The 61,459-nt window shown below is 49.4% G+C and overlaps 3 protein-coding genes across 3 annotated transcripts; 2 read left to right on the forward strand and 1 right to left on the reverse strand.

Moving 5' to 3' along the window:
- Window positions 1-6,469: 6,469 nt before the first annotated feature.
- On the forward strand, window positions 6,470-25,829 carry CCND3 (cyclin D3). Its single transcript, XM_084611470.1, has 5 exons — window positions 6,470-6,843; window positions 9,043-9,258; window positions 18,818-18,977; window positions 19,987-20,129; window positions 25,354-25,829. Exons 1-5 carry the CDS (start codon window positions 6,646-6,648, stop codon window positions 25,522-25,524), a joined length of 888 nt encoding a protein of 295 aa, XP_084467596.1. The 5' UTR covers window positions 6,470-6,645; the 3' UTR covers window positions 25,525-25,829.
- A 9,147-nt stretch (window positions 25,830-34,976) lies between these two features.
- On the reverse strand, window positions 34,977-43,036 carry BYSL (bystin like). The gene is made up of 7 exons (XM_084611079.1): window positions 42,690-43,036; window positions 40,921-41,086; window positions 40,160-40,298; window positions 38,646-38,779; window positions 37,509-37,669; window positions 36,625-36,727; window positions 34,977-35,731 (listed from the first exon to the last, which is right to left on the reverse strand). Exons 1-7 carry the CDS (start codon window positions 42,967-42,969, stop codon window positions 35,383-35,385), a joined length of 1,332 nt encoding a protein of 443 aa, XP_084467205.1. The 5' UTR covers window positions 42,970-43,036; the 3' UTR covers window positions 34,977-35,382.
- A 2,607-nt stretch (window positions 43,037-45,643) lies between these two features.
- On the forward strand, window positions 45,644-57,751 carry MED20 (mediator complex subunit 20). Its single transcript, XM_084611286.1, has 4 exons — window positions 45,644-45,838; window positions 51,132-51,286; window positions 54,146-54,399; window positions 55,738-57,751. Exons 1-4 carry the CDS (start codon window positions 45,681-45,683, stop codon window positions 55,951-55,953), a joined length of 783 nt encoding a protein of 260 aa, XP_084467412.1. The 5' UTR covers window positions 45,644-45,680; the 3' UTR covers window positions 55,954-57,751.
- The last annotated feature ends 3,708 nt before the right edge of the window (window positions 57,752-61,459 follow it).

A 61,459-nucleotide genomic window follows, 5' to 3' on the forward strand; every position in this document is an offset into this window, starting at 1 on the left:
TAATGTGATCTACTGGGGTGGGGGAAGGGGAGAAGAAGGAGTGACAAGGGAAGGGCGTGTTAAAAAATATATTTTATATGTAAAATTTACAAGCTCTTTTTTTTAATTTGCATGAACTGTAACCACAGATAATCCCCTAAAATTAACTAAATATAATCTCAATTTGGGGGCTTTCCAAGCCTCAGTTTGATTTCTGAAATTGGTTAGTTTCACTCAACTATCTTTCTTTCTTTCCCACTTGAATTTGGTTAGTTTCTAAAAGGCCTGGTTCAGAGACAAAAGCAACCATTCACCAGGTGATGCCTGAGTTTGGTACATTTTTGAGTCAATGAAAATGCAATTTAATTTTAGATCGTGTTAGGAAAAGGGAAACAAAAGCACAAAAACAGCTGCTAAAAGTGACAGATGGACAGCTAAAGGCAATAGGTACTGATGCTTTTTGTAAAGTCAGGTGAAGTGCTCATTGGACCAGATCCTCAACGGCGTCCATCAGCACCATTTCTGCTGAAGTCACGGACTTCACTTGGAGTTACAAGGGCTCAACGTTTCTGAAAATCAGGCCCAACGTACCCCACAACTGAGACCCCCAAAATCAGTAGCCACTTTTGGAAATTTTGACCCAAGTGATTTGTACAAGGTCCTACAGCCAGTCGGTTGCAAAACCCCATTATAGGGTAAAAATACAAGACATATGATTTCCCTCTTCGTAAGAGTGGTCACTTCCTATCGCTATTTAGGTCTGTTCTGCAAGCATCCCAAGGTATGTGTTTGTGTACAGACAGCTTTTGTACTGCTTTAACTATATTGGTTTAGAAACCGATATCGCTTGTGTGGACACAGCTATACCAGTATAAAGGTGTTATACCGGTATAGATTATTCCCAGGCTATTATGGTATTAGCACTCGTATACTGATATAATTACATCCACACTGGAATCTGTACCAATATAATTATAATGGGTGTAAAATCACATCTCTGACAGAAGTAGTTAAATCAGCTGTGTGTCGACCAGACCAAAGAGAGAGCTGTCTTCTTCAGAGGGCTTGTTCTACAACATGATGCAGTTAAGGATTACTGACATTCGGTGTTCTGCTGCTCATTCTGATGAAAACACCATGAAATAGTTACTTGTGCTCAAAAGTTTGACAAGGTCTGAGGAAATGGAGCATAATAGTTGCCATTATTAGGAAATAGCATTAGGACATACATCCCATGGGTCAAATCCTGCAATACTAGGCCAAACTCTCCTTGAAGTCTGTGGGAGTTTTTAATGAGAATGATTAAATTATGAGAAAGGACATCAAGGACCCCTTTAAGGGTTGTGTTTAAAGCATGGGACCAGGAGCCAGGACTTCTGGTTTGTACTTCCCACTGTACCAATGAATTGCTGTGTAACCTTAACCTTAACCTCTCTGTACCTTTAATTTTCCCCTCTGTAGAATGGGCATCATATGCGCCTGCCGCAAGGGGTGAAGTGGGTCATGAAGTTTAGCTAATTAAGATTTGTAAAGTGCCTTGAGATCCTAAGATGAAAAGTATGCAGTATTATTATTAAACTCTCACATGAAATCTGTCTGTTTTTTAGTCTCATTTTGGGTATTTCCTACAGTAAATTTTATAGTTATTTGCTCATTCATGTGGGTTTGGTTTTCGGGACCTTCATGTACATTAAGCAGTTTCACTATGACATCATTGACAATGCTTTAGTCAGGTCTGACAGAGAAGAAAGAGGATAGTCTCGTCCTGAGCAGTTCAAAGTTGAATGAATAGTGGCTGCAAAAGGCAAAGAGAGAAGGATGGAAGAGGTACCCCCTCCTGTCTATGAAAGAACATCGTGGTGGTGCAAATCAGTGTAGCGCCATCAAGGTCAATGGCACCAAAGTCAACTGACAATCTGACCCAAACTGGATCGGTTTATTTAACGAACAGCCTGACACATTTCTCCAGCCTTCTTCCTAATGGTGGTCAGAATGTGAATTTGGTACCTGCTGCCCCCTTCACAGAGATTCTGGCCCTGTAGCTTCAGTGCCTCTTTAAAAGCTCCTAGTGCTGGTGACTGTTCATACATCATCTGCATACCAAAAAAATGATCCCCCATGTGATTCAGCAAAGGAAAACATTGCTGGTTTGAGATCCAGGAGGTCTAGAAACCCTCAATTTTTTTTTCTCTTAAGGAATTTCCTTTTTTTAACATTTCTGACTTCTCTACCACTGAAGCCAGGAAGTTGTCTATCCATGATCAACAGTGACCAGAATTTGGTTTTCCGGGAATGTACTCCCTTCCCTCCACACAAACTCTTGAAGTCTGTAATTTGCCTTTCTAGCCTGATAATGTGGCTGGCAGATGCATCAGTTTTGCCAAGTCATCATCTGGAAGGAACACTTTCTCTCTTATGCAACAGCCTTCATTTCCCCACTGCTCCCCCCACCCCACCCCAACTGCATTGACTTCAGCTTCAACATATTTCTAACAATCAGGCTGAGTTAAACCCACCCATGGGACACTAAGCAAACATGAGTGAGACCATTATGTCTGGTATATGACCTGAAACTTTCAATTTCAAAGGACATAGTCCAGAAAATGTAGGGACCAAGAACCCAGCACTGTGGTTTCCCTTTGCTTGGCTAAAGAAAATAGCTGCTGTCTATTTTTACTGAAAATGTGGGATTTGAGGCCCTCCTCACGCTGTGTACAAAACAAAAAATGCCGCCAACAATAAAGGAATGGGGCGGGGGTCACCCTGGTTTGAATCCATCTGACTGGTCTACAGAAATGCTCTCAGGGATCCTTCAAATATTTCATGCCCACACAGCAGGAAGTGAAGGAAGGTGGAAGAAAGTTGTAATGGGAGGTATATTTTTGGAATGTCATATCACCTACTGTATGCAGTGTAGTTGTAGCCGGGTCTGTCCCAGGATAGAGCTCTGTGTGGCTTGAAAGCTCGTCTCTCACACCAGCAGAAGTTGGTCCAATAAAAGATATTACCTCACCCACCTTGTCTCTCTAATATCACCTACTGAAATTCCCCTTTTTCATTTTAGGACTGGGATAGAATCAATATAATTCCACATACTCTCGCCACTTTACTCCTCATCTGTGCTATGTTGCTGTAAGATTTTGTGTGAGCATTGTGTAACACACCATACAACCAGTACCAAGATACTATGATAGTTATGATGATGGGATCATTAGAAATGGCATAGATAGATAGATAGATCAGTCTAATGCTTGGTCCCATATTCCTTTAAGTAAATGGACATTTTAAGTACTAGGGTGTGATTTATATCAAATCTGGCATGTACATGACCTTCATGTTTATGGAGATGTAAAATGAGCAGTATTTTGAACTCTGAAGCCTCAGATCAAAAAAGATTTTTTTCTCTTCAGGGTCAATGTTCCTGAACAGGGCAGATAAAGACTTTTGTCTTGTTCTGCTTATGCTCAAAAATCAACAAGTTTATAAAATGTGTTCGTTCTTGGTTACTGTTTTTTTATAATGATTGAACATAGATTTTTAGAAGGTCAAGCAAAAGTATTAGATGCCTCAAAGTGGTAGTGAATACAACTTGGGAAGAGAGAAAGAATAAACTCAAAGATCTGGTTGGTCATTCAATCTTTAACTTCTTTGATCCTCCATTCTTTTAAGATGAAATGTTATACAAACATATTTCCAGGAGAATGGTCCTGGAATGCCTTATACTAATCTAGTGCTTGTACTACTGATCACAATCTCCATCTTAGATCCATGACACTTCATCCAACATGTCCATGATATCGGTGTATTCAGTTTCTCCTGAACATGGTGATTTACACAGCCTTTTTCCAAGCCTCCTAGTAGGGATTGCTTCAGATAAACTGAACTTTGGCCACCCCAGTGTAAATCCATGGGTCAGCTACCGCTCCTCAGCACCCCTAATGTGGTTTTAGCAGAGTAACACTGCAGCATAAATTGCTACATGTGGCCCTTTGCAAAGCGCCTTCTTTTGAGACATTTAACCCCAGGCTGGATAAAGCACTAGAAAATAGAGTCAGGAACAAATGAATGGAGTAGATGATCTAGAAAGTATTTTCCACCACTAACCTCTATGATTATATGATTAATCATCCAGCTTCCAACTGTTCCTACAGTTGCCATATTACAGCACTGTGATAGTTTCAAAGTTCATATGAGCTGGTCATTTCATTTTAATCCTTTCCCTTTCATATTCAGAACTTTCTCAAAATTTGACCTTTTGGGCTGAAATTTCTCATGCTCACTCTCAATCTGATGAAGATTTTAATTTTTTAATTCGAAAGCTTGAAGAAATTCCATTCAGCTCTTTTTCTAATTCTTTATGTGTGAAGGGAACATGTTTTTCATTTTAAATGATGTATTTTGACTTTCTTTTGAGCTCGGATAACTCAAAAACAGTTAAATCTTCACACTTGACATATAGGTAATCTGGAAAACGAGCTAATCTGTGTTAAATTTGAAAAAAAAAAGGTTTTAAAAGAAGAAGTTATGAACTTTTGAAAACCGTGTGTGAAAACCATGTGCTGAGCATATGCAGGGCTTTGATTTGAGTATGCAGAGACACGTAATAAAAGCTTTAAAAAAAAATCTCCCATCATTGCTAACACTAGTGCAGCTCCAACAGTGTTAGCAACATCAGGAACACTAATGTAGATAAGCCTGGTATTAATTATTATTATTTATTATTTGTATTATAGTAGCATCTAGAGGTCCCAACAGAGATCAGGGGAGGACCCCATTGTGCTAGGCACTTTTACAAACACAGTGAGAGATAGCCCATGCCCTAAAGAGTCTCTAGTCTAAATAGGCAAGAGCTCAGGATAGTTTTCAAAAGTTCAGAATGTTATTTCAAAACCATTATTACATGCTGTTAAAAACACCAGTAGCTGCGGAAGCCTCGTCTACAGAAGCTCCCAGTGTTGCTATCTCCAGGGAAGCTGCACTAATATTAGTAATACTGGGATAGGTTTTGGAGGAAAAAAGCCCAGTGCAGACATCCTTTCAACAGACTCACATCTGATTATTCTCAGGGCTTCCAGGAGTCCTAGATAAAAATAGCTGCAGAATTAAACATTGAAGAGACTGAAATAATCGATTAACAGAGCTGGCAATTGTTCTGCGAGTTCCAGATTGTCCTGTTTTGAACCAGGGGAACCCATGCCCCATGAGGAATACTCATAATGTGCTCACGGATCTTGAAACTTGATGTGGTTTTAACACAACTGGATAACATTGGTGGTTGAACTGATGATAGACAGATACTGTAGTAAAGTATTACTAATGCTAATAATAAATAACAACAACAAACAACCCCCCCTCATCTGGGTTTCCCCAGTCCAATCTTTCTTCTTTCTTTCTGTTATTTGGACTGTAAGCTCTTTGACTCAGGGCAATATTCAGTTGTGCCTTATGTACAGCACCCAGCACGTTATCTGAGGCAGCGTGACACTGATGGATTCCGTGCGATGTTTTGTCGCCTAGCATCACTGCAGCATGATGAGGTATCGAAGCGATTGATGTCTCGATGCAGGATCTTCGTAGAGTGACCAGATGTCCCGATTTTATAGGGACAGTCCCGATATCCGAGGCTTTGTCTTATATATATTAGTCTACAGAAGAGAAGAATGAGGGGGGGATTTGATGGCTGCTTTCAACTAGCTGAAAGGGGGTTCCAAAGAGGATGGCTCTAGACTGTTCTCAGTGGTGGCAGATGACAGAACAAGGAGTAATGGTCTCAAGTTGCAGTGGGGGAGGTTTAGGTTGGATATCAGGGACAACTTTTTCACTAGAAGGGTGGTGAAACACTGGAATGGGTTACCTAGGGTGGTGGTGGAATCTCCTTCCTTAGAGTTTTTTAAGGTCAGGCTTAACAAAGCCCTGGCTGGGATGATTTAGTTGGCGTTGGTCATGCTTTGAGCTGGGGGTTGGACTAGATGACCTCCTGAGGTCCCTTCCAACCCTGATATTCTATCATATAGGCGCCTATTACCCCACACCGAACCTGATTTTTCACACTTGCTATCTAGTCACCCTAGGTCTTTGGAAGGCTGCCATGGGTGAGCTTGTGTCCAGTGGGTGGAGTGAAAAGTCAGTGCCCCTTTCCACTGGCTGGGGAGTAGCTGCAGTAAGTAGCAAGAGACCATGAAATCAGAGGGGAGGAGGGGATTTGGGGGGTTGGGAGGGGGGGGACGTGGCTTTCCAGTGCAGTGGTTGCAAAAAGGAAAATTGTGGGAGGGGGAATCTCACTGTTTTTTTTCCAGTCTAGAGCGTATGGGCGGGGACACAGCCCCCTCTCCTGCAGCAGGGCAGCCGCCTAGCCCACCATGGGAGCCAGGGGGCTTCCACTCCGGGCCCCTCTCCTTTCCCCCCCCCTCCGGCGGGGCGGGGCCCGCCGGCGGCCCCGCCCCTTCACTTCCCGACATTCTAAAAACTGTTACCCTGGGCCCCGGCGCTGTCAGTGCGGCCGGGAGCGCGGGGCAAAGCGGCCGCTGGCTGGGGTCGGTGCTGCGTGCTCGCCCCGCTCCCCGGCTGGGAGCGCCCCCGCCTTGCCGCCGGCTCCCGCCCCTGCGAGCCGTGTCCCGGCTGCACCCCCCCCCCAGTTCTCCCACCGCCCCCCCGGGATCCAGGCCCATGGAGCTGCTGTGCGCGGAGGGCCCCCCGCGTGTGCCCAGGGCGGAGCGGGACCTCCAGCTGCTGCGGGACCGGCGGGTGCTGCAGAACCTGCTGAGCCAGGAGGAGCGCTATAGCCCCCGGGTCTCCTACTTCCACTGCGTGCAGAAGGAGATCAAGCCGTACATGCGGAAGATGCTGGCTTTTTGGATGCTGGAGGTACGGGACCCCCGGCCCCCCCCCCCAACCCGGGTCCTACCTCCCCCGCCCACCACCACCACACTCCCTCCAAATCCAGCCAACACCTCCTTTGTCCCCACCGCAGACACCGGCTGCCCGGCTCCGGCAGGCGAGAGGGGCTGGGTGTGGGGGAGAGAGAGCCCCACCCCGATCTCACTGGAGTGTGAATGCAGGAGAGGATGTAGTGGGGTCACCTAGTGGTGGGGGCAATTGGGGGGGGGAAGATTTTTTTTTTTTTTTTTGGTGGGGAGGTCATTCGGTTTGGGGGATCTGTGTCAGTTGGGAGGGGTGCTTGGGGGGGGGTCGCTTGCTGCAGGATGAGTTCCAAAGGAGAGAGTCTGATGGGGCAGGGAGAGAGGCCTGTGGTTTGTGGGGGTTCAGTCTGTGGTGGGAGGAGTCTGGTGCTCAATCTTTGGTGGAGGGGGGGATGGTTAGGCAGGGGGAATAGTGGGATAAGAGGGCATTTGAAAGAGGCCTCCCTCCCCCTGGGTTTTTGTAGTGGTGATAGCCCTGGGGTGCTTGGGAGCATGATTTCCCCCCTCTGCATATGGGGAATTGCAGCATTTCCTTCTGCACCGAGAGGGTCACCCCCACCCAGACAGCATGCTCTCTTCCATGCCCTGGCAGTGTGTGCTTTTTCCTCTAGGGTTCCCATCTGTCTTACCCCAGTCCCCAAAACTGTCAGTCCAGAGAGCTGGGGTTCCAATGCAGCTGTAAGAGAGAGCCTGGTTAGAAAAACATCACAACCTCCCACTCCACTGAATTAAAAGGAATGCAATCTTCAGCATTAAACAACTTAATGAGGACAATATCTGAGATGTCTCCGTCTCTTTTCATAAATGATCAAGCAGTGAATAGTCTAGACTCAGAGGAAAATGAAATTACACGAGGAAGAAACAGAATCTGGATTGAATTCAGTCTGTCGATCTCTCCACCCCACCGGCTGTCGCAACAAACTGCCCGTTTCCATTTTTAAGCACATGCCGATTCCAACTTTTTAAATTATCCTCTGTCTTAAATGTGCTTTCTGAGATAAAAGCTGCTCTGGGGCCTGATCCTGCAAGACCCTGAACTCAGTAGGAGTTGAAGGAGTCCAAAGTAACGTTAGAAGCTGTATCACTGGGATTTCCTAGGGGTGCGGTTTAATAGGATTTGAGTTAAGACCAAATGTAGGTCGTATTGCAGTCGGTGGCACAACTTCCATTGACTTCAGTGGCAGCCGGATTTAGTTCTAAATGCTAATCTTTCATTTTTTGTTTTAAATGAGGGTGAGGGGGAATGCAGCCAAAATTAAATCTGTGAAATGAGAAGTGAGTCTATTTTTTTTTTTTTAAAGGAGAAAGTCTCTGGCATGTGGTTTTATGTGGGTAGAGAGTACATAGGGAGGCAAAGTTACAGTTTGAAAGAGAAGGGTGATCTTTGCTATAGCACAAGGGGAAACCTCAATATTTTTGTAGTTCTGTTAAAACAAGGAAATAAATATGGCCGGTGTATTAATAGCATACTTGAGGGACTAGAACAAGGGACTGAAATTCAGGACTCCTGGATTCTGTGTATGCCTGTCATAAGTGTGGTGTAGATAGAGGAGAGGAGCCAGGAGTTTGAACTCGGGTTCTATCCCTGGCCCTGCTGGTGACTCTTTTTGTGATGTTGGGCAAGTCACTTAGCCCAGAGTGTTCAAAAGTGGCACTGATTCTTGGTGCCTTAGTTTTTGGGTGGCCAGCTGTAGCCACAATGGGACTGATTTTTTTCAGAGGTGCTGAGCACCCCCATTCAAGGAGAGCAGAAAGTGATCAGCACATCTGGTCATTAAGACCTAGATGCTTGAAGTTGGGGAATCAGAAACAGAGGCACTCAAAATCAGTGGACATTTTAGGAGATTTTGGTCTTTAACCTCTCTGTGCTCCATTATACCCATTTTACTATTTTCCCTACCTCCCAGGGGAAGGTGAGGCAAGTTGTAGGACATTGGGCCAAAGTCTCTGCTGGTGACATGGTGGAGTTACACCAGCAGAGAATTTGGCTCTTAAGGCCAATAGTGCTTTGAGAGCACCAGACGAAAGGCTCCACAGAAGTGCCAAACTCCGCAATAACTAGTAGTTTTGAAGTCCTGATATGGACAAGAAGTGAGGAGTCCTGCATTTAAAACACTTCGTTTCTTCTGTTGGCTTTCATCAGGTGTGTGAGGAGCAGAAGTGCGAAGAGGAGGTCTTCCCCTTGGCCATGAACTACGTGGATCGCTACCTGTCTTCGGTCCCTACTCGAAAAAGTCACTTGCAGCTTCTGGGGGCTGTCTGCATGCTCCTGGCTTCCAAGCTGCGAGAGACCATGCCCCTGACTGTGGAGAAACTCTGCATTTACACAGACAATTCCATCACACCACAGCAACTCTTGGTAACCTCCCCACGCTGCCTAATAGAGCCTTTCACCCCACTACCCAGCTCTCTCATCCTCTACATGCTGCTGCTGCTGCTTGGTGACATACCTGCCCTGTGGCTCCTTCTGTCTTCCTTCCCCTGTTTCCCCAAGTGCCTTCCCCCATGTTCCGCAAATAGCCTCTCTGCTTCCTTGCCCAAGTGAACACACTACGTTTTGGAGAAGTAGAACTGCACCCCTCACTTAGACCCGCCACCTCTGCCTTGGCCGCATGCAGCCCTGGTATTACTCCCCATTGATTACTCTGATCAGCACAATCATGACACTGAGGTTATACAAAACATTACCTGTGTTAAATACACATCCCCATCATTGAAATTCACTGTGTCCCATGTTGGGGCTTTAATAGCTCTGGATCAACAGCCCTGGAGAGATCAAAGGCCCTTATTCACAGAACAGGTACTGTAAAAGGCAGTGGATGGGGAAGGTCCTATCAATATGCCTATCTGCCCAAACCAGGAGGCATTTCATCTCTGGGGATGAGAGGGGAGTTTAGTTTCCATGTCCTCTCACCCTTGGTCTTTCTTCTGAGACTGCCCACAGGGGGGCCAGTTGTGATGGGGGGGCTTTTGTGACCTAGATGCCTGCCCACCGGGAGACCACAGTCCTTGGAGCTCAGAGACCAAGGTGGTAGGTGCTGTAGAGGGGGCTGGGAATGATTTAGGGAAGTGTCATGGACTTGCTGCCGTTTGGGATCGTGTGTGGGAGGACAGGATAGTGCAATGGGAACGAAGTGAAGCCATTTTTACAAGGTCTCAAGTGACACTAGGACTTATTCACTTAACTCCATTGCTGCCTGGGTGTCCCATGGGGTGGAGTCTTCTTGGTGGAGCTCAGTCAATGGGGGAGGAATGTGAAAGGGCTTCAGCCATGTTGGAACATGTGACCTTCAAGAGGGAACCACCACCTGACTTCAGTGTAACAAACATCCCTTTGGACGGTTTGTCAAACAGAATTTCCTAGGGTTAGTCATCTGCTGGTTAGGTTATTTTTGAGGAGTGGGGGTGGTGAGATGATGTAATAATGATTCGTCCCCGGGGTGGGGAGTGGACCCACTAAACTTTCAGGGGGGAGCTGATAGACATTTCTCGTTATTGGAGAACTTTTTTTATTATCATGCAAATGAGGATTGGGGGAAGTTCCCTTCACCTCCATGCGACTTCCCCTGAGATATATGGAGGATTGCTATTGCTTCGGTAACATGGGTGGAGGATGCTCGCAACCAGAGTAGGTGGATTCTGCCATATGTGATGGCCAGGTACGGCTGTCCACAGGAGTTGCAGGTGCACATTGTGACTGTGGAGTTGGCCCCATGGTTGGAATGCAGCTCTTTGCCTGTGCTGCTGTAGAGGAGGGTCATGCTGGGCATGAAAACTCTACTGTAAATAAATCTTCACCCCTTGCAGCACTTCCTGATTCTTGAATATATTCCATGTGTGTAAATCCCATGGATTATAGAGGGAGGTATGTGCCTGGAGTTCATTTCTGGATCAGCTTCCAAATTAGAGGCTTGTGTGTGTGTGTGTGTGGGCCTGTGGTAATGATGGGGATTGCCATCTGGCAGAGAGACAGATTCAGTTTCCATTCACACCTGGGCCTGCAAAGGTTGGGGCAGCTGCAGGGGCAGCAGGCCGAGCACCTGAGCAGGAGCGGGGGCATGAGTTATCTTCTGGGAGGGTGGGGTGCATTTAAAAGAAGAGCTGGGAAGGATGTTTTCCCCCATGCCCACAGGAGAGAATGGGATGGATAGGTCAAAATGCTCTGATTCCATGGCCTGTTTGCGTGTCTGGATTTAATGCTGGGGAAAGATGCCCAATTGCCAGTCCTGGAGACCGAAGGTGCTTCGGCTGCAGCAAGGCAAGCTTTCTCCCACATGTTGCTTCATCTCCATTTCTGACCTGAGCGCTGGAGCGGAGGTGGGGATTTAGTCTTCATGGCCCAGGCAGTCCTTCGTCTCTCTTCTGAGCCCACCAAGCAGTGGAAGCTAGGTAGTGTCCGTTGCAGTTATTTCTGTGATCGCTGAAAAATTTGGACTGATTGCCACCAGACACCAGTCTTGAACAATGTTCAGGTTGGTTCAGCTGCCTTGAAGTGCAAAATAAAATCATTTTGATTTTTGGCTGTGGGTTTGGGTTTTTTTAAATGAAATTGTTCAGGCTTCGTGTGTAACTGGCATTACTCTTTGAAAGCTCAGTTAGGGAGGGCCAAAATGGCAGGTAGTTCTGGGCGTGCTTGGGCTGTGAAAGAGGCACCAAGCTTGAAGTTTTCCTTTCTTTTTAAACCGAAATGCTCAGGGCTCCACACTTGGAGCCATTTCAAGGGTTTGTAAGCAAGGAATCTTGGGTAAGATGTGTCTAAATACACACACTCTCTCTCTCTCTCTTTTACACACACACACACACACACACACGGTTATATTGTCGGGGGAGAATAAGTAGTGGTACTCTGCCAGGTGCCTCCCACAACCCAAGCTCCACCTATTTGTGCACCAAAATGAGACACCGCGCTCAGTGGATCGTGTGGCTCTTCATACGACTGTACCTCTCCTTTCTGTCTGTCATCTAAGTTCTTGTATTACCACTCATCACCATAATATCAGAGTACTTCCTTTTGTGAAATAGTGAAGAGTGCTGACGTTTACATTTTCACCAATAGGCTTCAGCGTCAGTGCCCAGCTGAGATGAGCAAGAACGGTTTCACCCTTGGCGCCAAGCATCCTGCCTTATGGTGCTAAAGATGGGCTTCTCATTCATGTGTCCATGGCCAAAAGAGTGGAGCCTCCCACACACTAGCGTGGAGCTCCAGGGGCAGTTGTCTCTCTAGTAATTGGGGTTAACTTGTTTGTTTTCGAGGAGATTGAGCAGAAGGTGAGTTGCACTGTGGTTAGGGGCAGCAGGTAGACCAGAGCAGTTGCGGGCCTGGAGAAGGGCTTTATCTTTGAAGGTTATTGGGAAAGAAGACACCTATAAGGCTGTGATCTGAAAGTCACACCAGTCCTGCTCTTGGTAAACTCTCTGTAGCCCAGCTGGGAACAGACAGTAGTATGACTTACCACTCTAATCCCCTCTTACTGGGTCATAGGCTCCATGACCTAAGAAGGATTACAAACTCCCCAGGATAACCTTGGATGGAACTAGTGAGGTTTGCATTTGTGTTGGGATGTGACAGAGTTAATGCTCTGCTTACAAAACCAGAGAAAGCTGCTGCTTTCCTCCTGTGTGCTAATAATGTTATCGACTTCTCTTCTTTCACAACATTGCAGTGAGAGTGGGTAGGGAGGGGAAGGAGAGCTTCTTCATCACGGTTCGGACAATGGATACATCCTGGCCTCTTAGCACAAATCTGTGCTTCCGGCGCACTCTCCTGGGCTCTTGTAAGGGAAGCTGGCTCACTTTCCCAGCGGGTTCACTTCCTCCTCTTGGAGAGGATGCCTGGCTCAAGCTTGGAGTTCTAAAAAGGATAAATTAAAACAAAATCTTGATTAAGTTATTCTTGGCAGAAGGAAATGATGCAAATGAAGGACTTGTCCACTTGGAGGAAGTTGGGTTTCCGTCAAAGGGCGTTATCTAACCATCTTTCTTTTTTTCATTAAACCACAAGGCTAGAGGCTTTTCTTGCATGTGCAGGATGGTACTTAGCCACAAGATGGTTGGAGGGAGCAGCTATTGTCAGCAAGTCATACCGTCCATTGGCTTGGTAGGACCTGGTTCATTTATTAGCTGTCCTGTTATCTCGTCCTCTAAGAAACCCCCAATCCCTAGGTATTGGAGACCATGGTAATAAAGAGATTATAGTTTTGGCTTCCAATATAGTAATGGTGCTTCCTGGCATCTTGGTTGCCCTGAGGATTCAGAGGTGTTAACGGTTTGTGCATAACCCATGTGCTCTTTGCAGGGCAGCAGAAGGGAGGTGAGAATGAAGATGACTTGTGCTGTTGCAGCCCAAGGCAGTTTCACTTGGGCTGTTAGCCTGAAGCGCATGGTGTGGGAGGGAAGAAATTGCCAATGGGTTGCCAATGTCTTTGCCGTAAAGCTGGAGTCTTGCTTTTGTCCTGGCCATCCCAGCTCCTGCTGCTCCAGCCTTGCAAAATCAATGCAAGTGTCTCAAGCAAAAGACCTTACCGGCATCTCTGCTGATTCTCCAACGTAGGTGGCAGCATTGACTTTTCTTCCTCCTTCCCTCTTCCCAGAGTCCCATTCACTGATGCTTTTCTCCAGCTGCCATCTTCAAAGACCACTCAGGACCTGCTATCTGGTACGGCACACTCCTGGGCTTTGACCTTTAGTATGTCTGACTTCCTGACGGCAAGGCAGTTGTGGTCAGAATTCAAACGGGCTCAGTACCCATTTAGGCATCAAAATAAGTGGCCAGATTTTCAGAAGAGCCCAGCACATTGGGTGCAGAGCTCTTCTAAAAATCTGTCCCAAGTTCTCCAGGCTAAGCCCTTGAAAATACGGCCATTGCTGGGGGAGAGTTATTCTGTATAGCTCGAGTGCTCTAGAGACCTATGGAAAGGCAGGTTCCTCTCTTAGAGGAGCTTAGATTGAAGGGTCCAGTCCTGCAGGGTGCCAAGCATCCTCCACTTAAGCTCCCAAGCAGGAGGGTGCCCTTAGATAACACAATGAATTGTGCCAGCAGCCCATGGTAGGTAGAGATAGGGAAAGAGAGACAGCAGTAGACTGTGGGAAGTGATGACTGCTCTTGGCAGAGCATTTCCAAGGAAAGCAGATCAGGCAAGTTTTGCTTAATTCTTGGGTGCAACTGATGTGACCGTTCTGTTGGGGAGTTGGAAGGGGGCAGAAATTGTTCCAGCCTTTACTATACACTGGAGCCTGAGCTCCGATCCTTCACAGGAGACAGACACAAAGAGTTAACCAGAGTTTCCTATTTGCAAATGGACTTTCACGTGCTGCTCATTTCAGTAATTCTGCATCTGTTGCTAAGTAGGCTAGGTGACCAACTGCAGCTTTGGAGTCTCTTCCCACTCACTTCTTGAGTCAGCCGAACGAACGTAGAGGAAGGAGGTCGGAGCTGCTCAAATCGGCTGTTTCTAATATAAAGTGCCGGTCTGCTGTGAAAAGTGAATTTACAGTGGCACCTTGCTGCTCATCAGCTCTGCTGACTGTAGTGACAAAAATTAGCATGAACTTCATCTCCCATTACTCCTGCAGAGCCAGCAGAGTGACAGGAAAGTGAGCCGGCTTCCATTCCTCCTTGGGTGTCTTGAACAGAATTGCTTCCTAAAGTCCAGTCATTTAAACTAATGCAAACTCATCGAAGGCAGTGAGGTTGCACAGGTATTTCTGAGGGTAAAATTTGACCTGCAGCATCTTTATTGAGAATGAAGATCTACAAGAAGGAAAGGACCCAGCTTGACTCTCAGATCCAGGTTGAGTTTGCAGGGCTGCAAAACAGTAAAAACATCTTTATACACGTAAGCACTTGAGCTAGAAATCACTGAGACATGTTAAACACAGGGTCCCTTGAGGCTATGTTTCAGAGTAGAACCACATTTTGGTGTCATCTTGACAGGAGAAGGGGAGGTAACGCACAGTGGAAGCTGCATTACTAAAACCAGTACTGGATGCAGTGGGGAGAGATCAAGAGAGCAGATTTGCTGGTGAAGAACCTGATTGTGTGTGCTCTCCATGCATAGAAATCCCAGCCAAGTGGAGGGGTGTTCTGCACACTGAGTATCCTGCAGGACTGGGACCTGACTTTCTCCCAGTACAGAGAAAATGCCGAGCTAGCTGGGAAGTGTTGATGGCTCTCCAGAGCGATGATAAACGCTGCAGTCTAAAGAAACAAAGGATAATTTCCTATTTTTAATTTTTTTTAACCATTCGGAGCAAGCCAATTAGATGCCAAGGAAACTCCAGGAAAAGGATGTTTGTGATCTTGAGAACACTGTCGCTTTGGTGTGCTGCTCTCCTCTCTGGTACAGCCTTTTGTTGTGCTTCTAGTGATTAAGAAATTCTGACACGCAGTTCAAAGCTGGAAGCCAGGGAGGGAGGGTGGGGGGCAGAGAGAGTAGCGAGAAGTTTTTATTGGACAGGGTGGTGCAAAGCTTCCATGAGAATGATCCTTTGAGGTGCTGAGAATCTGTAGCTCCAAGACTGTTTTGAGCCTCCCTGCATACCCTGGGAAGAGCTGCTGCTTTGTCTTTCGTGAAAGGACAGATTGAGTCACCCAGACAGGTAATAAAACCAGATCAGTGTCAGTGCTGCAGGGGGGAAATAACCCTCCACACACTCTAAGCCTGGCCTGGTGTGTCCAGGGGGAGCTCCCATGGGCCGCCAGCTTTCTCAGCTGGGCTTCAGTTTTTCCTTGTAGGTGAAAAGGGATGATCTTCTGCCAAACATTTCCTGCAGTTGGGACAGGCTCCCTCTGTCTCTTGTTTGTGGTTGGTATGTCTTGTGTCTCTTCGGTGCTGGGTGGGAGGTCCCAGACTGACCACCTTTGAGGCTTCAGTCTCCTGTTAGTAGAGTCATAGAGTTTATGGCCAGAGGGGACCATTAGATCATCTAGTCTGACCTCCTGGGTAACACAGGCCAGAGAATTTCATCCAGTAACTCTTGTGGTAAGCCCAATAACTTGTTTGACTAAAGCTTATCTTATTAGCCACAGAGCAAATCTGAGCAGTAGCCAGGCTTGCTTTCCCATCAGTGCCCCAACCCCACAAAGAGGCCTTTGGGCCTGACCTGGACAGTCTACATATCGGGGCAAAAGGGAGTGTTCGCTTCAGTATGTCAGCCTTCCCGGTGACATTGGCAACAAAGGGATTCGAACCCCGATTCCCAAAGACTTGGATTGAGCCTCGGCAATCTCATTTCACACAGGCAGGCAGCCATCAGGTGGTAACAACTTTCAGTCAGGACTGCCCGAGGCTGTGTCCTAATTAGGAAGAGCTCTGTATCCCATTCCCGATCCCTGGGCTCTCCAGCAGAGGTCTGTTTCTGGGTCCTCTTGCTAGTCTTCAGCAGCTCAGACTCCCCTGTCTGTAGCCAAGCCTGATGTCTGTTCTATATTCTCCTGTAATATGGTGCATCCCAAATGACCTTTTCCTGTGATCTTCAAGACCTGTGGTTTACAATCAGTCTTCTACTTGCTCCTTGCTTTTCCTCACTGCATTTAATTGAAGAGTGTATAGGTTGTTGGGTAGATGCTGTTCTTATGTACTGCGAAGGTGGAAAGTAAGCTAGTCAGTATAAAAGACCAGGAAACCCATCTGGGGCCAGGAGGGATGGGGACCCAACACCCTAAAACAACCCTGATTCTAGCAAAATGCCATCCACTGGCAGGAAATGGCCTTGTAGCCACACAGTGATGATACCATGCGTTCTGCCCAGTGGGCAATTCAAAACAGGTTGAGCAATGATGTTGTTTAACAACTCAGAACTGGTACTGTTGTGTAAGGAGGAAAGGTGGGGTTTTTGGTTTTGTTTTTTTTTTTGCTTTTAAATAAGCTAAGCCAGATCCTTCTGAAAAATCAATCTCACTTCTTCAAAACTGCTTATCCTGGCAGAATTGGCTGCCCTGTCAGTTTCTCTGGGGGGGCAAAATCAACCCCGTAATCTATTTCCATTTAAAGATAATGGGACTTCTGGTAATGGGAACTACACTCTGAAATCAAGTGACCTAGTTAAGGCCAAGTGATGTCAAGAGGTAGAGACACCACTTTATTTGTTGCACTTACATGGCCTCCATCCCGGTAATATCGGAGCGCTTCACACAAGCTTTAGTATACCTGTCTTCACAACTCCCCTGTGGGGCTGGGCAGTGCTATTCTCCCCATTGTATAGGTCATCTTTCCTGTTGAGGTGGCCATGAAATGAAAGGGCTAGTTTTGTTTTGTTTTTTATTTTGTTTTTTAACAAAAGGAGGAAGTGACACCTATTGGCTACAGGAGATCCTGGATTCTATTCCTGGCTCTGCCACAGACTTGCTGTGTGATCTCGAGCAAGCCGCTTGACCTCTTTGTGCCTCGCTTTCCCCCTCTGAAGTGGGAATAAGGCTCAGGGGGCTCTTTGGAAGCTCCATTGGCATGATTCTGAGAGAGGGCGAGCAGCTGCCACTCCAGCTGAAATCAACGGGCGTGCTAGGGCACGGCACCTCTAGGGATCAAGCCCAGAGTCCATAAAGTGCTTTGAGCTCACCTTGTGGAAGGAGCTATAGAAATGCTGCAGGCTCGTGTTCGAAAGGGTCCCTGTCATTCTGTCTGTTTTCTAGTCCTTCCATGTTTAAAAGTTGCTCTTGCAGCAGACCTGTCATACCGCCTCACGCTGGGGTCTCACCAGGTCTTTTGAGCCAAGTTGGGTCAAGTTTGTTGGACAAGAGACCCTTCTGGAAAGGTGTTGAAGGAAGTGGGGTGGTGACTGGGTTATGCTCTTCTTTACGAGTTGGTAGTGAGCCAGTGACCCAGCCTGGTGCTAGGGGGCATGGTACTGTTGGAGGTGCTGTAAGTAGGCATCCTGACCGTTTGTTGTCACTAAAGAACCCAGTGCCCTGTTCCCCAGTAATACTGTATACTAAGCTTGGCATTGTAGCCAAATTCTAACGTAATCCCCCAGTTAAACATCCCTGTAGATGCCGTTGGAAAAGTTACTCTTCCTTTTCTAAAACAAGAAATGCATCACAAAGTGTCCCGGTTATAGAATGGCTTCAGTGCTCCAACCTAGAGGTGGCTGCATTTCATTAGTCTGTGAAGCAGTCAGTATATACGGTCCAACCGTAAAGTGGTTATAGATGGAGGGTATTAAGGTTCATGCTCCAGGGTGAATTCTGTGATTTTTTTACTCTGGCAGACACCTATTACCATCAATGGGAGGTTAGGTTGAGTGAGGACTGTGCAATTTGGCCCGTAGGTTGGCTTGGTTTAGCTGCACACTCATTCTGTGCCTCGCTGTTGTAAGCATGTAAACTGCATCCACTGCTGGAATATTCAGGGCCGTCCCTTGTAAACTGCTGTGACCTTTCTTAGGTGCAGAACTCATCCGTGCCCGATAGCCCCTTCAGGCTGCACAGTCATAAGCCAGGGGCGTCTCCAGCAAGCACAGAGGAGGTGTACCCATCTCTGTTCCCCTACTTCAGGGAGACATTTTGGGAGCGGAGAGTGGGAGTGGCCAGGGGGTGCCTACACCCTGCTTATTCTGCACTGTCCCAGAGGGGTTATTGCAGCAGGCTTGCAAGTTAAGGAAGCCTTTAGTGCTAGTTAAATAGAGGAGAGGCCTGTTGCTTCCTCTCTTGATCCCTGCGCAAGGCTGTGCATCAGTGCAGGCATGGATTTGTCCCCCAGTCAGACTGGGGGGAGATGAGTCCCCCTGGCAGGAACTTTGCTTCCCCTCTTTCTGTCCTGCCTCATAGCACTGCAGCATGGATGGTGTGCCGCGGGGCTGGCTCCTCCCTAAGCACCGTGCTCTCACGCTCTTGGCTCTCGCTAACTCTCTCTGTAGCAAAGCACTTTCTGTACAGAAAAGTCTGACCTGTTTGTGTAACACTCGCTCTGTCCCCTGCTCAGGACTGTGAGGTTCTCGTCCTTGAGAAGCTAAAGTGGGACCTGGTGTCGGTAATAGCGAATGACTTCTTGGTTCACATCCTCCATCGGCTCCCGCTGCCCATGGAAAAGGTAGAGCTGGTGAAGAAGCACGCACAGACCTTCATCGCCTTGTGTGCCACAGGTACGGGGCTGCTTGTTGTGCTGGGGGCAGCAGAGCTGTCTCATTGGGGCCGGCCAGGCTAGAGCAAGCAACAAGGGCGGGCTGGTGGTTACATCACAGGACTGGGAGCCAGGTAACCTGGTTCTGATTCCTGCGTCTGCCATTCTGACTTGCTGAGCAAGTCACTTGGGGCCTGATGTCCAGAGAGGCTCAGCACCCACATCTGCTGGGGAAATCAAGGCCCTTAACCTCTCAGTGAGTTCATCTCCCGGTCTGAAAAACTGGGGATGATAATACATGGGGTTGCAAGGCTGAGCGCACTAATGTTTGTAAATTGCCTCGAGACCCTCGGCTGGAAGCTGCCACAGAAGGGCAAAGCCCCAATGTGAATATTATTACAATGGCTAAAGCCTGGCATGGTGCAGTCAGCTGTCTGCTAAAGTTACCATTTTGCCTGTGGTCAGCGTCTGCTCTTACCACCCCGCCGGGCCTCTCAAGTGGCGAGAACGGCACAAACACACCACTCCTGAGCGTCCCCCACCACCTGGCCCCTTGGCTCTAGGCCAGAGTTTTAATGTCAGATTCCAAAAGTTAGAGATGGCAAAGGCTTGTTGGGGTTTCCCAGGCCAGTGCAGCATCACTCCCTTCTGGGTGCTCTCCAGTCTAGATCTAACCACCCAAGCAATGCGGTTTCCAGTACTTCCCCTGCGGAGCTGAGATCTCAGTGCATTCCTGACATTCAGGCTACGCTTTCCTTTGCTTAGGGCTTGTCTACACGGAGTCTTACTCCAGAATAGCTATAGCACTTTAATTCACACCCAACCTTATTGTGGAATAACTTCCCTGTGTAGACAAGCCCTTAGTTTTACCCCTTGTTTCCTAGTCCTATCTACTGCACCACTGTAAGCCATGCCTCTTCCTGTCTTGGACTGCGCCACTTGTTAGTTTGACAAGGTTGCTGGAGGACGCAGCCACATTCACGAGGATCCTTGCTAACACTCCTTACTCCTTTCCCTGCCTGGGTTTGTAGATTACACCTTTGCTATGTACCCTCCGTCCATGATTGCAACGGGCAGCATTGGCGCAGCGATTCACGGCCTGTCTGTCTCGGCTAACTCTTTCTCCGGCGAGGCACTCACGGAGCTGCTGGCCAGCATTACTGGCACAGAGGTGGTAAGTACTGGTTTGGGGGAAGTGCAGCACAGAGGTCTGGGAGTCAGGGGACTGAGGATTCGGTTACTGGATTCACTGCGTGTCCTTGGGCATTTCAGTTCCCCTCTCTGTGCCTGAGTTTCCTCATCTGTAAAATGGACACCAGAATGCTGCTCGCCCACCTATGTAAAGGGCCTGGGGATTATTAGCTGGAAGGTGTTTTATAATGCAAAATAGTATTTATTATCTCTGCCCAGGCACTGCCAAGCTGATCAGACCACTGGATGTTGCTGTTCTGGGATGGGGAGACCACCAGGAATCTGTTTGGGGGTAAAGAGTTGGAATCTAAGTGAGAAGGCAGCACAGGGGCTAAGCGATTATGCTAAGGAAAGTCTGTCACCTTCACCCTGTTGGGTAGTTGGATTAAGCTAGATCTAGAAGGTCCCAAGGCATTTGTGCTTATTCCTAGCCTCCCAGCAGAGGTGCATGGGCTGGGGCTTAAGGCAGAGGAGAGGCTGCATACATACGTTGGGGAGAGAAACCTGTGTCATCAGGAATGGCCAGGCAGGGATGGGAGAAGTAGCTGCTCAAGCCAAGAAGTGTTACAGGGCTTCAGTGCCCAGGCCTGAAGTCTCATTCTGCAGGGAGGGAGGGATAGTTCTCTTTCTCACAGTCAGGTTTGGGGTCTAGGTCTCCTTTATTCTCCAGCTTCAGATATAGGGGTTGCTGCCCGCCCCCCATAAGTGACCCTCAAAGTAGAGAAGGGACAGGGCTTGGCTGTAATGGAACGAAATGGGATTCTTCACTGAGGCTGCTGGACACAGGCAGACCCTGTGGTTCTCTCTAGCTCCCAGACTAACTTGGTCTATGCTGCTTAGTGTCCTCACGCCAGGTCTCCCTTCGTCCTGGCCTGGACTAAGCAGTCATGGAAGGGATGCTCACTACACTATACCACCCAAATGTCCAGACTCTGGTAACCCTTTGAGTGTTTTTGTTATTGGAGTCCCCAGTCTCTCCCCGAGCATCTGGTTTCCCCTCCTTCACGGCTGCTTCAGCCTCCCACCGTCTGCTCCTTCTCTCCTTGCTGCCGGAATTACAATGCTGGGAGGGGCAGCAGTGTGGCCTCCTGCAGACTGCTGTATATGGCTGCCATCTCGTCAGCCCCATCCTCTCCTCCCCAGCTGCTGTCCTTAGACTGAACGTATCTTCTCCACGCACCGTGTTGGCTCAGAAAGCTGTGGCTGAAGCTAGGCAGAGACTGGCTTTTTGGGCTGAGTCTGTACAACGCCTAGCACAGTGGGGGCCAGGGCCGTGACCGGGGCACCAAGATGCTACCATAATACAAATAATTAGTAATACAAATAGTGCTGGCCCTTGCCACGGCTAGGTAGGCGCAAGGGGCTGTGAATCTTCACTGGCCAGCAGTCACTGGCAGGGATGCCCTGGAAGGAAGCGTTAAAGATGCCGCTCTTCTCCTGCCTTTTCCAGAGCATAACTACGCTAGCCCGAGGTACTACTCCAGTTCATAGCATGCAGCGGGGTGCGTGGCTGCTACGTGCCGAGGTCTGTTCCCCCACTGCCCGGTCGTACGATGGCCCGGATCGCTTTCCCCTTTTGTCCCGCATGATGGGAGGCGTGCAGGAAGCCTTTGAAAAGCAGGCACAAAGGGAGGCACCCCCTCACCTGAGCGGACAGGTGTTAACGGGATTGGGTTGACGGTGCTGGGGAAAACAGGCTCGGCAGCTGCTAACCTTGCCCAGTGTCCGATTGCTGCTGCTCTAAGCGTGGGCGGGTAGGGAGCCAGAATCCGGGACTCATGATCAAAGGTGGATGCGCAAGGAGCCGTAAGGCAGGAGTGAGGGGAACTCGACCCTCAGCACCTTTTGGGGAGCAGGTGGGGGGCTTGAACTAGGATGGTTCAGTTCCCTGTCTTCAGTCATCCCTTGCTCTGAGCACTGGACCTCAGGAGCCCCTTTGATCTCGGCGTCTGCCCAGGCACAGAATGCTTGAACTCTGGCGCGGAGTTCGTTACCCTCCCCCAATAGCCGCTCTGGGGAATTGGGAGGTTTGGGGCTGTACTGGAGCCGGGAGAGGGATAATCACAGCCTAGCATTGTCAGAAGAGGGCTGGGGGGGGGCTCACTTTATTTGCTCAGCGGTTTTTGTTTGAGCCTTTAAAAAGTAACTTTGAATTGCCTGCAGCCAGCTGCTCGCAAGCTGCTTCAGTGAATGGGGCAGCGGCTGAATGCTGCCCTGGGAGCAGAGTTAATTGGAGCTGGCGGAGGAGAACAGGTGGGAAGCAGGGAAGATTTCAAAGGCCTGCGAGGGGGAACACAAAGGAAAGATTAGAGGGCACTGGAGTCGCCGAGACCCAGAGCTGTTACTAGGCTGCCTCCCCTTATGTAACCTCATCGGCGTGTGCGCTCAGTGCAGTCTTTTCTCCCAACCCCCTCCCCGTTTCCTTCGGCTTCACTCCAACTTCTCCATGCCAGTCCTGTCTTCAGGGCCCATCTCCTGAGCTTCGGCTGTTGTTATTTATTCTTTGTATTACTGCAGTACCTAGAAGCCCCCTTCCTGGACTAAGACCCCATTGTGCTAGGTGCTGTACAGACAAAGAGCAAAAAGTCGGTCTCTATCCCAAGAGACAGCCATGTCCTCTCTAGCTGCAGTAACCTTTCTTTGGGCTACTTCCACTGGAGTTCTAGTGGGTGGAGCATGGGGGAAGGATTCCAAGCTTGGGTTCCTGGGCCCCGACTCCGCCATTGATTCAGTCCCTGAGCTTGGCCAGGTCTCTTCCCCTTCCTGTGACTCAGCGTCTCCACTGCTTAAATAGAGGATGATGATAACCTCCTTCCCTGAACCCTTAAGGCTTAATTCATGAATGCTGGCGGTGGTGCAGAGGCATTAAGGACATGCAAGGACTTAGCGTTCTGCAGGCTGCACTGCATTGCTCTGTTCTGCCTCTGCTACCAGGCTGATAAATTCCTGCCAGGGGTATCTGGGCCGTAAGGACTCAGGGCCTCAAGCATCGAATAGGTTTGTTAATCCTTAATGATTTTAAGCGTATGATCACCAAGGGATCCCGTTTGCTACTTAACAAGTCTTTGCTCTCTGATAAACGTGCCCCATCCAAGGTTTGAATAGGAGGGTGCAGCATTAACCTGCCTGTCTCCCTGGGGATAGAGTCCTCCTCCCCCTTTCCTGTAAGGCATGGGACCATACCTCATTTTTTAAAGAGGCATCTGGTGGAAGGTGACAGCCCTAGATTCTGGGCTCCTTTACACAACAGGTATTGCAGGGGCAAGGGGCAGGGCAAGCATCCACAGCATACTCTGCCAGCGTGCAAGGCCCCTCCAGAGAGCCAGAGGAGAGCTCCCTCTCGATGCCTAGACAGTCCATAGCATCTCTGCCGAAATCACCCGCAACGGGGCAGGTTGCAGTGGTGGCTTTTATGAGACACAGACCTCTGTCTCGGTTCCTAGTAGACCTAGCTGCTGAATTCAGAGAGGCCATCCAACAGTGGCAGCTTCTGGTTACTGCCGACCTGGGCTGAACTCAAACCAGGGTCTCCTTGTCTATCCCCTGCCCCTGCAGCCCATAGACGTGGCCTGCTGGCTGTCCCCTCTCCTTCTCCTGCCCTGGGTCTAACACAGCAGGGAACTGGCCAAGAGGGGGTTTAGAATGGCTGTTGCTGGGGCCCCGTGTACAGCTCTTTTCGCCTCGTTGCTGCGGGTAGAAGGCTAGAGGCTATGCTTACTGGAAATGACTTGGGGAAGGGGAGGTGGGTGTTGCTATTTTTGCTTGCCACATCCTCTGTCAGTTTCTAAGAACCAGTTGTGGATTCCTGGTAAGAGGTTCTATGTATGACACAATCCTGTGAACAGAGACGGCCCAAGAGTCCAGCCGGGCTCTGGCCAGAACCCCAGCTCTCGCATGTGCAAAATGCCACCATCCCTCATCAGAAACTGGGGGCAGAGGGCAACCTCTGCCCTTTATAGATGCAGGAGGTCCCAGACTCCGCTGCATCTTGTGCAGCACTCTGGTGAGTCACTTGCAATCTAGTGTCAAACTGGAGGAGTTTCCTCACCCTGCAGAGGCTCTAGGGGGATTGTCTTCCATACTTGCCGGGCTCTGCTAATTAAAATCATTCTTGCTTCAATGTTTCTCTGAGGCTGGGCATTTCCCTTGCACCAAGCAATGCACTGGACCTAGGATCCTGGACAGTGTTGCTAGGAGACGCAGTATTGGGCTCCCAGTGCATGAAGAATCTAGGGAAAATGAGATGAAGCTCTCTGATGGTATAGAAAGTGTAAGAGCCTAGTGAGGAGCATACTTCATCATGTAGATGTACCTGCATCCTAAACGTGTTAATGTCCTCTGCAAAAACTGAGAGCTTTGCATGAGACCCTTGGATTGGGATAGCTGACTGGAGTCTGAGAAGTCTGGGTCTAGCTTTCACAGAAAGAAGGCGTGGAGTTAAGTTGAAAACTGTTCCCTAATGTTCCTCACTTTACTAATTTCCCCCACACAGCACAGCTTGGTCCTCTGTCCGAAATGAAGGACCAAAAACTGGGGGTTTAATTTAACTCCCCAGAAGGTGCCAGATACCGTGGTGATTTGGGGCTCTACAAGAACTTAGGCAGCCCCGTCAGAGACTGAGAGCTCTGAAGGAGGACAAATGGGAGAGAGAGCGAGTATGTGTGCACTTGCTGGAAGGCCCAGGTGACTAAAGAAACAAGCTTCTCTTGGAAGTATTGAAAAACTTCTCTGTGCATTTAGGCTAATGTGTGTGCAGTCTGACACAGGTCCTTGCTCCGTGTTATTAATATAGGTAAATAACAGTGCAGAAGCTGTTTACTTCCAATAAGAGAGGAAACAAAAGTAGGAAAAGCCATGATATTGTGGAGCTGAAGAAGGGATCATGTCTAGGGAAATTGCCTTTCCAACCTCTCCCAATGCTCCAGAACAACCTGCACCCCTCCGTAGGGACCTTCATGAGAATCCAGTAGAGTAGGGAGAAGAGGTGGAGTCATTGCAGAGCATTGTCTTAGAAGGGGCTTAAAGAATAAACTCAGATAAAAAAAATTGGAGACGCTGTGTCTAGGACTAAGCCCCGTCCAGCCATTTAGATGCTCGGGCGTGAAATATAGCCCCGCACCTGTTTAGAGACATCAGCAGGGCTCTCTGATTTCCGAGAGGCAGAGTGGAATTGAAGCCTCTGGTCTTGTTTCTTTCCTCTCTTGCAGGATTGCCTGAAAGCGTGTCAGGAGCAGATTGAGGCAGCCTTAGCCGAGAGCCTGAAACAGGCTTCCCAACCCCAGCAGGAATACAGCTCCAGCAAGACTCCAGACTACCCGGCCAACCAGGACGTCAGCATGACCAGCACGCCTACAGACGTCACAGACATCAACCTGTGATGAACCCCCCTTCCCCATAGTCACCCAGCCCCATGAGAACAGGACCTCACAGTGGAAGGGGAGAGACCTTGTGGAACCTGCTGCCCACTAATTCTGTCCGTCTGAAACACACCAGGGACTCGGTCCACTCACCTGAGAGGCAGCAAGGACCCATCAGCTGTCCACCCATCAGCCCAGTAACATCAGAGGGGGGGTGAGAGGATAGGTGGTGATGACCTCTCAAGAGGAGGCTCAAGCAGGTCGGCATCTGGCAGTAGTTTGCTGTCCACACTGTTAACCTGCCTCACCAGATGGGGGGGGGACTTTTTGTGGGGGGCAGGGATTAAAATATATCTGGGGAGGGGGTGAAAGAGCCTAACTTCAGTTTTAAAGAGTTTTTCAGTTTGTTTGTCTGAAACATAGTTGGTGCACCATTGCCGTTTGCTGTCTCCTAGGGAACCTTGGCCTCAACCACAGCTAACCCTTCCGTGTGCGCACTTTACGCACGTTAAGGGCTAGCTCTTTTATTACCTTGGCTTCTGTGGTGAAGAAACATTTACCCAATGCCTCCTGCCGTGGAGCAGCCCTCAGTCCCTAGTACAACATGGTGGCTTCGTTTTGGGCTGAGAAGATGGGTTGAGGGGGAGCCACATGGAGGAAAAGAAGAGGAGTGGGTGAATCCATCTCCTCACTGCTCAACACCAGGCTGGTTGGGTTTCTCCTCCTGGCAGGGAATAGCAGGGTTGCTTCTGTCATTGTTAACAGGGAGAACAAGGGTCTGGCTTTTTGTTTTTTGTGCTTGCTTTGTGCAAGTGCTCCCTGATTTGGGGATAAGTCTTAAGAGCTGGTACCTGGGAAGAAGGAGACCTTTAGTGTGAGGCTCACTGGGTGCAGGATTGGAATTGTACTCACTGCACGTGAACTACCTTAAACCACCTTTGCACTGTGCCATTCTCCCAAGAGGCGTTAACCAATTGCTTAGACAAAGGAAGAAGAAATGGAAGATGATTTGCAACTTCCTGGCAGGAAACTGAGGTGTATTTCCCCCCCCCTTCCCAAACAGTGCCTTTAGCATCCTTCCACATACCTCCATCAATTCGCTGTGCCACCAGGGCTCCCACGGGGAGATGAGTTAGTTCAGACACCACTCTTATTTTTAAGTATATACTGAATGTGCTGCTATAGTCCTAAATTTCTATGAACTCCTCCAAAAGGTCTCAAATCCAACTGGAAAAATAAAAAGCAGGAGGGTGAGGGCAAGAGAGGGGGCAAATAAATATAGAGTGTTTTTATAGATCACACACACACACCACACACACAAAATAGGCCATCAATACTTCCAAGCACTTATGGACGGAGAAAAGATTTTTGTTGTTGTTGTTGTTCCTGTTTTAGTTTTTTAAAAAGTTTAAAAAAAATGCTGCTTTGATCAGAGAGACTTTTACAGATTACTATTTTATTAAAGGGCAGAAGCCAGCTGGACTCTTGTCTGCTAGGATGGGAGGTAGACATTGCTGCTTACGTTGATTTCTGGGCACTGATGGTGTGTTACTCTGTGACTCTGTCGCCCTCCAGGGAGGAGAGGGGGGAAAAACTCCCTCCTAGGCTGCCACTGGAAACAGTCTTGTTTATCAGGCTGCTTTTTCCTTCCACCCGTCCTCCCATCGTGCTTAGCCTGATTTGCCAAAAAGGAAAGCTGTCTGCCACTGACTTCTGCTAGCTATTAAAGTTAGGAGGGGATAGAAATTACATGATGGTTGGGGGCTGTTTGTATAAAAGGAAAAATATATATATATATATATTAATGAGTTAATTTAAAAATAAAATTGTTTGAACTATCCATCTGCAGCAATCCCAGTGCTGGGAAAACCAGATGAGAGCATATGATGTTGCAATAAAATAATTTTTAAAAAAAGTTGAAGCATCTGAATTTTCCCCTGAGTCAGATTATGTCTCTCTTTTTTGAGTGCCTGAGCAGGGCATGGCCCTGTATACAAAGAGATCTCTTTAGCCAGGTTCTTATACTCCGAACAGCAACAAAAACAATAACTGTCTCTTCCTTTCTAATCCCTAGCCCAGAATTTACAGCCCAACCCAATGCAGGTGACGTTGTTCAGACATGGTTCACAGGTGAGGGATCCAGAGTTTGACTGATTCCTCAGCTGTGGGCTAATTTGCCATGTCATTGTCCATGAAGTGCATTGTTCCTGAAGGACACTGGGGAGGAAGCGAGTTTGAAGGAGGGAGCGCAAAGTATCAGTAGGGCTCACATGGGAGAAGGTATAAAGAAGAGATGGGGAGGAGCCAAAGAGGATGGTGAAGGGAAAAGCATACACTGGATTAAGAGAAAAACTGGAGGATGGGGTGGAAATGGGCAAGGCCTTGAGGCTGAGAATCTACTTCAGGTAAGAGGAAAGCTGGGTTAGGAGGAGGATTTCAGTGGGGTGTCCTGGACAGTAACAGCTTCGTTGGTGGCAAGGTGAAAAAAAATCAACCGGCCTTAAACTCACTTGAGAAGTGGCTCAACTAAACCAGAAATGTATATTAGAGAAAGACACTCCCCTACCCCATAATCAGAACCCCAGCAATAGGCCCTAGCGGGAGTACCTGAGTAAACCCAGGACTTGGGCACTCCAGTAACTGGGGTCTTTAATAACATGCAGGCTTCCACCCTTCTACAGCCTGGGGCAAATTTTGTGTAGTACCTTATTACTTGCTTTGTTGATGCACCTGTCAGAGGCTAGGTTATGGTGTGGAGGTAGTTGGATGAACACAGTGCTCCAGCTTGAAAGTGGGACAGAGCTCGAGGTAGAAATATATATTTAAAAGCTTTTTTTTTTTTTGGGGGGGGGGGGGGAGGATACCTGGATCAGGACAACAAGGCCTGGGGTGGGGGGTGGGGGTACACCGTAGAAGATAGTGACTTTACAACCATCTACTGACTCTCTGAAGTATCTGTGCCAAATGGTTCAGTACAGCAGATACAACTTAGCATTCACTAAGGAGAGTCTAGAGTCTTCATCTTATCTACTTATGACTTTAAAGGGAGAACATCAGGGAGTGTAGGAAAAGGGGCAGTCCCAGGTGGACAGGCTCCAGGCAAATTACCTAATTTCAACATGATTCAAAAATGGCACTTCCGTCCTCAACAGCTCTGCTCCTTCTGTAGAGCAGAGGCGAGCTGCAGGTGTTAGAAACCTTTACGCTGTCAATACTGCAGAGCCCCAGGAGAGTGAGCTGGAGTCTGCACCTCTGTCCATCACAGGCAGAATATTCTGTTACCTTTCAGTGATGGGGCCAATCCCTCATGCCTGTGTGAAGGGTTGCACAGATGTCACTGAGAGCCTAAGTGATAGATAAGGAAGGTATCCATGCCTGAGGGCAGGATGTGGTGTGCAGACCCTCTGACTGGTGGCAACACATACGGAGGAAACCCAGCTTGACTCTCAGCTCCCAGGCTGTTTACAAGTTGTCATGTTTTATTACAGAGGGAGGGAAAGGAGCTTTTTACACGTAAATGGTGAATTCTTGATCAGGACAAACATGGAACCCCATGATGGCAGAGTCACTTTTCAGAGCTTAGAGAGCTCCCTGAGGGTTGAAAACAAGGCAGCTGGGGGGGTCATGACCACCCTGCCATTCCCCTTTTGATAATGTTAGTGGGGGAAACCCAGCTGCATGGGAATGGGGCCCCCCTGAGAATCACTGGTAGAGAGCAATGCTAGCAGGGAGCATTTTGCAAGAGTAGGATCATCCTGCTATGCTAGCATGACTGAGCAGCTCCAAAGGAAGGAGTAAAGCTCACAGAGGCCCAGCTTTAAGTGGAGCGACGGCCATGTGAAATCCAGGTACAAGGGGGAAGCCTTTGGGTTAGAAAGCCAAGCAGAACACGAATGCACATGGCTTGGGTGACCCGGGGAAGGTGAGCTGACTAGCGGCTCTGAAAAGCTTGTGCTTGAATTAATCAGGGCGCCTGTGAAGTAACTGCATCGAAGCATGCACTAGAGAGCGCTGGCTAGGAGGGGTAGTTGGAGTGGCAGGGAAGGACTACGCTGTAGTGTGGTATGGGCACATACCAGAGAATGGGGGTGCAGAGTAAGAGCACGAGGGAGCTGGGACTGGCCCACCGCAGGGAGGGCCCCGCCAGGCACCCAGCTGCTCCCAGGAGTGACTGTTTAGCAGTGGGTACCACAAGCTGACAACTGGAGGTTTCCCCCTTTCTCAGCTCTTTGCATTTGGGGATTCCCCCCTTCAAAGCCGCCACGTTGCTTTCTCACACTCCCCTCCTCGGCTCTGCCTGAGGCTGTTGCGTGTACTTTCCACAGAGCGCTGTGGGGATACGGTGACAGCGGGAGGGTTTGGGCTCCGGCTGCCTGAGCGGAGGATGATGTAGGGCTGATGTGAAAGCCGGCTTCGCGCCTTGCTTCCTCCCTGCCATTCTGCCTGGTAACAGCCAAGCCTGCAGCACATCCTCCAGCATCAAGAGAAACTTTTTTTTTTTTTAAACCTCTTTAGGGTATTAAAAACATCTGGGCCACCACGCTCTTCCCCTAAGGTCATGGCATCTGCTCTGCGAGGGCCTCCCCTTCCCCCTCGTGCCAGCTCCTGGCAGCCTGCTGAGTAAGCACAGAAGCCCTGTTCCCGGGAGGGGGTCCTCACAGCAGGTGATTCCACCAGGACAAGCCATGCCTGGCAGCACAGCGGCTGCCACCCCCAACACCGCAGTCTCCAGGGCTTTAGCCTGGAGCACTAAGCACTTGTATGCCTTCCTGCTCCCTCTAGGGTAGATCTTATCCCTGCCTGCCACAAGTGAGCACGGCTCCTGCTTCTTCTACACCCTGGAGAAAAAGAGGGGGGCTAAGAAGCATGTCACCTGCCTCCTAGCAGAGGACGGCACCCCCCTCACGGATCCGGCGGATATTGCGGAAGGGCCAGGGCCTTCTATGCAGGCCTTTTCTCCCCGGATCCGACCGATCGTAACGCTTGCAGAGTGCTCTGGGACGAACTCCCGACGGTCAGCGTGGGTGACCGAGACTGGTTAGAGCTGCCTCTCACTCTGGCCGAGGTCTCGGAAGCCCTCCGCCGCATGCCCACCAATAAATCTCCGAGCATGGACAGGCTGACCGTGGAGTTCTACCGCGTGTTCTGGGACATCCTCAGCCCAGACCTAGTCACCGTCTGGGCCGAGTCTTTGCAGAGCGGGGTCCTCCCTCTTTCATGCAGGCGAGCTGTGCTCACCTTATTGCCGAAGGGGGACAGCCGTGATATACAAAATTGGCGTCCCGTCTCGCTCCTCAGCACGGACTACAAGGTCGTAGCGAAAGCCATCTCGCTGCGGCTGGGGTCCGTGCTGACGAACGTGATCCCCTACAACGTCCCGGGCCGCACCATCTTCGACAACCTCTATCTGGTCCAGGACCTCTTGGAACTCGGGTGTAGGGACAGTCTGTCGTTCGCCCTCCTGTCCCTGGATCAGGAGAAGGCGTTCAACAGGGTGGATCACGGGTATCTCCTGAGCACTCTGCGAGCGTTTGGCTTCGGACCCCACTTTGTGGGTTTTCTTCAGGTGCTGTACATCTTCGCAGAGTGTCTGGTCAGGCTCAGCTGGACCCTGACCAAACCAGTCAGCTTCGGGTGAGGAGTACGGCAGGGCTGCCCCCTCTCGGGACAGCTGTACGCTCTGGCAATCGAGCCCTTCCTGTCTCCTCCGTAGGAGGTTGACAGGGTTGGCACTGCGGGAGCCAGAGCTGCAGCTGGTCCTGTCGGCGTACGCCAATGTGCTCCTCGTAGTGCAGGACCCGGGTGACTTGGTGTGGGTGGAGGCTTGCCAGCCTCCTCCGCCCAGGTCAACTGGGTCAAGAGCTCTGGCTTGGTGGTAGGGGACTGGTGGCAGGCGAGATCCCTCCCACCCGCGCTTCAGGCCATCCGGTGAGCGCGGGTCCGCTGCTCTATCTCAGCATTTACTTTTCTGCCACGCATCCGTCCCCGCCAGAGAACTGGCATGGTTTAGAGGGCAGGGTGGCAGAGCGGCTCCGGAGATGGACAGGACTACTCCGGTGCCTCTCCCTTCGAGGGAGGGCACTGGTGCTTAATCAACTAGTCCTGTCCATGCCCTGGTACCGGCTCAACACCCTGGTCCCGGCCCCGGGTTTCCTGGCCAACCTCCAAACATTGATTCTGGAGTTCTTCTGGTCAGGACTGCACTGGGTCTCTGCAGGGGTTCTCCATCTACCCCTGGAGGAGGGAGGGCAGGGCCTGAAGTGTCTCCGCACTCAGGTCCATGTCTTCCACCTCCAAGCCCTGTTGAGGCTCCTTTATGGTGCAGGTAGTCTGGTGTGGAGCGTACTGGCGTATGCCTTCCTGCGCCGCTTCCGAGGGCTCCGATATGACCGACAGCTCTTTTATCTCCATCCGAGAGGTCTTCTGTGAGTCCTCTCCGGGCTGCCGGTCTTCCACCAGGACCTCCTCCGGACCTGGAAACTGTTCACGGTGACCAGATCCGTGGCGGCCTCTGTGAGGGAAGATCTCCTTGCGGAGCCCCTGCTACGCAACCCCCAGCTCCGTGTGCAGGTGGCAGAGTCCCCCTTGGTGTGCCAGAGGTTGGTCTTGGCAGAAGTCACCAGAGTTGGAGACTGCCTGGACTACGACCAGGGAAACTGGCTGGATCCCCTGATGCTCGCTCAGCGCATGGGGCTCTCCAGACCAGGTACTCCCCTGAGCGTACTTCAGGAGGTGAGGGCTGCTTTGCTGCCCGCTGCTCAGATTTACCTCGACTGGGTCCTAAGGGAGGGCGTGCCCCACCCACCCTCCACCCCAGGCCCTCCGGACCTTTTCATTGGGCCCCCGCCCCTTCACCGTGAGCCGGCTACACGAGCTGCAGCAAGTCCGTTTCCAGACCACACCAAGGAAACATCCATACACGCTTGAGCTCCACACCCTTCACGTCCTCACCCTCGTGTCCCGCCCTGACACAAAGTGGCGGGACCTCCTGCCACCTCTAGAGGGTGAGGAGCCCCGGTGGGCTGGCCTATATTCCACTCTGGTCCCGAGGCCCACCAGGGATATCAGTTGGCGGCTCCTGCACGGTTGTGTACTTGGCGCGGTTCACCCCAATCCCGGATACCTGCCCCTTTTGCGGCATGAGGGAAGCCCTGGCGCACGTCTACCTGGAGTGCGCCAGGCTGCAGCCCCTATTCCGGCTCCTCACAAATATTTTGTTAAGATTTTGGTTGTACTTTTCCCCTCACCTCCTTATCTATGCACTCCCTGTCCGTGGCCCCACTAAGTTATGGGACCTCCTGGTCAACCTCCTCATGGCCCTGGCTAAAGTGGCCATCTATAAAACCAGGGTGAGGAGGTGGGCCGATGGAGTCTCCTGTGACTGTGGGGCCTATTTCCGATGCGCCGTCAGTTCACGCCTCCGGGCAGAGTTCCTCTGGGTGGCATCCACTGACTCTCTTGATGGCTTCGAGAAGCAGTGGGCGCTGTCCGTGGTTCTCTGCTCGGTGTCCCCATCTGGTTCCCTTTGTTTGACCCTTTGACTACACTCCTGTCCCTGTTGTTCATTAGTTGTCCCCTGTAATTATTTGGTTTTCCAGGTCCTGTGGACCCACCCTCAGGCTGGGGGGGGATCCTTTAGAAGTAGGCAGACTTTGCCCACCCACTTCCTGGATCCCAATAGGACAAGTGAGGCTCAGCGTGCTTGCAGGGTGAGCGGGAGTTAGTAATCAAACCCAGGCGTCCTGATGATTTTGCATCCTGCTCTCTTGAAGTCAGGAGCAGCAGTGGGAGGATTTCTCCTCTCCCCACAGGGAAGGAACTGCCCTTTGCCCTGTCTAGAGCAGGGGTTACATAAGGCCTCCTCTGACGGCCACTGTGCCCGCCCCTTTGCCTGCTGTGTTCTGCCACCTCGTGGGGGACTGAGATAGATCAACCCCAACTTCCTTTAGCTCAACGCAGCGTGAAAGCCTGCGAGCAGAGAGATAACTAGACAAGGAGCTGGCTTAGCAGGCTAGGGCACAGACCCTCAGCCTCCTGTGTTGCTGGGGGAACAATTGCCATAAAGGCCATGGAAGGACTAAGGCCTCCACTGATTTCAAGCCCTCAGCTGTACAGACCCTGACAAAGGCAGTCACCAAGCCCAAACTTCCTGTCTCCTTCCACCTCCTCTCTCAGCTGCCTCCGGCAGCCCCAGTAAATACTGAGATGGAAGGAGCTGACTGCAGTAAAAGAGAATAGGGCCCTCCTCTAAAGGAGTAACCATGGAGCAGGAGCCAACTGAAATCAATGGGGGGGGAGGGGTGGTCAGTGCACATCACAATTGAGCCCTGAATGGCTGGGTAGGATCAGTTATGGGCCTCTTCTTTAGCCTTGGAGTGAATAGCACACGTATCATTTTAACAGGCATGGGTGGTGGGGAGGGAAGTAACTTCCCGTTGGCCAGATGGAGAGGAAAAGTTCAACCAGGCTTTCTGGGCTCTCCTGCATCAGCACATCTACTCGAAGGGACACAGCCAAGGCATGGTTTGTGCTTAATTAGGGTGGGGATCCAAGGACATGGGGAGATACTCGCTCCCCCTTCGTTACACCCTGTGGGGCCAAGTGACATCCCCGAGGTGGCAACTAGAGACAGTACCCCCGAGTGCTGGCTCTGTCACCTCCTGCCTGTGGATTCTTCCCAGCTGCCTCCTCCACAATGTACAGAACTGATACCAACACCCAGCCTTGCTTTTGGCTTCCCTTTCTGTCCCCAACCCCTCCTGGCTTGCAGGCGGCTATCAATCACTTACTCCGAGAGAGCTCCTTTCAAGGCGAAGCTAGGTAATTACAGAGTAGCTGCCTTCCCCCGTGACCGTTCCTGCTAAACGCTACGGAGCAGATTGATGGGAGCTCTGCAAATTGTTCAGTAATCTCCGTGCTAGTGAGTGGCTGTCCTGAGGGAGCCAGCTCTCTACAAACAAACCCACTGCTCCATCCGTCTCCCCTGGAGCTAACCCCCCGTCGCATGCATTACTCTTCCCGTGCCTGCCAAAGCAGCATGGTGCCGACCGCCCCTCAGGCGGGGGAATGACGGATTCGGCTCACTGAACTGAAACGTCCGCAGCTGCCAACCCAGGCACCCGGGGCATCGCCCGCCAGCAGCCAAGATGTATGTAGGAGCGCACCATCTCGTTCCCTGCTGTGCAGGGGAACCCGGGGCTGCCTTTCAAATGTATCCTCAGTGAAACGAGGGACAAGACAGAAGGCAGGCTTGGTGCATCGAGAGGAAGGGAAGAGTTCTTCAGCGTGCAACAAGGGGACAGCGGTGCTGACGGAGCAGGGACTGGAGTAGACTGCACGTGCCCTCAGTGACCACTGCTGAATGCGCCACCTCTTCCAGAAGAAGGAAGGAGCCAGCTCCCTGCCACCTGACTGTCCCTTTAAACTGGCTGCAACTAAATCCTTTCAATTCCACCAGACATTAGTGCACGCTCTGAATGTCCCGGGGAAAGGTTTTATTCTCAGACACAGGAGCAGCCCAGAGCTCTTTCACCCTCCCCGAGACACCTGTTGGTGTCAGGCCAGTAAGCACATCTTCAGATCTGAGCCAGGCAGGCAGGCAGCTTCCACCACTGCAGAGTTTAACTCCCAGGGCAGGTCCAGGTGAAGAGCATGGCCTGCTTCCACCCCCCCGGGCTACGGGGAAGGAGTCTAGGGGGATCTCAGTGACGGACACCCGCTTGCTTGTTCCAGCCGAAGATCTAGTTCGCCAGCTGAGCCCCTCGTCCCGTGAAGAAGGCAGCCATGGGACAGCGTCCCCAGCAAGCCATGAGCAATCAGACAAATTCTGGGCTGCCACTTCTCTCTGACAGAAAGAGGCCCCACCTCCCTCCCCCGGCCTCACTCCATCGCCACCGGCTGCAGCCCCTCCACGTCCCGAGACTTGGAGTTCACCAGCTCCCTCCTGATCTCTGCTGAGATCTGCGGGTGGCAGTGGACCTTGAGCAGCTCCAGCAGGGACTCCTTCTGCTCCGAGGAGAGGTCCTCCTTGTAGCGCTGGGCGAAGGTCAGGAGGGACTGGTGCCACAGCACGGGCAAGGTGCGCCGGTCCGTCTGGAAGGCTAGGAAGTGGAAGACCAGGGCGTCCACCACGCGGAAGGGCAGGGCGTATTTCTTGTCGATGAGCAGGCGCAGGAAGATACTGTTGGCACCGCTGTACTCCATCTCGGCGAGCTTCAGCATGGCAGCACTATGGGGGGGGGGAGAGCAAGGTCGAAGCGTGCGCGAGGGTGGTGAGGACTTGGGGTAGGTGCTTGTCGGTCACACTCCGAACACAGTGCGGAGCTCCACTCGCGAGTGGGTCTGGGCACCTTCCAACATGAACAGGCACCCTGCCCCATGGCATCTTCAAGGACAGGCTTTGCCAAGGCCTCCCCTTCTCCCACTTCAGAGCACATTTGTTTCTGGAGTCTGTGACCGCCGCTCTTCCCCCTGGCGGCCTGTAAACTTCCCCACCGTCTAGGGCCAGGGATTGAAGGCTGGCGCGCCCAGGGCCCATCAGCTACCAGAGTGGGCCACACCCTCCTCCCACCTGTCCCTGCAGGTGTAAATCTGTTCCCACTGAGCCGGAAGGGCGTGAAGTCCCCACCCCAAGACTGCGCTGTGGCATCTGACCATCTTGCTCCGCGCCCAGGCATGACCCCAGCACTCGCTCTGCTTCTCTACCCCGGAGAGACAGAATCAAGAGTGGCAGTAAGGGTCTGGTCTCGCACAGCGCCAAGTCCCCTCCATTGCCACTGGAACAGGTGGGATAACCCAGCAGGGACACGATCTCCGGGCTCTTACTGTGCTGCTGAGCTAGGAAACTCCCAGCTACCAGCACCGTGGAGCTGTGGCTAAACTGGTGGCTCTTGGCCCAGGAGCTTGCCAAGGGGGAGAGCCATGAGAATGGGGAACAGTCTGCCCGTGGAAGTGATGGAAGCCCGTTGCTTGGGCTGGAGTAGGTGGGACCTTTCCTAGCTCTGTGAAACGCCAGAGAGGTTTTCTGGCAGAGCCGGGACATTGCTGTGGGACTCCCTGAGGAAATGGGAGAACCAGCGCCTCCCAATCCTCCCCCTGGGGCCCCAGCCCTCCCCACGTTACCTGGAGTGAAGGACGGGGATCGAACACTTAGCAAGAATGCTCCCTATGATGATGGCTTCCCGTAGCGTGCAGGTCCCCAGCTCACACAGGGGGATCAGGATCCCTGGAAGGGAGGGAGGGAGGGAGACGAGAGTCGGACAACAGTGCTCTTAACACAAGACGGCTGGACCTGCGGGGCTCAGAGCCTGAAGCCTACCCCAGCCGACTGACCCCTGCCCCACGCATTCCAATCCCCATGCATGTCCAGCCTGGGAGAATGAACTCTCCAGAGGGGCATCGATGCCGCATCCCTGGGACCCGAGCACAGAGTGTTGCGGGAGGCACAGGATGGGCTGCACTCTTTGCCCCTGCCAGCCTCATCAACCGACAATACAAATGGACACAGGAGATCAATTCCCAGCTATGGGTCGCCTGCCGCGAATGGATCTCACCCACCTCTGACAGGTACCAAAGGGGGCTGTCTGTTTTTGGCACTTATACAGCTGATGGTGCCAAGAGCGTTTTAGTGAACTGAATATTCTGATCTAGCCACTGCTGGTTCAACAGGCTTCTTGCCTGCAGCTGAAGGACCAAGCACATTTCTGCACCTCACTTGCTTTTGCTCTCATGGTTTCAGCCTCCCTCCCTCCCTTTGCTGCTGCTGTTCAACTCTGGAGAGCATTTCGGGGTTGCTGCATACACGAAAAGTTCACTGTGCAAAAGAAAAGGTTAAACATGCTGCTACTGGACAGCCAAAGAGAGCAAGTAGGTATCTAAGTCCTCCACCGCCCAGAGAACAACTCCTAACCTAGCTATGACACCAGGAACGCTTACACAACCCAGCCAGGTCACTGCACTGCAAGCCGGACCCACCCTACTCTTCCTGCCACCTGGTTTCTTTTCACCTTTGAACCAGGCTCCCGGCTTGAACAAAGCCTTCTTCAAAGCCATGTAGAGGTGGAAATTGAGGCGCTTGTACTCGGCGATGTCATCCCTCACTCGTGGAAGCAGCACCAAGTTATAGAAGCGCTGGGCCATCCTCTCCTTCAGGTTGGAGGAAAAGATCCTGGCAGGAACGAGGGAGTGGGAAGTTAAACTGAAGTCTCAGCCCCCAACCCAGCGGCCCCAATGAAACCAAGCAGGAAGCAGTGCCTAGTACTCCCATCTGAGGATCTCCCTTTCCCACCACGCACATCCTAGTTTGCTGGTGGCGGTTTTGTTACCCCATGTTTGAAGCTTCTGTAGGAGAAGCCCAACACGCGTCCTGCTGAAATCCAGGCTGGGCTGGCCTAATAGAGGATGAGGACTCCTGGGGTTCTGCCACTGACTCGAGGGTGAACTGATCCTCTGTGCCTCATTTATAAAGCAGGAACAATATGCCCTACCCTCCGAAGAGGGGGAAGGCCCTGAGGCCCAGCGAAGGGGCTTGGAGAGCTGGGCTAAGAAGTGCTTAGAAGCGTATAACACTCTGCGTTACCTGCCGGGCTTAGTACCAGAGTGCAGGGGAATCAATGAAGTGACTAAACAGCTTCTTTTTAAAGACTGGTACTCTGGCTACTCAATTAGACTCCAGCTACAGCTTCAGAGACTGTGGTCCTGTACTCCGCTGCCTGATTGTGCAGAGCCCAGAGTAAAACAACCAGTGTTACGCAACGTTTTATAGTTTGGCATCTGAACCTGTAATATCTAAATCGGACACGCTTCCAGCGTCACAGGCTGCAGTTCTCACCCCAACTGCAGGCAGGACGAGCACCAAGCTAAAGGGCAGGTTACTTAGGAGTGGTTACAGCTATGGAGAACACACCGAAGGGAACTATGCACTGGATCAGGATGGAGTCAATCTCCACTCTCTCTAGCATCCATGAAATGCCAGATCCACAGCACTAGCATGGGTTTCCGGAGGTGGCAAGCAGCTTGCTTCCTCGGTCTTTCGGCTAAGCTGAGAGCCAGAGGTTGGTTAGGATTTCAGCGACATGGCAGGAGTCCATAGAAAGCTCCCCGTAAAACCCACAATCAGTAAAACCACGGCAATTATATCATACCTGGTTGCTTGATACATGGCAGCTGCAGTCCATGTTTCTGGCTCTGTGATGTAAAGGATCTGCTCCCAGTTTGACAGCGCTGGGATGATTTTAAATGCTTTGGGGAGTTTGCCACTCCTGTATTTGGATAGCACCTTTAAAACAAAAAGTATGTGGAATGTGGCCTAGTGGTCAGAACAGGGACCTGAGAGCCAGGACCGTGGAGTACCGTTACTAACTCAATGTGTAATTAACAGGGTCAGCTACCTCCTGAGCACCTCCTCATGACCGGAAGTCATTCTGCGGCACCCTGCCTGTTCCCCTCTTCAAGGTCCCTTAATACCTCGCTCAAAGCAGCTTGAAACATTCACCTCCCATAGTCCAATTTATCCCAGGCCCCAATTCAGTGTCTCTCTCCCCTAAGGTAGGAAATACCCAACCATTTTCCCTATAGCTGGGTCCCAATTCAAAGCCTCTCTCTCGTCAAGCAGGAATTTGGCCCTCTAGGCCCCAATTCCCAGGGTCTCTTCCCCTTAAGTAGGAAGTCCCCATCCCTCCTTCCCAGGGCTGGGTTCTAATTCAACAGTCACTCCCAGGTTTACCTAGCTAAACTTCAGCCTTCTAGTTCTCACTTCTCAACTCCCCTGGTGTCAGGGTCTTCTCTGCAGGAGCCTCTCTCATTTACTGTAGTTTCCCAATCCCGCCCCCCTCTCTGCAGCCTCCTGCTGCTCTTTATACGGGAACCAGCTGTCCTCCATCAGGCCCCATCAAAGCTGCTAACATGGATCGAGTGGTCTGAGGCAGTTATTTCAGTCATCAATGGCGCCAGGCCTCCAGCCCTTAAGGGGAAAGCCACCCTGTTACAATGACCTTAAGAAAGTCACTGGATCCACTTTCTCCATCCACAGGATAGATATAGCAACGCACCTTCCTCAAAACGCTGGTGTTTGGGAGGCATCATTATTTGTAAAGCGCTTGAGATCCTTGAGTGAAAGACTCAGTGTAAACAGCAGCTAAATCATTTAGAAGCCTGCGGAGAAGGAGTCTATGCCTAGTGAACACTAACGAATCATCCTGAAATTCCTCTCTGTTCACAGGTGCACACGCTTCTCAGGGCTCCTGGACCAAAGAGAATTTTAAAGCCAGCTCTCGAATGCACTCTCACTGCCAGCTGAGCAGTAAAAAGTCTCTCAGCGTAAGAGTATAAATTAACAGCCCACATCTTTTTGCCTGCTGCAGATATAACGATAGCATGGAAACCTCAGACCCTGCCGAGTTTGCAATCTCCTTAATTACCCTGAAGAGCTACACAGCATTGCTGTACAGTGACAGCTGTCACGTTCTGCCCTGGAGATGGGCACAGGCCAGCTGCAGGAGAAGATATTTTTCAGCACAGGCCATGAGGATAAAGACACAAGCCACAACGATTACGAATACTGGCTGCTGGAGCCGCTGGGCTCGATTCGACCTGGCTCCTCACAGAGGGACGGCATTTTGAAAGTGGAGGCTGCTACATTACATGCTATTGCTCTTACTTCTCGGACACCCTTGTAGACCTCCAGTACGCGGGGGTCCAGCTGAGGCATGGGGTGGCCGGATATTTCCGACATCATTGTCTCCACCTCTGTCTGCTTCTCCGTGATCTTCTCCATGATGATATCGGCGAGCGTGAGCCTGGCAGACACAGGGGAAGGAAACTATGTAGAGCTGGTCTCTGGCCTAGAAGAGCATCAGCCTGTTCCTTGGCGAACCAGGCAGCAGGGCCTAGGGGACTGAACACTGCAACAGGAATCAGAGGACTTGCTGATCAGGGGCCTGCTGGGTGACACTTCCCCTTTTTGTGCCTCTGTTCCCACTCCCACCCTTGATCTCTCCTGTCTTTGGGGTAGAGACTGTCTTACTGAGCGTGGGTACAGTGCCAAGCACAAAGGGAACCCTGATCTCAGCTGGGCCTCTCTCTAGGCACTACAGTAATAGGAGTTACTACGTATGGCCCCGTGCATGTGTGATCTGAGAGGAAATGAAGCATTATCTACTGTTTGGAACACAGGGGGTCAGGACTCCTAGGTTCTATTCTTAGTTCTGCCACAGACTTGCCTTATGAGCTTGAGCAAGACAATTCTCTCCTATGCTTCAGTCTCCCCAGCTAAAGAAGAGTGACAGAGCTTTAACCAAACCCACCTCCCAGGGGTCAGTTAACCTCTTCAAAGTGCTGTTCTGAACTTGAACCCTATTTGAATGCTGCGAGGCTGCAGGGAAACACTTCTATCCCATGGCTCAGGGATTTGTTTCCTACCTTAGCGGCGGATTCTTGTTCATGAACATTTCAATGGCTCTCTCGTCCTCAGGGTCCACTGTCACCTCCTCACAGTACTCCCCCTTTCCCATGGATGCAGCAGCCTTCTCCAGCGTGGGCCACTCATCATCCTCTGCGTCAGAATCCCCATCGTGTGATCCAGACCCTGGAATAAACCAGACACAGTTAAGGTTCGACAAGTCAGGGAGCAGAGCAGCTTGCCTGCAAAGATACAGCTCCACAAGAACATTCCACTCAGCTCTCCACACTCTGATCTCCAACCCTCTCGTGTGGCTAGTGAGGTGAATTTGCAGAAGCCCTTTCTAACAGCAGTCAAACACCCGCTATGGGAAGGGGCACCAGAGATTTCCAGAGGCAGTCCATCTGAAGGGACAGTCAGAATTAACATCCAGGCCCAAGAGTTGCTTATCTTCTGCCAATCGCCTAATTAACTAATTAACGGGATCAACCAATAAGGTTGGAGAACAGCCGTGCAATTAAAAATTACCCTGCCAACTTGAAGCTTCATCAACTAAAGAGTTAAAAGCAGCTTCAGGTCCTACACATGTGCCTAAGTCCCCCCTGCTCGTTTTTGTGGGATTCTAACCATGGTTTGTTTAATTTTTCTCTCTCCTGTTGCCATGGGAAGAAATCGCTCAAGCCCACAGAAAGCTGACTTGAGGCCCTGATCCTGCAAACACATACTGAACTTCATACTCACACTTTAATGCAACTAATCACATGTGTACGTATTTGAAGGATCACCGACTAAGGCTCACATTGTAAAAGGTATTTAGGTGCCCAACTCCAACACCTTTAAAAAGCTGGCCTTAAATGACCATTAAACTGACTCAACACCATGTGCTGTCAAACGTACCGTAAAAAACAATATATGATTTGGGACAGCAAATAAGGAAGAACCTCATACCCAAGTGAAAGGATGGTCTGTTGAACAGATCACTAGACTAGAACTCAAGAAACCTGGGTTCAGTTCCTGAGTCAGCCACAGATTTCTTGTGTGACTTTGGGCAAGTCCCTAGATCTCTCTGTGTCGCTGCTGAACGGGAAGGATACTTCCCTTTGTCTGAGAGGTGCTGAAAGAATCAGGTACTAGAGCGATGAGGGCTGTGTAAGTATACAGACAGGTGGATAAAAGTGGAGGAGGAGGAATGAAGGGAGACAGAACGCCTTCCCAGGACACAACTCAGCCAAGGCACCCAAGTGAACACACCTATAACTTTCGCTGCATGATCAGGAGCCAGAAACTCTGTTTTACCTCTCATCTGAAAGGCAGCAGCCAAGGCAGCCCAACGCCCCCTTCCACTATGCTGGGACTCTCGTTGCAAACGGATTTAAGGTGAGCACTGCCACCTACTGAACTGCCAACACCACTTCCTGAAGCCTTCTGGGGCGTCCTGGGGAAACCTGGGAAAGACCATAGTATGTCTATCCAGGCCTAGCTTTTAATACTCTTCGGGCCTGGGAGGGGGGAGAGAGATCTCCCATGAGAATTCAGCAGGGGGTTCGTCTCTTCCCCATCAAACCTGCTATGTCAAAGGGAAACAGATGGGGGGTGGCTGGGTTGTGCCCACCCGGCCGAAACTGAGAAGCAGAGATCAGGCTCGTTAATAAGGGACGGAGCCCACCCCCGTGCTCGCTTCGCGGGTGTGCTTACAGCCAGCTCCGCGCTTCCATAAGGAGCGGCGTCCACCCGGAGCAGACCCAGCCCCGCTCACCCCACCCCTCTGGCGTGCTCGGTGCCCGCTCACCCAGCACCGTGGTCTTCTCCTTCTTCGGCCCGGTTCCTCTGCCGGGACAGTGCTCGGCCTCCAGCTCCTCCTGCTGGATCCGCGCCTGCTCCAGGATCCTGCGCGACAGCTTCTCATCCACGTACTGGTCCTCCTGTTCCCCACCGCCATGCTGCCCGCCTCTGCCCCGCCTCTTCACCCGCGTGGTGGGCTTCACCGCGTCCCCTTGTACGATCTGCTCGGCCAGGGGCACGTTCCTGGCCGCCTCCCCTGCGGCCCTCCGCCGCTTGGCCTTAGGCATGTTGATCCAGCCCCGCGGCCCGCGAGAAAGCCCACGTGTGCTAGGGAAGGGGAGGGGCGGCACCAAAGCGCATGCGCTCCTGGAACGTTGCGGCGCCTTCCGTTCCAAAACTGGCAACAGCCCTGTCGCAAGGCTCGGCTCTTAAAGGCGCAGCCGTCCTATTTTACAAGTGCCTTCTGGGAACCTCTCCTCAGGCGGAGTCCTTCATCCTACAGGGTGGCAATTCTGCAACAGAAGAGCTTCAAAACCAGACTCCAAGGAGAAACTGCTGAGCTTGAATTAATATGCAAACTAGATACCATTAACTTGGGTTTGAATAGAGGCTGGGAGTGGCTGGGTCATTACACATATTGCATCTATTTCCCCATGTTAAGTATCCTCACACCTTCTTGTCAACTGTCTAAATGGGCGGTCTTGATTATCACTACAAAAGTTTTTTTTTTCTCCTGCTGCTAATAGCTCATCTTAAATAATTAGCCTCTTAGTTTGTATGGCAACTTCCACCTTCTCTATATGTATATATATAGCTTCTTACTATATGTTCCATTCTATGCATCCAATGAAGTGGGCTGTAGCCCATGAAAGCCTATGCTCCAATAAATTTGGTAGTTTCTCAGGTGCTATAAGTACTCTTGTTCTTCATCTGACAGAGTCCTTCATCATCCAGAGAGATTTCAGAGTAGCAGCCGTGTTAGTCTGTATTCGCAAAAAGAAAAGGAGGACTTGTGGCACCTTAGAGACTAACCAATTTATTAGAGCATAAGCTTTCGTGAGCTACAGCTCACTTCCTCAGATGCATATCGTGGAAACTGCAGCCTTGCAGTTTCCACGATATGCATCTGAGGAAGTGAGCTGTAGCTCACGAAAGCTTATGCTCTAATAAATTGGTTAGTCTCTAAGGTGCCACAAGTCCTCCTTTTCTTTTCATCCAGAGAGAGTTCAGCTTTCAAAGCAGCAAAGAGAGAAGGTGGATTTATTGAGACAAGGGCTGGACCCACCTATTAACTCCATTGAGATACGTTAGGCTGGAAGAAATTGATGGAGGGCTAGGGAATATTGATTACTTGGCTAAATAATTCTTAGGACCTTTCATTTTTGGTTTTTATTTTATTTTTCTCAGGAATTTGTTGGTGTTTATTGCAACAAAAACAGGTGAAAATCAGTGGAAAAACCAATAATTTTTCTAGGTAAATATCTGGGTTTATTTTGGTGTATGGAAGGATGAGGGAAAGATATTCAGTAGATCAGGGGTAGGCACCCTGCAGCACGTGAGCTGATTTTCAGGGGCACTCACACTGCCCGGGTCTTGGCCACCAATCCAGGGGGCTCTGCATTTTAATTTAATTTTAAATGAAGCTTCTTAAACATTTTAAAACCCTTATTTACTTTACATACAACAATAGTTTAGTTATATATTATAGACCTATAGAAAGAGACTTTCTAAAAACGTTAAAATGTATTACTGGCATTATTAGAGTGAATAAATGAAGTGAAGAGTGAATAAATGAAGACTCGGCACCCCACTTCTGAAAGGTTGCCAACACCTGCAGTAGATTAATGCTTTGATGAATGGACTTCAAAGTGGTTTGCTGCAGAACTAAAACAGAACTCAAAACACAACGCCACCTCTGAGTTTATGAAAACAATACCTCTCTCTAATCCCCAAATAAAACTTTTCATTTGAATAAACAGTTTACTGTTGTAGACGTAGAACCAGTAGCCTATAAATATTTACGTTTAATACTGAGGCCATACCATCCTTTTCACCTTTTGTTTTATTAAAACTTTTGTATACTTACTTGTGTTCTGAAACATATTCTAAGACAGATTTTCGTTTTCTTAGTATTTTAGTTTGATGTGTGTCAGATCTTTAATCCGTTATCTGCTAACAGCTTGAAATGTGTACTTGGGTGGGCGTAAGATTCATCAGTACATTCAGATGTGCACACACTTCAGAGCTTGCGTGCCTGTTTGTTTATTGTGTGTATCTTCTAAACGAATACATAGCCTTACCTCGGCAGGCAGCTTTGCTTACACACACAGACTAATGTATTATCACAACAGCTATATCTCATGCCATGTATTGTATTTCCTAATCAAACACGTTTTTTTATATATATTTGACTGGTACAAAGGTAGGGTGGAAAAAATAATACTTTTTGTAAAACTCAGGCTTTATTTGGTAAAAATCCGTTTAAACTGAAAACGAAGGGGCTTAACAATTCTTTAGAAGAGCTGCCCCTCCTAAATGTTGCCCTCTTTCTGACGAAGGATTTTGCAACGTGTTTCCCTCAGGCCTTTGTCAATTTCCTGCTGGGACACTGGGGACCATTGACACAAGAATCGTGTCCCCTGGTTCTGCAGTCCCCTGCCAAGCAGTGTGTCTACTCGAGGGGGGAGAGACCAAGATCCGCAGCACACATACCAGATCTCCACTAGGGCTCGTTCAAATCTTTAGCATCAGTGGTCATGTGCCCCTAGGCTCTTAAAACCCGGTTTTAATCTACCCCCCCCCGTTCGCGCTCACTGCCATCTGCGGCTCCCAGTCTTTAGCTACTGATCTGCAAGCAGGAGGAGGAAGGTAGCACCGTGACCTACAGAGAGGCAGGGGGCCTGGCCTGAGACTGGTATCCTCCCCTCTTGATTACATCATTTCCTGCTTATTGCTGCTCACTGGGATAGTGGACAGGGAGGGGCTGCTGGGTTAGCAAATGTGCTTCCTGCCCAGGAGAGAGAGAGAGGCATCCATATACAAGTCACTGCTGCAAATAGATTTGAAAGACTACATAGTATCAGCTGAGCCTCCTTCTCCTTCCCAGGGACTAGTCCAGCCCTACGTGCAGACTTCAGGAACCATGGGAGTCACCTGGTAGGACTTTCTATGTTGCGGGGTTAAAAAGCATGCCAGTGGCTGGGTCTTTATTGACTTGCCATGAATGTGACTGCATGAGGTTTGTAGACTGGTGTCTGCCAGGATAGGTCCCATCATTGCACGGGGGGTGGGGCGAGCTCCTGGCACCGAGCCCTGAAAGGTTACTTCCTGAGAAGGATGAGCTCAGGGATGCTGATCCAGACTGCCTTGGTCCTTGCTGGGATGCACCCTGGCAGCTTCTTCAGCCTGTGCTCCTTGTTGGTGTTTGAGCTGCTGCTGGCGCTGGCGAGCCAGCACCACCATGCTGCCCCCGCTTGGTCATCGTCACATGGGTCCCGGTGGGGATAGGGGGAGAAGGCACCCCACAGAGAAGAACACGGGTGAGGCAGGATTCTTGTTTAGGAGGGTGTGGAACATAAGAGTGGCCATTCTGGGTCAGACCAATCATCCATCCAGCTCAGTATCCTGTCTTCCAACGGTGGTCAGTGCCAGGTGCTTTGGAGGGAATGACAGAACAGGGAATCATCAAGTGATCCATCCCCTGTTGCCCATTCCCAGCTTCTGGCAAGCAGAGGCTAGGGACACTTCAGAGTATGGTTTTGCATCCTTGCCTATCCTGGCTAATAGCCATTGATGGACTTCTCCTGTATCAACTTATCTAGTTCTTTTTAGAACCTGTTATAGTCTTGGCCTTCACAACATCCTCTGGCAAAGAGTTCCACAGGTTGACTGTGTGTTGTGTGAAGAGACGCTGCTGTTCAGAGAATGCAAAGAGGGAGCTGGGTCATGTTCTGTCAGGGATCTAGCTGGGCTTGTAATTGTAGAATCACAGAAGCTTAGGGTTGGAAGAGACCTCAGGAGGTCATCTAGTCCCACCCCCTGCTCAAAGCATGACCAACATCAACTAAATTGTCCCAGCCAGGGTTTTGTCAAACCAGGCCTTAAAAACCTCTAAGGATGGAAATTCCACCACCTCCCTAGGGAACTCCTTCCAGTGCTTCACCATCCTCCTGGTGAAATAGTGTTTCCTAATATCCAACCTAGACCTCCCCCACTGCAACTTGAGGCCATTGCTTCTTGTTCTGTCATCTGCCACCACTGAGAACAGCCGAGCTCCATCCTCTTTGGAACCCCCCTTCAGGTAGTTGAAGGCTGCTATCAAATCTCCCCCTTACTCTTCTCTTCTGCAGACTAAACAAGCCCAGTTCCCTCAGCCTCTCCCCATAAGTCATGTTCCCCAACCTCCTAATCATTTTCGTTGCCCTCTGCTGGAATCTCTCCAATTTGCCCACATTCTTTCTGTAGTGCGGGGCCCAAAACTGGATGCAATACTCCAGATTGGCCTCGCCAGTGCATAACAGAGGGGAATAATCACTTCCCTCAATCTGCTGGCAATGCTCCTACTAATGCAGCCCAATATGCCATTAGCCTTCTTCGCAACAAGGGCAGGCTGCTGACTCATATCCAGCTTCTTGTCCACTGTAATCCCCAGGTCCTTTCTGCAGACCTGCTGCTTAGCCAGTCGGTCCTCAGCCTGTAGCAGTGCATGGGATTCTTCTGTCCTAAATGCAAGACTCTGCACTTGTCTTTGTTGAACCTCATTAGATTTCTTTTGGCCCAATCCTCCAGTTTGTCTAGGTCACTCTGGACCCTGTCCCCACCCTCCAGTGTGTCTACCTCTCCCTGCAGTTTAGTGTCCTCTGCGAACTTGCTGAGGGTGCAATCCATCCCATCATCCAGGTCATTAATAAAGATGTTGAACAAAACCAGCCCCAGGACTGACCCCTGGGGCACTCCGCTTGAAACTAGCTGCCAACTAGACATTGAGCTGTTGATCACTACCCGTTGAGCCCGACAATCTAGCCAACTTCCTTTCCACCTTATAGTTCATTCATCCAATCCATACTTTTTTAACTTGCTGGCAAGAATACTGTGGGAGACAGTATCAGAAGCTTTGCTAAAGTCAAGATATATCACGTCCACTGCTTTCCCCATATCCACAGAGCCAGTTATCTCATCATAGAAGGCAATCAGGTTGGTCAGACATGACTTGCCCTCGGTGAATCCATGACGACTTTTCCTGATCACCTTCTTCTCCTCCAAGTGCTTCAGAATGGATTCCTTGAGGACCTGCTCCATGATATTTTCAGGGACTGCGGTGAAGCCGACCAGTCTGTAGTTCCCCAGGGTCTCCTTCCCATTTTTAAAGATGGGCACTATATTTGCCTTTTTCCAATCGTCTGGGACCTGCCCCGATCGCCATGAGTTCAAAGATAATAGCCAATGGCTCTGCAATCACATCAGCCAACTCCCTCAGCACCCTTGGACGCATTAGATCCAGACCCATGAACTTGTGCATGTCCAGCTTTTCTAAATAGTCCTTAACCTGTTCTTTCACCACTGAGGACAGCTCACCTCCTCCCCATACTGTGTTGCCCAGGACAGCAGTGTGGGAGCTGACTTTGCCTGTGAAGACCGAGGCAAAAAAAGCATTGAGTACTTCAGCTTTTTCCACATCGTCTGTCACTAGGTTGCCTCCCCCATTCATTAAGGGTCCCACACTTTCCCTGACCACCTTCTTGTTGCTAACATACCTGTAGAAACCCTTCTGTTACCCTTCACATCCCTTGCTAGCTGCAACTCCAGTTGTGTTTTGGCCTCCCTGATTACATCCCTGCATGCTCGAGCAATATTTTTATACTCCTCCCTAGTCATCTATCCAAGTTTCCACTTCTTGTTAGCTTTCTTTTTGTGTTTAAGCTCACCAAATATTTCACTCTTCCGCCAAGCTGGTCGCCTGCCATATTTGCTATTCTTTCTGCACATCGGGATGGTTTGTTTCTGCACCCTCAATAAGGCTTCTTTAAAATACAGCTAGCTTTCCTGGACTCCTTTCCCTCTCATATTAGCCTTCCAAGGGATCCTGCCCATCAGTTCCCTAAGGCAGTCAAAGTCTGCTTTTCTGAAGTCCAGGGTCCGTAGTTTGCTACTCTCCTTTCTTCCTTTTGTGAGGATCCTGAACTCAACCATCTCATGGTCACTGCTGCCTAGGTTGCCACCCACTTCTACTTCCCCTGCCAATTCTTCCCTGTTTGTAAGCAGCAGGTCAAGAGGAGAACGGCCCCTGGTTGGTTCCTCTGGTAGTTGCACCAAGAAGTTGTCCCCAACACTCTCCAAAAACTTCCTGGATTGTCTGTGCACTGCTGTATTGCTCTCCCAGCAGATGTCAGGATGATTGAAGTCCCCCATTAGAACCAGGTCCTGTGTTCTGGAAACTTCAGTTAATTGTCCGAAGAAAGCCTCGTCTACCTCATCCTCCTGGTCCGGTGGTCCGTAGCCGACGCCCACCACGACATCACCCTGGTTGTTCTCGCTTCTAAACTTAACCCAAAGACTCTCAACAGGCTTTTCTCCAGTTTCATACTGGAGCTCTGAGCAATCCTACCGCTCTCTTACATACAGTGCAACTCCTCCACCTTTCCTCCACTCCCTGTCCTTCCTGGCTTATAGCTTATACCCATCCATGACAGTGCTTATACCCATCCATGACAGTGCTCCAGTCATGTGAGCTACCCCACCAAGTCTCTTATTCCAGTCACATCACAGTTCTTTGACTGTGCCAGGACTTCCAATTCTTCCTGCTTGTTTCCCAGGCTTCTTGCGTTTGTGCACATAATACCTAAGATAACTAGCTGATGGCCCTGCTTCCTCAGTATGAATCAGAAGCTCCCCTCCACTTCCCCCTTGCACCCTCCTCCTTGTGTTTTCTTCAGGTATCCCCCTTACCTCAGGGCTTAGGTCACCATCCCCCGGCGAACCTAGTTTAAAGCCCTCCTCACTAGGTTAGCCAGCCTGCCTGCGAAGATGCTCTTCCCTCCCTTCGTTAGGTTTCAGCAAGCTATGTCCATATTGCAATGGACATTAAGGGCATGGAGGACATGTATTTAAAAACAGGAGATCAAGGCTTTATACTGCTCAGGAGGGAAACAGAAGAGCTCTAAGAACATCTGTGGTCAAATGTGCTCTTGGTTATCTGGAGCTACCAGCGTAATAGAGCAAAAACCTTGTGTAAAACCTTCTGTGTGACGCTTGTTTTATATGTTTATAGGGTGACGAGGAAAATATATCTTGACAGTGTCCCATCTGTCCCGGCACTTGGCCAGCACCCATTGCAGTGGTTCTTTGTTACTGCCTGTTACACTTGCTCTGCGTGCCTTGGGGTTTTCTTAAATGCCCGTCACAGCTGAGTTGGGATGGCTGAATGGTCTAACAGGCCAGATTCAAAGCTCTTCTTATCCTCTCCTGGGTGTTCTAGCTTCCTTGCAGAGCCATGGGTTCAAATCCTGTTCCTGACCTATCTCTTTAATGCAGCAGTGGGCAAACTATGGCCTGCAGGCCAGATCCGGCCCACCAGCTGTTTTAATCCAGCCCTCGAGCGCCTGCTGGGGAGTCGGGTCTGGGGCTTGTCCTGCTCCAGCCGGGGAGAAGGGTCGGGGGCCGCTCCACACAGCTCCTGGAAGCAGTAGCATGGCCCCTCTCCGGCTCCTACGCATAGGGACAGCCAGGGGGGCTCAGCTCTGCACGCTGCCCCCGCCCCCAGCACTGCCCCCGCAGCTCCCATTGGCCGGGAACTGCAGCCAATTGGAGCTTCTGGGGCGGTGCCTTGAGATGGGGCAGCGTGTAGAGCCGCCTGGCCACAGCTCCGTGTAGGAGCTGGAGAAGGGACATGCCGCTGCGTCTGGGAACTGCTTGAGGTAAGTGCCGCCCGGAGCCTGCACCCCTGAGCCTGCCCCAGCCCTGATCCCCCTCCCACCCTCTAAACCCCTCAGTCCTAGCCCCATGCCAGAGCCCTTACCACCTCCCACACCGCAACCCCCATTTTGTGAGCATTCATGGCCCGCCATACAGTTTCTATTCCCAGTTGTGGCCCTTGGGCCAAAGAGTTTGCTCTTCCCTGCTTTAATGGCTGGATGTCTTTCTAAAAGCAGTGCTGTAGCTCAAAAAGAAGTGTATGGCTTTGATAGGGCAGGGAAACTCAGCCAGTAATTTTTCTGTGTTTTTCAAGAGGTCAGACAGGACTATCACAGTGCTCTCTTCTGGCCTTAAAGTGAATGAGTCAAGTATGGAAGTACTCTACAGATCAGATAACTATCATGCATGTTGGCTTCTAATCTCTATTCTAGACTTTATAAGTACATTGACTGGCTGAATTTGATTCTGACTTGGTTATCATATCTCTATGTATGCGATTACTGAATCTTTTCTGTTGCTTCCTTGTCTTCTATGACAGTGTGTCTCAGATGCCCGTGGCAGAGGGGAAGAGCGTCCAGCAAACAGTTGAAATCCTAACGAGGAAACTGGAGCTGCTGGGAGCAGAGAAACAAGGAACATTTTGTGTGGACTGTGAGACCTACCACACCGCTGCCTCCACCATGGGCAACCAAGGTCTGCATTTCACTTCCTTTCATGGAGCGATCAAAGCGCCCTGTGGCGATGGTTAAGGCTGATGGCTGGAGCTGGTATAACTCCACTCGAGCAATGTTCGGGGAAGTAGTTGTGCTCTCATTTTCTGACAAGGACGTCTAATGCCAGCTCTGAGTCTGAATCTCAATCCCACTAATGCTTTTTCCCCCCCTTCTTTTCTCCAATTATTCAGGGTGTCACTACTGCAATAACTTGGTGGTAGCTGTAGGGAAGAAAAGTAAAATAGGGACCAGATGCATGGATTCTGTTCTCAGAATCCATGCATTCTATTCTCCCTATGTTTAAAATGTACATAACAATACTGACCTACCTCACATGGGGTTGGGTGGCTTGACTGCTGATAATACAACACTTGATGGTCTTTGGATGAAAGATGTTACATCAATGAAGATTATGATTCACTCCCCAAAAACTTCATTAACACAGAGTTAAGACTGACCTGCGATGCCTCGTACCTTCTGAGTGCATCTGTACTTAGACTGCTGAAAACCAGGAAGTACAGAGTTATGGTACTCACCAGTCCTGCACCCTTCATACTACCCTCTTTGAGTGACACCCCAAACCTGCTGTTACAGACAGTAATAATCGGTCCTTCTGCTTGTCATTCTGCAAGGGTACAAGGAAATGCTGGTCAAGGTTAACTGTTAACAAGTATTTTAGGTAGTGAATTTCCCTTGTTCTTTGAGGAAGTGGTGGTACTGAGGGCAGGGGACAGTTTTCCTAGGGAGACCAAGAATGGTGGTGTCACTCTTTTTAAGTGGAGGGGCTCTATCTCAGGGCACCCTTTCTTAAGCAACTTCAGATGTAACCCCCTAGCCCTACCCTGGTTCCTCAGGATGCACGGGAATTTTTCAAGATCATCTGAGCGAGCATGTAGACTACAGAGCGCTTTAAAAAAACGACTCAACTAGTCTCACCTTCAACTGTCATGGTGTTAAGCTTCGCTATAAGTGTCTCTAGAGGTCAGCAGTGAGCCTGTGCATCGCGTATCTGTCTGGTCTGTGAATGTGGTCTGTGCAGAGTTCTCTGTGAACACTAGGCTCTCTGGCTCAAGGTATTTCTTGCAACCTTGCCCTGCTGTTGGATTTTGCTGATCACTTACATGCAAACAGCGTGGAAGAAAAGTAACAGAAGTTTGATTTTTATATTTTCTTTTTTTTGTGATTTCCATGGAGGGAAGTCTTGTCTGCACAAATCTGCTCAGGGGCTAGTTCTTTAAATAGGCAGCTGCACAGTGTCCTAGCTCTTAGTTGTGAAGCCCGATGTAAAGCAATTATAAAGCGTACACTTTTCCTTGAATACCCAAAACAGCTTTCTGCTGAGGGCGTGCCCTAGTGGTTAATGAATCAACAGTGATCAGAAATTTAGTTTTGGGTCTTTTCCTATGTAACATCTTTAAAAAAGAACTTCCCTTCACAGCTAAGTAAAGGCTACGTGGTATGGCATTTCTTGTGTTAAGCTCTCATTAAGAGTCTAATTCTGGTTGTTGGGCTTGGTGTGTGGGTGACTGGGTGGTGTGGTGGCCTGTGATATACAGGCGGCCAGACAGGATGATTCGGTGAATGAGAGTTAAGACTAGACTCCACCTATCCCCCTGGACACCTACTCCAGGGATGGACAAGGACAGTAAGCAGGTGCCCAGACTCCGGAACTACATGGGCAAGGGGGATTCTTTATTTCCCCTAACTCCCGTGCAGGGATGTACAATGCAAGTCACAACCTATGTTATTTATAATGCCTTCGAGCCACATTGGAACCCCCTTTTGTGCATGAGGAATTACTCATGCTGCTAATCTCGTTGACTTCACTGGGGCTGTTTGTATAATTGCTCTTTCGCAGTTTGGCCCTTAGATCGTTAAAGCAGAAAGAATATTAGAAATCCAATGTACTCCTCAGTGTTCATGCTCTTTATTTACATGTTACCCTTCTCTCATCTTGGGCAGCGTAAATCAAGGTCATTTTTGTCTCTCATCACTTTGTCTCAGCACTGCAGGTTTTGGGTTGTGCGTACTGTGGGAGTGGAGCAGGGGTTATTTATCTAAAAAACTGTTTCCACTGGGATTTGAAAAAAAAACAATTCCTATTTGTGTTCAGTTTTGCAGAAGTGTTGGAAGGGTTCTTAGTTTCACTCCAGTGCCTAAATTTTGGCCCAAACATGAGTTGACGGTGCCCCTAAGGAGTAAAGTTGCTGAGACTTCATCGTGGTGGGTCAACGGTTCGATCCGTTCATATGGAATATTAAAGGAAACCTGGCTGCAAATATTGAATTTGTTCAAGTTGGGCTCTCTTTTTACAAAGGCTGGAGGGCATCCAGTATGCGCGCTCTTTGTTAGACATTAAGTATCTTCAGTTCAGTAGACCGTTCCCACCTCCCTTCCCCAGTAAAATGTCCCATTTCCCAAGCTGACATACGTGTGTATGAGTGAGTGAATTGGTAAATGGAGACACGGCAGTAAAGTTAGCAGTCAGATGGCTCTCTAGAGTAAATATAAAACATGTTTATAAATTTGAGTTTTGGGCTCCTACATCTCAGTGGGTGCAGGAAATACAGAGATCAGGGCATGCTTTGGAATGGCAGAAACCTTAATGTACCAGCTTGAGGTTTTTTTTTTTTTTTATGTTTTGTTTTTAGATCATAAACCAAACCCATACGCCCAGTGTCCAGAATCTCATTAAACATTCATTAGGAATACAGAAATCCTGAAACAGCGTTTCTTTTGTCCCTGTCTTTGTTGATTGTAACAGCTGTTTCTTCTTGAAAGCATGCAAGAGGGAAGAGGCATCCTTTCTACAGTTAAAATACCATTGCTCTTGTTCCAGGGCAGGCTGGCAAGCTGATGTACGTGATGCATAACTCTGAATATCCCCTCAGCTGTTTCGCTCTCTTTGAAAACGGCCCCTGCCTCATAGCAGATGCCAACTTCGACGTCCTGATGGTGAAACTGAAAGGCTTCTTCCAAAACGCCAAGGCAAACAAGATAGAGAGCCGGGGTACGCGGTACCAGTACTGTGACTTCTTGGTGAAGGTTGGCACTGTTACCATGGGGCCCAGTGCCCGAGGAATATCTGTGGAGGTAAGGCTGTTCGTTCCTTGAGGTGGCTAGTCTCATTGACTTCAGTGAAACATAGAATCACAGAATCGTAGGACCGGAAGGGACCTTGTGCTCCCTCTGGCTAACAATGAGAGGATTGCGATTAGAGTCAGGAGCATCAGTCCCAGCACACCAGCTGCCTAAATATGGGCAAGTACTTTGTAGGCATCACGACAGAGGTGCGTTTGAAGGACGATGCCATGGCTTTGCCGACGTTCAAGGGGAGATCTTCCAGTGTGTATGAGATGACCCGGGAAAAAGTGCAAAGGTGTTTGAGGGGAAAATAAGACTAATGGGTAATAACAATTGGCATCGTTAGCAGAGTAGAGGCATGTGTTGAAGGCTCAGTCGTGTGTATGAGAGGATAGGTGGGGCTGTGCTAAGCTAGGAAGCGCCCCTGAAAGTGAAAATGAGTGGTTTGTTTTAGAAGCAGTGGAAAAGGGGAGCCAGATTTTTGTCTTTTTTTTTCTAAACACTTTTAAATCCTGTTTTACAAATATTTGATTGATCACCTCATTGGACATCTCTAAACATGCATTTCAGCGTGCCTAGTCAATAGCATTATTCTATATTTCTGTAGAATAAAGACAGTTGCCATAATGATAGCAGCATTTCTATTGATCTTAGGGTTAGCAGAAGCTTGCCTTATACCAAACTTGAGTTTGGGACCCAATTTGAGCTGCCTGTCTTGTTTTTAGTTAAACAGGGTTTCCAAAGTACGTGTCTGGTCTTAATTCTGCTTATAAACAATGCCCCCACCCTCACCCCTTCTTCCAAAACACCAAGGCAAACAAGATGGAGAGCCAGGGTACATCAAAAATGTTTGAGGTTTTTTTTGTTTTTTTTTCCACACACACACACAATCTAACAATCCACCTCACTTCTGACATGCAACATCCTTGTTATTCCAGACCCAAGTCCCTCCTGGGCAAAGTGGCATTTGAACTAAGGTCTGCAGAAATGAAAGGCTAGTGCATTAACCTCCGCTGTGCCATCTAGCCCCTGGAGTACCTAGGTCATTTAATAATGATGCATCTGCAGCTTTCTGATAACCTTTAACTTCCCTCATCCCCATTGCTTTTGTAAGTAAAATTCAGATGAGTTCCTTGAATGTTTTCCAGGGTGCTGGCTCGTTTAATTTTTTTCCCTCCTTCGCTTATTTGATAAACATCTCCTTTTAGTTTGCATATATGAGGAGGATTGTATATCCCTTTGTCCCCAAGGGATTGACGCGTTCTGTATCAGGGTTCAAAGTTAATTGTCTCCTGTGTGGTTCCCATCCACTGCTCCGTGCTTCCGTGCTCCTGTTTCTGTTGCCAGGTGGAATACTGCCCATGTGTGGTAGCCAACGACTGCTGGAACCTGCTCATGGAGTTCATGCAGAGCTTCATGGGGAATCACACGCCTGGAATCCCATCTGTGTTTGGCAACAAGCACGACAGCATCTACAGCCCAGGTGACACAATGGCTCAGTACATGGAACTGTTCAACAAGATCCGCAAACAGCAGCAGGTGCCTGTAGCTGGGATCAGATGAAGAAGACTCCAGGAGACCGTTCTTTTTTCTTAAAGTGACTATCCTCTTTTTTCCCAATTGTCCTCGTGGATCCCCTTGCTCAGTAATGTCCTAAAGATGTCTCCCCCTGTAGAAAAGCACCATTCATCTCCATATAGCAGGGGTAGAATCAGTTTTTCCTACCTCCACGCTTGGTCTCAAATATAGTGTGTGTTTCATCGCTCCATTCAGTGGTTAGCCCATTGGCGCTGGTGTGTCTCAATCCACCGGTAATGCTTGATTCTGGGGATAAATGTTCTTCTGCAGAAGGATAAAGTAGAAGATCCAGCTGTGTGTGCACACAGGCAGGGTTTTATTGTCCCTCATTTTCCCTAGCGGCTGACTGGTGAATGTGGGTTTGGGGGATATTCATATGGAAGCATTTTGGTACCACTTTAATAATAATAATTTTTAAAAGGCTTATTTTCATATAAGGATGTGGAGTCTCTTTATCCAGCAAGGGTAGTCTGTCAGTCTGTGTGTGTGTCTGTAACAAATTTTAATAATTTGTCTCTGGTGCAGAAGTTGTGTCTTAGCCGCGTTTATCTTCACACCCTCAATGGCAAATAATTTCCTTTTGTGACAAAAATCTCTATCAATTCTTTGCTGTCCCCTTGTGGTTATGTTCCTAACTTGCTATCATCTTTGATAGCTGATGAGTGGATTAAAACCTTCTGGCTCTCCGATGATACAAATGGAGTCTGGCCTTCCTGAAGGATTCTTCTCATCTGTTGAAACAAAGTATCTGCCACCCTATCTCATAGTTAGAAAGGGATCTGATAATATGGATAGAGGTCCCTTTGCTTTAAATCTCTACTCACCTGCGAAGTCCCATTGATTTCAGTGGGACTATTGAGGTGAGTAAAGGTTTGCAAGAGGCAGACTGTAGATTTACTGCAGGGCTTGAATATCATACAGCAATGATTTATGTATCTGGATGGAAAGCTAGGGCAATTCCCTCCCTTTAAACCATCTGTGCCCTTGGCTCTAAACACTGAGTAGCTGCCTGGCTGGGGAATGTAAATTCCTCTCTCCTCTTTATATTTTTCTGTGTTTTGTGGTGTTTGCTAAATAGATAGCAGCATGGCCTGTTTACCTCGGTTCTGCAGCTGCAAGACCTTTGTGTAGCTTCCCTGAAACGCCTTCCCAAGGAACTTCACAAGTAAATTGCTGCTAGGCAAGGATCTTCTCTGCTTAATTTCAGAATTCTGCGTCTTTGAAATGAGCAGGACTATCCTGGCCCTGCAGCCACTCCTCCTGCTGAACTCCCACTGAGGTCAGTGGGAGTTCCATGTCCAGAGGCTTTGCAGGGTTGTCCGTCCTTAATTCATGCCTTATGTCACACCAGTTTGAGCAAGTAACCTGAGGGACCAGAGTGTGCCTTCTTTAAAAAGCAGATTCTGCATCTCCAGCCCATACACGGAACTTGCCCTACAGCCCTGTGTCTAAAAAGTAAACTGGGCAAAACAGAAGTCTTGGACCTAAAGAAACCCAATGATCTTCCAGGCAAGCTGCAGTTGGACAGGGTCTGGGGAGGAAGGTTGAAGATATGTTTCTGGAGGATTGGAGAGAGAACAACTGTTTTGTTGCTTTGATTTACTGGTTGGCTGAGTTAGTTAATTCATTGTTTATATATGATTGGTTGGTTGTGTTTTTTGCTGAAGGGGGGGTCATTTATGTCTGTAAGTGTAATTCATTATTGTTATGGCACCTAGAGCTTGTTATATGGACATTTTTTATTATTATTTAACTCTGAATAAATTAAATAACTTGGCAGTGAGTGTTGTAAGCCCTGGTTAAATGATTTGCAACAAACAGTATTTAAATAAATTAGCAATTTGAACATATTGGAAGCAGGGGGAGCTAGTTTGGGGTCCAGTCTTGCAACTCAAATGCAAGTTACTCACTGAATTCTAATTCTCTCACTAACTTCAGGGGAGAGTCTTGTGAGTAAAGCTTGCAGAGTGTGGCCCTTAGCTCATTATTACTCTGTGTAATTAAGTGTGGCTAGGATCTTTTTTTTTTTTAAAGAAAATACTGTGGAATTGTGACTGGAAGATTAGGCACATCAAATGTTGCAAATGTCTCTTTCAATACAAAACACGTTTTGGTATCTCAGATGCATTTTGTAACCAAAGTCACATGTCTTTAAAGAGTATAATGTGTGTGCTGGATCTTATTGGTGTTCATTCTCTTCTTAAAGCCGGTTACTGTTCTGCAGTCACAGAGCTGGACCCCTTGGGCTAAATTCTGCTCTTAATCACATCTGTACCACTCCAGTGACGTCAGTGAGGTTGCATGGGTGTGAGGATAGGATCTAGGCCCATTATCTCTTAGTAAAGGCATCCATTGATGTGACTGCCTTCTCTAAAGTAGGGGATTGACATTTCTTTTGCTCTCTGGGGCCCCTGTTTTGATGGGGAAAATTATTAGCCCTTCTCCCCATCCCGTCAAGGCTATTCCAGGGCCAGCTGACTTGGCTTCAAACAGCAGTAGTCTGCCGCTGAGTGTTAAGAAGGTTTTTCAGTCATGTCATGTTAACTTTATTGAGCCAACGCAGTTGAAAACTCTACCATTTTTGCCTGTCATTACAGATTAGATTTCCCTGCTACTTTGCAGCATTTTCAGAGTGCACATACAATTTTGGAAGGGAGGCTCTCCTGTGCACCAACTTGGGGCTTGCCTCTGCTTCTCTGGAAGTCACTGGGAGTCTTTGCCACTGATTTCAATGGGAGTAGGATTGGGCTCTACGTAACAGTGATCGGCTCTAGATCTCAGTGCTTTTTGAATGGAGGGATGTATTATTATCCTCATTTTACCACTGAAGAAACTGAAGCACAAAGAGATTAAATGACTTTACCTAGGGTCACACTGCAATTCAGTGGCAGAGACAGGAACAGAATCTGTCTCCTGACTCAATAGTGGCTTCAGGGAGGGAGCCAATAGCACAATGAGACTATTATTACTGATACAAAACTATTCAAGATAGTTAAATCCCAGGCAGACTGCGAAGAGGTACAAAAGGATCTCTCAAAGCTGGGTGACTGGGCAACAGAATGGCAGATGAAATTCAGTGTTGATAAATGCAAAGTCATGCACACGGGAAAACATCATCCCAACTATACATATACAATGATGGGGTCTAAACTAGCTGTTACCACTCAAGAAAGAGATCTTGAAGTCATTGTGGAGAGTTCTCTGAAAACATCCACTCAATGTGCAGAGGCCGTCAAAAAAGTGAACAGAATGTTGGGAATCATTAAGAAAGGGACATATAAGACAGCAGAAAATATCATATTGCCTCTATATAAATCCATAATATGCCCACATCTTGAATTCTGTGTGCAGATGTGGTCGCCCCATCTCAAAAAAAAATATATTGGAATTGGAAAAGGTTCAGAAAAGGGCAACAAAAATGATTAGGGGTATGGAATGGGTTCCGTATGAGGAGAGATTAATAAGACTGGAACTTTTCAGCTCGGAAAGGAGATGACTAACGGGGGGATATGATAGAGGTCTATAAAATCATGACTGGTGTGGAGAAAGTAAATAAGGACGTGTTATTTACTCCTCATAGCACACAAACTAGGTGTCACCCAAATGCAATTAATAGGCAGCAGGCTTAAAACAAACAAAAGGAAATATTTCTTCACAGAACACACAGTCAACCTGTAGAACTCTGCCAGAGGATGTTGTGAAGGTCAAAACTATAACAGAGTTCAAAAAAGAACTAGATACATCCATGCAGGATAGGTCCATCAATGGCTATTCGCCAGGAGGGGCAAGGTTGGTATCCCTAGCCTCTCTTTGTCAGAATCTGGGAATGGGCAACAGGGAATGGATGGATCACTTGGTGATTACCTGTTCTGTTCATTTCCTCTGGGGCACCTGACATTGGCGACAGTCAGAAGACAGGATACTAAGATACTCTGAAACCTGAGCTAGATGGACCTTTGGTCTGACCCAGTATGGCAGTTCTTATGTTCTTTATTTATGTACCTTTATTCTCCTTACTTATACAGTGCCTGCATGTTGATGCAGCACTTTACCAAGTGAATAAGTATATAAAGGACCAAAATAACCCTTGGTTTAACTTCTTTTGACATTAAAGGAATAACACCAAGGCTGAATTTGGCTGCAGTTCACAGTCTAAGGCTGCACTCCATGGGTAAAATCCAACTGAAGTCCAGGGTGGATCTCTGTTTAGGACCAGGGCCTAAAATAGACCAGTGGTGGGCCAAAGATGATGGTATGAAGAAAGTTTGAAAGATTCCTGGAAGAAGTGAGTTTCAAGGAGAGATTTTAATGAGGAAAGGGAGGTTGTTAGTCGACAAAGAGGCTCAATCATTTCCAAAGGCAATTTAGATGACCTCTCCTTCAGTTTTTGTGTGTGTTTGTGAAGTGCTCTGAGATTGTCTGGGATCCACTGTGCCAGGACAGTCTGGATTTCTGTTGGAATGGTTCTGCCTTCTTCAAGACTGAGGCTGCCTACGTAGGTGCTAATGATAGAAAATGTCCCTGTCTCACTCGCCACTGCACTGTACCACACACCTCCCATGCCCCACGGCAGTGACCTGGGCAGCGGTGGTGCCTCACGTGGCCTGTGCGGTGTGGCAGCAGATTATGTGGCCCCATGGCAAAGTTCCCGTGCAATGATGGGGCCAGATATGGTCCCATAGCAGTGTCCCTGCCTGACGTGGCCCTGTGGCAGTGTCACCATGCAATGGTGGCGACTGATGTGGCCCCGTGGCAGTGGCCCTGTGCAATGGTGGTGCCGGATGTGGCCCTATGCAATGGTGCTGCTGGATGTGGGCTGGTGCCAGTGGCCCTGTGGGATGTGGCCCCATGCAATGGTGGTGCCGGACGTGGCCCATGCATGGTGGCATGCCTGTGGTGGCCCAGTGCAATGGTGGTGCTGGACGTGGCCCCAAGGCAGTGTCCCCGTGCAATGGTGGTGCTGGACATGGCTCCATGGTAGTGTGCCCGTGCAACGGTGGTGCTGGACTTGGCCCATGCATGGTGACATGCCGGTGGTGGCCCAGTGCAATGGTGGTGCTGGACGTGGCCCCGTGGCAGTGTCCCCATGCAATGGTGGCATGCCTGATGTGGCCCCGTGCAATGGTGGTGCTGGACTTGGCCCGTGCATGGTGGCATGCCTGTAGTGGCCCAGTGCAATAGTAGTGCTGGACATGGCCCCATGGCAGTGTCCCCGTGCAATGGTGGTGCTGGACATGGCTCCATGGTAGTGTGCCCGTGCAATGGTGGCATGCCGGACGTGGCTCCATGGAAGTGTCCCAGGGCAATGGTGGTGCTGGACAGGGCCCCATGCAATGGTGGTGCTGGACATGGCCCCATGGCAGTGTCCCCATGCAATGGTGGTGCTGGACGTGGCCCCATGGCAGTGTCCCCATGCAATGGTGGTGCTGGACGTGGCCCCATGGCAGTGGCCCTGTGCAATGGTGGTGCCGTACATGGCTCCATGGCAGTG

This window comes from Lepidochelys olivacea (assembly GCF_965140295.1).
Source record: "Lepidochelys olivacea isolate rLepOli2 genome assembly, chromosome: 21".
Classification (NCBI taxonomy): Eukaryota; Metazoa; Chordata; order Testudines; family Cheloniidae; genus Lepidochelys; species Lepidochelys olivacea.

Excerpts from the sequence above, each read along its gene's own strand:
- CCND3 (XM_084611470.1), top strand. The coding sequence starts at position 6,646 with ATGGAGCTGCTGTGCGCGGAGGGCCCCCCGCGTGTGCCCAGGGCGGAG. Across the intron at positions 9,259-18,817 it reads TCACACCACAGCAACTCTTG|GACTGTGAGGTTCTCGTCCT; the intron begins GTAACCTCCCCA and ends TCCCCTGCTCAG. Across the intron at positions 20,130-25,353 it reads GCATTACTGGCACAGAGGTG|GATTGCCTGAAAGCGTGTCA; the intron begins GTAAGTACTGGT and ends CCTCTCTTGCAG.
- BYSL (XM_084611079.1), bottom strand. The coding sequence starts at position 42,969 with ATGCCTAAGGCCAAGCGGCGGAGGGCCGCAGGGGAGGCGGCCAGGAAC. Across the intron at positions 38,780-40,159 it reads TCTACAAGGGTGTCCGAGAA|GTGCTATCCAAATACAGGAG; the intron begins GTAAGAGCAATA and ends TTTGTTTTAAAG. Across the intron at positions 36,728-37,508 it reads GCCGGGAGCCTGGTTCAAAG|GGATCCTGATCCCCCTGTGT; the intron begins GTGAAAAGAAAC and ends CCTCCCTTCCAG.
- MED20 (XM_084611286.1), top strand. The coding sequence starts at position 45,681 with ATGTGCTTCCTGCCCAGGAGAGAGAGAGAGGCATCCATATACAAGTCA. Across the intron at positions 45,839-51,131 it reads GGAACCATGGGAGTCACCTG|TGTGTCTCAGATGCCCGTGG; the intron begins GTAGGACTTTCT and ends CTTCTATGACAG. Across the intron at positions 51,287-54,145 it reads CTCCACCATGGGCAACCAAG|GGCAGGCTGGCAAGCTGATG; the intron begins GTCTGCATTTCA and ends CTCTTGTTCCAG.